Raw genomic sequence first — 70321 nt, 5'->3', positions numbered from 1 at the left:
CCTTCCTCTGTCTCTCTCACAGACTTGTGGCTATTCATATATCTGCTGTGTTTGTGACAGCAAGCTGTGTTTGCGGAGCAGCTTTCACCAAACCACCACCGCCGCCCCACCCATCAACCCCTCTTAACCTTTGACCCCAACAGCCCCACCTGCCTATTCAAACACACTCCTCACACCTCTTGTTCTGTTAGCTTTGTCCACCTCTGACGTCAAACGCCTTTCAATGCAGCTGATTAACAGGTATAATTCTGTCAGGGCTCAGGGCCAGGATTTGTAAATAATGGATGTGCATTCCTGTTCGTGTGGTGTTGTCCGGTAAGTCCACCGCATTGAGACAGATCATTGAAAAATAATCTATTTCAACAAGTGTTTCAATTGTAATTAAACTACTTAATTAAATATTACTTTGTGCAAACAAAGCAAACATATCTATTCAAATCTACCAACAAATCACATTTTAAGGAATCAATCATTGAACACATAGCTGACACTGTTTACAGTTTATTATATATTTTTTATCTGGAGAAAAATTTGAAGGCCCTGAAACCCTATTTTCTCAAAGAGCTTCTTACTTTGAGCATTGATATCCTACATGAACACAAACATACTGCCAAAATTTGTTTTGGTTGTTTCACATGAGAGATTACTTTATTTCAGTTTTTGTTTTTGCTTTTCATATTAGTTTTAAGTGGGCAGGGCTCAGGTGGAAAAAAGGTGATGTAATGTATTTCCATGCACCAATCACAGATTAGCAACATTTGAATCAAAATGTGTTGATATTTGTGTGGATGTTTTCTTTATGGACTCAGGATTGTCAATCAAAGGAGGAGCATTAAACCCTTAGTAATACAAGGATAATAAAAATGTTTTCCAAACTTTAACTTTGATTGTTGTATTTATATATTATATTGAATGTTATATAGAAATACTTGAGAATTGAAACCAGGTTCTCAGGAAATTTAAAACAGCTGTATGACGCAGCGATGCATTTACTGGACATGACTGCTTATCTAGGCGTCAGTGACTGACTCTAAAGTTATTCGCTTTGATTCACATGGACTATTGTGGTGTACAGCAAGTTACCTTATTCTCTGCTTATTCCTTTAGATTTTAGCTTTTTATTAGCCTGAATATCCAAATAAGTTAGTGTGCATGTAGCTAGCCCCATGGAGGACAACAAACATACATAAAAACATTAATAAATCTCTGCAGTGTGGATGGGAAAGCCATCTAGCTTGCTCGCATGTTTTTCCTGTTTCATCCAGAGCCTCTAAGTGTAACTGTAGTTCAACAGGAACCTCTAACCCAGAGCCAAATTCCTGCAGTCCCCTCATGACAAACACCCACAATTTATTACCCACTATTATAGAAACCGAGAATCAAATACCTACCAGCGGACTAACCCAGACTCTAATTCCTATGGTCCCACCATGGTGAAGCCCTAGAGTTAAACCCTTACCGCTACGCAACAATAACAAGAACAGAATTTTGGCGGGGCCTTGCTACTCGTGTGTGTATCCGTGTGTCTCATTTTGTGTGTATGTGTGTGTGGTCTGACCAGTGCCCACATCCTTTCAGAGCAACAACATGGCCACCTAGGAGACACACATCCATTCCTCAATTACCTCCCTGCCTTCCTCCATCCCTACCTCCATCTTTCATTCTTCCTTCCCACCAACAGCAGGGTGGCTAGAGGTTATGACGTCTGTTGCACTACACAAGGTCACCATAGTTTGTCTTCCTGCATTTTTTTCTCCTGGTTACATTCCTCTATACAAACACTCCCTACACATATAGGGGATGATTTGAAGTGGGCAAACCAAGACGGCATTTAACTTTGTTCACACAAGGTATAAAGGGGGGGAGGTTGTTGAAAGCCTCCCTTACATTCTTCTTTGTTACAGATAAATACATCAGTGCACTGTCCATGTGTGCTGCAATCACAGATGTCTGCAGGATGAGCAGCAAGGAGTTCAGGAAATTGTTAACACAAATCACCCTCCAGTGTCAGCGCACTGATAAGATATGAGTCTTAGTTTTGAGGCCAGTTTAAACAATAAGGAACAAGTTACCATGGAAGGTTAGAGATAGAGACTGTAGCATGGATAGGACTCTGTTTCTCAATCTGGAAACCACCCAGATTCATGAAAAATGTAGTGACATCACTGTGATGCAGAGATAGTGAACACATCAGCGTGTGAGCCATTTAGTAGCTTAATAAACAGCAGGCTAGGATACAGGAATGAAAGGCTACACCTACAGCTACAACTGATAGTATCTCAAGCTGTTAGATTATACCGCATTTCAATCTGCATGAGGCAATAAGGTCATGAGATAGATATAGGTAAGGCAAATGCAGTTAGACTTTCTAGTTTTCAAGATGTATGAGGATGACTCAAAGATACCTTATCAGAGGTGACAAACTCTCTGATTCGTGGCGATACACCAATAAAGCATAGTTTATTCCAGGCAGAGCAATGAGGTTGCACTTGCATTAGCTGATTGGCATTACTTGTTTCATTCATGCTTCACAATCTCTGGCTCGCACATCAGCTGTTTTGCCACCAGCTGACTAAAAGTCCAATCATATCGATACAGGTGTGAAGCGCAGCCATTATAACCTGACACTTTTAAATATTACTCTGCTGATATGCTCATGCCAGTGTCATTTGTAGCTTCCCTCACCACCTCAACCTCATCCTGACATGCTATAATTCCGTTGTTGTTCATTCAACTAAGATTTCATAGGTTTATTAAGCTGATGAAGCTGTGATTAGTTCTTCCAGCACTATCCCAGTTGAGAGCATTTTACGTTAAATCCAACTTTTCAACTATTTGCTATCAATTCCTTGATGTCTCTCTGACTGATCAAGATATCGCATTAGGAGAGGCTGATATTGGGACTGCAAACAAGAACAAGGTCTTATTCCCAATAATAAAGACACCATAGATTTGCTCATTTGCACCAATAAATTACGGGATATGGGGTATGGACTTACTGAAAGGACGTAAAAACAAACAAACAGTCCATCAAACAGCATTGAGTGAGCAGTCCGCTCACCAAGACCAGGCACTTGGGTAAATATGAGCACACTGTACAGTATGCATGTTTACCGACATCCCATCAGATGGTCTCTGGTTATTTAAGTTTTTAAGGCATTTACCACTCTCTCCCACCAGCAGCCACCAGCATATTAAGTTGCATTGCTGCCTTAAAGATGAGAGGCTAAGTAAAAAAAAACTCAGCATCTATGATTACTTGATGTTAGTTATTTATTTGTTTTTCAGTGCAGGGGGAAGAAATAGTTATGCACAGGTGTACTGTTTCGGTTTCTTCAGTGTGCGAGCTTGGAATTTTAACTTTGAAACGGCAGGTGAGCGCAGCGGTTTCCTCTCAGTGCAGAACATCCTGTCACATACCTGAGAGCTACTTCCTCTTCAGAAAAATATCAATATTTACCAAAATACAGAGAGACCTCTAAATCTAAAAACCCCTAACCCACTAGCATGTTTTTCTGTTCTAGTGCCAGTTATCGTCTCTGTGTACATCCCACCAGTGCCAGCTGTACCTCATCTTTATTTATGACTTTTTAAAAAAAAAATATATCCCTTTTCAGTGAGAGTCCACCACAGAGAAGATATTTTAACAGCAAACACTCTGCATTCCTCCTGCTGGACCGTAGCTGCTGGACTCCAAAGTAAAGTTTACATTCCTGGGCTGCTGAGAGGAATGCTGCCCTCTGGGGCCCTGGACCTGGCCTGAGGAGGATTGCAAGGGAACAGCGACCACGGATGGAGACTGGGATGCTCAGGTACAGGTAAGTTTTGGAAATGTCAACAAAACAGGCTAAATCGACACAGGATTTGATTATATAACTTTTAGCTCAGCTGATGATTTTTCTGCTGCATATAAAGTCTGATGAAATCCTGATACAGATGTAATAAGTCGGCTTAGTATTAACAAGTATTGAGTAAGTCAGCGAATGGGGTTGAATTTTAAAGACACACACTCTGCTATTTAAATAACTTACTTAGCAACCTCTTCTTTAGCCATGACAAATGAGTGCTCAGCATATTGTGCTCTAAAGGATATAACATGTGTCACTCTCCAAGTTTTTGTAACCCTTTGAAATACATTATATTATCATAGAAAATAATTTTCTATTAAGGAAACAAGATGACTTCCTGTAGGGTTTAATTAGATCTAAAAATAGTGACAGCGTCTGGAGCCATACAGCATTGTAGATGTGCTGTAATAGAGAAGAAAGGACATGAGAGAGGAGAAGGGAAGGAGGAGGGGGGAGAGGATGGATTTAGTCATGATGAGGGCTATTGCTAACAGAATAAAAAAAAAAACAATGAACTACTTTATGGCTATTACAGCTTCATCAGATGATGATCACTGTTAGCTGATCTGCTCCCCAGAGAAGACAGGGATCATTGTCTCACTCAAGGACACTTTCGCATGCAGATTGCTGAAGGGCTTGAAGTTGAGCAGCTACTTTGAAGGACAGTCGCGACTTTGATCCGAGCTAATTAATATGGACCGGATTTGAAAAATCTCATTCAATGAAAGATCAAAGCCCTAAATGGCTGTGATAAATGTTTAATACAGTTTAGTAGAGCTTGGTTTTATTCCACTACTATATCATATGAGATGTATTATTCTATTAACAAATTTATCCTACTGTGGGGAATTGTGTTGTATGCACATTGATATAGTCATGGTAAATTGCATTTTAACTGAAAAATACTGCACAGTAATAGCATTACATAGTGGTATGTTGTGGGCTGAATGGTTATGGTAAGTAATCCAGCACTGCCCCCTGCTGGCAGCAATAATGACTTATTTTGATCTCATGCAAAAACAGGCATTTTACCCATTTCACATGATGATTCAGGAAGTGTACATTTCAAGAGGTTGGAGGAGGAACAATTTAACACATGAAGTTCAGGTTACCTGTCATAAGGAGTTGGATAATGTCTAAGAGGAGCTTTCTAAAGTCTGAAAAAAAAACCTGACAATGTCCTAAGGGTTATCTTGAATTTGGCTTCATCTTTTTAACAGAAAGCTTACATAACAAACAATTAACTATTATTTGCTAACATGATGTATCACTGCTAACTCTGGTGATGTTGTTTTTTCACAGTAATGGATTGAATGTGTCACATAATGAACAGAGCAACTTTCCAATATTAGCTGAATGATAACCATGTTTCTGCTGTTTACTGTGACTGTGGATAATTAGTTGGTGTGGTTCATGGGTAGCGCTCAGTGGATTGATGGTCTCTCTGGTCTCTTCTTAAACAGGTCTTCCTATGAGCTGTCAGTCTACAACCTAGACTTTCATCTGTCCATCTCTGCAGCCTCTATGCTGTCAATCACACATACTTTCACTCATGAAGGGATTTAGCCGTCATAGTAAGTGGGTGATGTTAACATTGCATGAAGCATTATGGATTTATCATTTATGTCCTGTTCTGATTTTACGGTTAAGATGACATGTCATGACCCCTGTCAGACTGCATACTGCACAAGTGTGTTGCCTGTTGGTTTCATGCTCTACCGTGTGTAAGTAGATAAGAGAACATTGACCTGGGACAAGGTCAGGTGTGAGCGGAGAAACTTGACTTAGTGGTACATGCTGTCCTCTGATGGGTTCATTTTGTAAACATATTGCTGGAATAAGGTTATATAATGATCTTATATAATGATGTATTTGCAATATGTATCATAATCCTGATAGGCTGGTAGCTTGGTTGGACAGTATTATGCTATCTTAAAACAGCCAATTGTTTGAAAGAGGTGTGTGTCTTGCTGTAAAGCATAAATTGTGAACGGACCTGTAACTAGGGAGAGAGAGGGTCATCTCAGGAAATGCTCTCTCCAAATATATTGTACATTGCATTTTGTAATTATAGTTCTATTCCTGTCAAAAGTGTTCTGCATGTGTTTGTGTGTTTCATTCCTTGAGAATCTAAAGTGTTTGCAGGCAAAATTTCCACAACAGTGACAGTTAGGAAATATACAATAACATACATACAATGATTGGTATTTCTCACTTACAGATCTACTTGCATTAACAAAAAATAAGCATATAAATAAAAAAATAAATACTAGCAGCGCACAAACAAACCCGCAGTATGCTCTTGCACACACACCCCCTCACTCGGGCTTTAGCTAATGGAATACAGCAGCAAAATTAGCATAATTCATTAATATCAAAGGCAGGTTTATCCAGCCAGCTCCAGCCAACTCTTAACTTTAATGTGTCCCCTACTATCAGCATTATCATGGCTGACCACTCTCAGCACAGCATGATTCATCTTGAAATTGTTTTCAACCCTGATGGAATTGGTTGAAGATAGCAGTAGAGTAGAATTGAGAGTTGAGATTGGCAAGATTTAAAGTCATTTTGTATCATAACATGGCATGCCTATCATGTTTTGATCAACTGTTTTTGTATTGTATGATGATTTGCTTGCCACTGGTATTCAGTTGGAGCAGATGGTTAACACACAGTTGGTGGTTGGAATATCCTCTTGAGGTTCAGCCCAGCTCCTTCACTTACAGTATATAAAACAAACTACACTTTTGGCTAACAGCTGGTCAAAGTTTACCTGTGAACTTGGTGTATTCTCTGCTCGCCTGGCCTTAGTGGACACTGACTATATGAAGAGCAGCTGAGAGGGCCATTATAATAGAGGAACTAAGGCCCTAAAAGTTGGTGGGTCACAGGACAGAACACAAACCATAGATTAGGCCAAAACTATATGCAAACAGGTTCAACAGACATTTCTTTATCATTTTAAATACACTCTACATATTTTAATATAACACTGACAATATACTGTATGATGATATGATGATGATGATAAGATGAGCCGACAAGCTACATGACACAATATTTTCCAAATGATTAAACTAAAAAAATTTTGACTGAATGAATTGGAAAAATCAAAGATGAATCATAAATTGGATCTTAAGTGAATATTTATTTACATACAGTATAGATATAGAATATGACCCAACATTTTAAGTTCTAGGGTGCAACTATGCCGTCATCCACAATTCTGTTCTAGAAAGTCACAGGCACAGAAGACATTTCTTCTGTTGACTGCATCGTTTGTCCCTGCAGTAGAGATGTGTTAGATCTCGCACTTCTTGTGGTGCTGCTGCCTTTTCATACATCACTGGTTCCATGACTCCTTCCATCAACCTCCAGCCTTTCCCCACAGGACTCCAAAGCACTGTTTCTTTGTGATGGCTGTGGCACCAAACAGCAGTTTGGTACTTGGCTCTTAGTACATGCTGCCTAAACGAATCTTCAGTTTGGGGGCAGCTGAGAGGCAGGCATGTCTGAGGTGGATGCTGGTACATACCTCAACTCATCCAGAGTGGCGCACTGATCACAAGGCCTTGGGACCAAGATAAATGTGTGTGTGTGTGGGGGGGGGGGGTTACAAGGTTACAAGGGTAGCTGTAACCTTGCTAAAGCTAAGAGACACACCACAAGGGAGAAGGACAGTGCATTTTGTACACATGAATGATAACACTACTGAGAGAAAAACACATAAAATACACCAAGAACTAGTCTCACAGAAATCACCAGCCGTACAAACCCACTGCAGGAATGGGACCAAGATCATTTTGGCCAATTGTTCTTACTTTTCTTTTCACTATATTCCCTCCTTGTTCGTCAGTCTTTATTACCGTGGTGAAACTCTTGTGTGAGAAATAAGAGCAATTCTGGCTTCATTGACATTTAAAATGTCAGAGTGGGTTACTGTGACTAGTGTCAAAATAAATGCAGCTAATGTGCTCATTAATCTTTAATTGCTTGGAGGGTCTCGGTTTTTGGCAGAGCTGAAATGTCAGACTAAACAGGTTACATAAGTCACATCATTCACTCTAGATTGTCTTTGGTGTATAAATTTATGTCAACACCTGAGCTGAACCAGTTTGTCATTATAGTGCAAAATATTTTCTAGCCAAAATCTGGGTCTTGAACTATAGCCAGAGACGAAGGCACATCAACACATCCTTAACTGGAGTGAATTCTCTAATAGCGCAGTGCTATAAAAGGCTGCACTCAAGAAAAAGGCTCAGTATGGCCATGTTTTACTTTGCTAAAATATACATGCTAACTTTATCTATTTTGGCAAGTGAACTTCCTCACAGCATCTTACAACCCAGACATTGAATAGTGATCACACATCATAGTCACTTATTTTTGTTGTTTTATTTCTCTCTGTGCATTGTTTTAGTGTCTCAGTGTGAGACTGGGTTTATTTCATAGACACAGAGAAGCACACATAACTCAGCTATTCTCCATGTAGTCAGAGTGTCCGCTAAGGCAAGGCAAGCAGAGGATACACCAAGTTCACGGGGCGGTTTTGTTTTGTTGATGTAGTTTCACCATTTTATAATTTCACTTGGATGTCTTGTATGTGCTTTGGACTAAATACATTTTCAATATTGCCTTTTAGCCAAAGCAAAGAAATCCAGCTACAAAGAGGACACTGTAATGCTATTCAAGCACCTGGCACAAAATAAAATTCATCACAGGTTAATTAAAGGTAGCATGAAGCCCTGCAAAGGAGGCTACATTTGTCTCAGGACAGACGTGGTCACTGACAGTCTCCATCTTAATTACAGTTGCTGTTCCTGTGTGTTTGTTCGATGCAGGTTGTTTATTTTCAACTTGACAGGTTTCTTATATTAATAGCAAACATAACTTCTTCAAAGCTCTGTTGTTCTGCCAAAGTCCAAGACTAAACTTTGTGTTTATTAGAAACTGACTCTCTGTTGTGATTTACAATTACTCTGCATAACTAACATTTATCCATCTGGGCAGGAGATGCAGTTCACAATATAATAGCACATAACCAATATTAGAGTTTCTTTAATGAAAATGTTGTGTCTCTTCCCCTCTGCAGCATCATCTCTAAGAGAACCTGGGCAAAAAGAAGCAAACACAAAAAGTGTCACCTTCACTGTTAGAATTACATATTTAGAGGAGCCAGGCTCATCTTACTAATGGAAAGAAAAACTAATAGAAACGTGTTTCATTCCCATCCATTTTCTAATGACGCACCTGAAAGACTTTTTGTGTTGTGTGCCTAGATGAGTTCTCCAATTTCTGCATCACAGCAGAGTGACAGTCTCCATGTCCAGTCTCTCCAGTGAGTACAGGTTCAGCCATTATTTGTGATTTTCCACATCTTGCAAAAACAGCATCTGTGCCCCAGACATGTTATGCCACGATGACGAGGGAGGCTCATCAACAGGTTACTGCCACTTACAAGTTCTGCCTCGCTTCCTGTCTGCTAGAAATTAAGCCGTAAATTCTGGAAATATATTAAACTAAATTGACATGTGAACTAAAAAAACAAAAACAAACCTAATAGATCACTATGTGTCTATCCACCTCTAACCAAACACCCCATCGCTACACTTGCCATACCTTTGCACCCACTCAGACTTTGCTCAGCCTCCTCAGCTGTGACATTTCTGTTTGGAAGGAAAATCCTGCTCAGCTTTTTGCAGCAACCTGCTACTTTCCGTGTGTGTAACCAGCCCAAAATATTCCCTGTCCTACTGACGTCCAGTTCAACCTTCCTGAGTGATGTATTTACAACACTGGGTCCAAATCCTCCTCACATCTTACCCCTGCCAAGGAAACTTTTTGCCTTCTGCGTCACAGCAGCCTGTTACTTCCACATACCGGTCCAACTCTAACAGTGTCTGTTCTAGCATATACAAGCTAACTCCTGTCTGCTCCCTGATATCACACTCCCATGATCGCCTGAAACGTATTTCCTCCAGTCTATGGCGTAAACAAGAAGATGACGTATAATGTGGTTTTCCGCTCTTGAAGACAACAAATTTGGCACGAGGTGTACCACAGGGATCTATTTTTGGTCCTCTTTAATATATTATTTTTTTATAATAGTTTTCTTTGTGTTTCAAATTTTCAAATTTTGTTTGCGACATGTTTAATGTAGATTTTTAATTTTATACAGATGCACCATGTTTGACTCAGCACCTATAAACAACAGGACATTCACTCAGCTCCAATAGGATTTAGTTGTGAGAACTTGGGCTGTCTTAATGTACATGAAAAGCTGAGTTAATGCTGTTCTCAAGAAACTGGGGCAAGCTCTTGCGTCAGAGACAGATACAATTGATGACTGTGTTAATGCATGATAGTGCCTGCCAACATCATGCTAGTTGTCATTATTTTGTGCTACAGTTCAGCCAGCACACCATTTGCCTTTGGCTATATTTGTCCAAATGTTGACAGAGCATAAAACATGACTTTTTGAAAACCTTATTTGAGCCCAATTTTCCCTGGCAAAGTCAACTTACCATTTGATGTTTTCCAGCATCACCCCTACCAGGTGTTTGCTGTCCTCTACTGGTGGACACTGAAGCAGTTGAGTTAAATGTCTTGCTTAAGGTTTGGATTGTCAGTCAATAACAGGAGAACAATACTAATTAATACTAATTATTATTTTTTTAACATGTTCCTATGTTGGTGATTTAGTTTGTCCACTACACTAACCTACAGGCTGCTGCTGACAAACTACTTGAAGTATTTTATCTGCATTTTAGACACCAGCAAACTGGACATGCAGAGCTCACTAGATCCAGTGTAATCATATGAACCATAGATTGGATGCTATATAATTACTATTGCGGCTTCAACTTATATTTCCACATTTAGACACCTCTTGGGTGAAGGAAGGCAAACAGTATTGTTACATTAAACACTAAAAATCTTATTTTAATCCAAATTCTATGATGATTTTTCTTCAATGAGGCATCATTGTAGCATTTACAGCAGGAAATCAGTGCTGCATGGATTTTGATAGCTCTAAAAACAGCACAGGAACCAACATATTCCTCAGTATTTGTAGTAATTTTGGACCACTAGGAATAAGGTACAGGACTATGCAGGATAAAACTGCTCGTTAGAAAACATGTAATGATTTAAAAAAAACCCTTTGAAAACATGATTCATTTTTGTTTAATAAGCAGGAATGCACAGATTATATTAATTATAGCCTACAACAAGACCACAGAATTAACCCTGTCATGATATTAGTATGATATTGTGACAAAGTTTGATTATGTGTAAAACTAGTCAAAACAGTTTCAGTGTTTACTTAATTGATATTCTATAAGCTGATTGTTTTCGGTTCATTTCTTGCTTCATATGATCGTTTTCGGTTCATTTCTTGCTTCATATGATCTTTTCTTTCTCTTATGATTTCTACCAATGATCTCGCCTTCGGTGCTCCACATATCATGTGACGGGGGAGTGGTAGAAAATCAGGAAACACATCGCCGCTGCGAGTCTCAAGAAAAGGTAGAGTCCAAACTTTTACACAACTGAGCTGCAACATTTAGTAAGAATGAACAACACTAACACATTAGGATGGTTAACGCGGGTTTATTGACGTTGTTTCACATTTCTGGAACGAAGAAACTGAAAGATTTTGTTCTGCGAAAAACGAGAAAGGAGAATCTTCAAATTGTGCTGCGACTTTGTAACTTAATGACTTCTGCAAAGCGCTGCATGTTTGAGGAATAAATCTTATTTAAATCATCTTTAACCCTGATAAACATAAGTAGATCATACGTGAATAGTGATCCCTTACGCACTCCTACTGTTGTCATTGGAAAGCTCCTATGATTTCCGCATTGGGACAAAAACACACAAACAGTAGGCCTACACACACGGGCAAACAGTATAATTAATGCAAGAAGCATGGTTATAAATGTCTAATTTTGTTTTTAAGTAAAATCATGAATCATGATCAAAATTAACCCCGCCATTAGCAATGACAGTGTCGGATATAGCCTCTGATCGAGTTTCCTAACAGATGGTTATTTGCATACTGGTCATAGTTTCAGTCTTCTTATGTCAACAGTACAGGAAGTCTGCATGACAGGGCTGTAGTGAACAGTCCTGTCACACACAGATAAGGCTACATGCAACAAATGAGCAAATGCTTGATTTAGAAAATGGATTATAAAGAATAACATGTGAAAGACATTGAAACTGAAAGGCCACATACATGTTCCACCATCTGCTGTAAATGACCATGTTGTAATAACTTGCCTGACCTGGAGTAGATGGCCAAAAGTATAAGGACACCCCTGTGTAATCAAGTCTGGGGCTGTTTTTCAGTGTATCCCTCTCTACTCCAAAATGTGTTCCAAGCAGAGTATTTGATATGTTTTAAAATATGTCTAGAAGGGAATTTAAGTTCCAGTTAAGGGAAATCTTAATGCCACATCGTTCAATGATATAGACAAAAAGTGCTGTGTGGCAACAATTTTGGGTGGGCCCTTACCTGTTTCGACATGACAGTGCACCTCATTAATGCTCTTGTGGCTGAATGGGAACAAATTGTTGCAGCCAGTGTACAAAATCATGTGGAAAGCCTTCATAGAAAAGTTGAAGGTGTTTTAGCAGCATAGTCATGCTCATGATTGTGGAATAAAATGTTCAAAAATTACTTCAGGTGTCCACATACTTTTGGCCAGAAAGTGAAGCTCAAAGACATGTCCACGGGATTCAAACTTGTGACTAACATGACTGTTATGGGGCTTCTAGTCTCAGCACAAGGCTAAGAAGGAAAAGAAACTACCACAGTAGATATTTTTGGTGTTTTACGGTTGAGAGGATTTGAAAGTAGGCTGAATATAGTTTTTATGCCAACATGAAATCAGGTTACTTGCTATAACTTTAATGCCAGCAGCACACCACTGACCATGTTTGTTATGTGTAGCAACTTTATTGCCTCTATTAAAGCTACCCCACATGGAAGTGTAGTCACTAAAAATGATCCAAAACAAAAGTTATTCTCTCAAATCACCAACACACTAAAATAACATCAGTAAGTAAGGTAATGACATCTCTGTTTGACTCATGAATGAATTAACAGACAGTGTTGTTGTTGTGTGTCCTCACAGATCTCCATCATGGCCTACCAGGCTGGGATTCAAGAGGAGCCCAGTGTTCTGGTTAACAATATCAGCTCCAACATCCAAAAGCTGACACTGCTGAGTAATGCCCACACACACACACACACACACACACACACACACACACACACACACACACACACACACACACATACAGAAGTCATCCTCATCATCTGCAACAGTCAGATAACATCTGTAGTGACAGTTTATTGCCTCCAGTGTGTGAATGGAGTAAATAAACAATAACTTCTTCCCTCTTTTCCTCCTCAGTCTCTGAGCTGCAGAGGGCAGTGTCTCTGTTGGGAACGGAGCAGGACAGCAGCCAGCTACGACACTCGCTGTGAGTTAAGTGGACTTGATTATGACATGCGCTTACATAATTAATCTATTATGATGAGCATCTTTTATAGATGATTAGTGCAGATGCTGGTACAAAACAAATCAACTTTTCAACCATGCCTGTCATACAGTAGGCAAGTTATAAACCATTAAAACCCATACTGTATCAATACAGATACAGCTTTTTAAACCTGATATCAATCATTTTCACTGCAAGTAGCCTCTCTGCTACTTCTCCTCTCAGTGATCTGACTGTCATAAAGTCTATAAAGTCTTTTTGTGCTCAAACAGAATGAATTCTGCGTGTCTGACATATTTTTGTCTTTGGTCACCAGACAACAGAAACAACAGCAAGGCAACCAGCTAGCTAAGGAGACTGACCGACTAATCAAGGCCTTCAGTGCACTTCCTGTCGGCGCAGATCAGGTACTGAACTCTACAGTAACTTTGTTGTACACTATTGTTTAAAGCCACCAGACTGAATAAAAGTTGCAGACAATTAGCTCCAGCTCTAACTCTTGTGGCCTCTCTGTTGATATTTGTTTTTTTACATGTCTTTCAGCGACAGAGAAAGATACAGAAAGAGCGTCTGTTGAATGACTTCTCCGCCGCCCTGAACAGCTTCCAGAAGACGCAACGCCAGGCAGCCGACAAAGAGAGAGAGTTTGTGGCCCGAGTCAGAGCCAGCTCCAGGGTGTCGGTGAGTAACCTGCTGTAACATGTCACAAGAACAGTTAAGGTGGAGCAGAGTGATATCATACAAAGGTCACCACACCCATGCAAGAAAACTGGTGAACTTCCTAAACAAAAAAATGTGTTTTTATGCACTTTAGTAATATCAGGAGCTTGATCAGTGGGTACAGACATGAATTTAAATGTAAGACCCTGGCAAAGAAAGTTGATAATGTAGACATACAACCCCCAGCTGGGTGCATGCCCATGACAAAAGCAGCAAACAAAGGACAAGGAGAGGTAGTCTGCAATTGTAAAATACCTCAAAATTTAATGATGCAATGTTTCGATCATCAAGGTCTTCATCGGGCCGTGTGAACAAAAAGCAGACTGCATATACAGACAAAAAAAATACAGCTCCACCTACAGTTAGAGGATTACATGATATAAAATAACACAAATGTAAGACCCATTATCATTAACTACTGAGAAAATATTTGGATTTTCGTAAATATGTAAGAGGCAAGATCATTTCCTTTTTAGCAACATCTCCCACTGCTGTCAGCCAATTTTATAAAAGAGCTTAACATTGGTAAAAAGTAATTGCAACACATAAATGTCTTGTAGGCTACATTTCTACCCTTATTATTCTCAATTTATAGCTATTATTCATAATAATTTAACCTCTATGTCCATGTCCTTGATGGAGCATATCGGACTCTTGGGACTGCAAACATTTGAGAATTAGCATTATATACTTCCCCAGATATCTGCTGCCTCATGTATCTAAACTATACAGTATTATACTGTATAATCTTAGAATTTCTACCATCAGACACTGTCTTCTTTTGGATCTAAAATCCCATTTTTATCTGAATTCTGAAAGCAATTTTCAAAAATCTAAATTGTACCTTTTAATTTTAAAAACTCTGTATTCCACTGCAGTATACTTGCAATTTATAAATATATAATTTAAACAGTATGTCAAGAAAGGTGCTGTTAAGCTTTTATTTGTTGTTTTTTAAATTTGTAATACAATGGATGTCAGTAGTCTGGAATTTGTTGTCAAATTTATTTGAACTGAGAGTTTACATGAGAAGCTTCACAAGATGTAGTTCTCACATTACTGTGCCAGACATTTAGACACTGACTCCTTTGGGAGAGCCTGCCTGCCTGCTTGCTTGGCAACTTTGTTCCCTTGTCGCTTATCTCAGTGCACAGAAAAGTACCTGTATCTGCTGTGTTCACACTGATAAGCAGGAACAATTCCTTACTGCTTTGACTGGTTGGTAATTCTTGGCTGGGACGAAAATCTGTTCGCCCTATAATGTCACCATACATGAGGTTTTTGACAATTAACTTTACTGCCGATACTGACTATTATTATAATTAATGAGATATTACGGTGATGTATGTATTCATAAACCTCTGAATTCACTTTAACAGGGAGGCCAGCCGGAGGATAGTTTTGGAAATGTTCCTCCTTCGCCAAGGTAGGTCTTACATTTCTGTTTATTATCATACTTTCTTTTCTTTTAATATTATCATCATTATTATTGTGTCTACATTTGTTTCTGCAGTGACTCCCAGATGCAGGCTCAGGCTGAGGCCATCACTGAAGAAGACCTGAGGCTAATCCAGGAGAGGGAGTCGTCCATCAGGCAGTTGGAGGTACAAAAAAGAACCAAATGTCTACACCAGTGTTGCCAGTAATATATAATGTATATAGTGAAGTCAGAAGCATACATTAATCACTTTTCTTTATGTTTATTAATTCAGGCTGACATCACAGATATCAATGACATCTTCAAGGACCTGGGGATGATGGTCCATGAGCAGGGAGACATGATAGGTAAACTCCTGTCACTGACATGTAGATGTTCCTTTATTAATACAGCTGCTTACAACTGAGACATCACTTACTGATAACAGGAATGTGGGCAGGGTCAACTCAGTATATGCCACATTTTAACCCAGAACCTGCCTAGAAAATAGCAGCGATTATTAATGTAATAATGTATTCTAGATGTTCACAAAGTGGGATATGAAAAGATACAGTATATTAATTCCTGAATACCTCAAAGTCACAATGAAACAGCATTTTTAAGGCATCTTGCCTGTTGAAACAAAACTTTTCAAGTACATTTTCTAGCTATATTGTCAGTTAGTTAGTTGCCTCCTGTTAATCTCTGCAACAAATACTGCACCTGTTCTTTGTGAGCTACATTTTTTATTGCAGTCAAGTCTATTTTGTTCATATAATTATATACAAATTTGCCTAAAAAAGGTCTTTATTATCTATACAACATATGACAGCCCCTATTCTTCAATAGATGCAGTAAGAAAAAAACTTTAACAGGAAAAAAAGGAGAATCAGCACAAAGAACTGAATGATAAATTCTAAATAAACTAAACTAAAACTAGTTTATTAAACTAAATAAAGTGCAAACATATATGAAGAATATTACTTTAATCAAGCAATTCTGTACATACCCAGTCTATCTACTTATCTAATGACCGAGCAAATACAATTGTGTAGATTTGTCTCTTCTGCCCACCAGTTGCTTGTAAAACTAAAAGTGTGTGTGTTTTCTGTATGTGCTCTGTAGACAGTATAGAAGCCAACGTGGAGACCGCAGATGTGAATGTCCAGAGGGGCACACAGCAGCTGGCACGTGCTGCAGACTACCAGGTAAAACACAACTGGACAGACAAGAGGATGGACAAAAGAGAGGACAGACAGATACACAAATAAGGGAATAAAAGAAAGGAACAGCAGGAGGGGAGAGGAGTTCAAAGAATAAATGTTATAGAAGTTAGCTCGTAGCTGGTGAACCGGTGGAGGAGTCTTAACAAGATTGGTTGCTCGAGGCGTCTCTGACGTAGCAGTATGTGTGCATATATGACCCTTCGACCTCCTTCACAAGGACTTGCTTGTGTAACCAAGTTTTTAGTCAGTTTGCTAAAGTAAATAAGAGTTGGAGACAGAGGTGTTAAGGAGAAATATAAAAGAAAAAGCCTAATCACAAGTTGTGAGTCATTTCAAACCATTAACTAGTCTGAGAGGAATAAACTGATTATATTTTTTACTTATTTATGACTTGAACAACCACTTTGTGCTTCCCCCCACCCCCAAGCGGAGCTCCCGTAAGAAGATATGCATCCTGATGGTAGTGTTGGCCATAGCTGCTGTTGTTATAGGACTCATCATCTGGGGCGCTGTCAAATAATGAAGACTCTTCCTCTCCTCCTCTTCTCCTGTTGAGTCATCAGCCTGGACAACGGATGTCCTCCTTTGCCTCATTGAAACTGTCTGTCTGTCTTTGATTTGATTATATTTTTAAAATACTGTCGTCTTTTATCGAAACGACTGCACAGCCTTCACTGTGAAACGAAACCAGTTCTGGTAGCTTGATTGTGATTATCAGTTTTAATTGAATGATTTGTGTGTGATTTAGGCGTGATTTACGAAGACAGGAAAAGTTTTAGTCCTCATCTGATTGTCAGAGGGAAGTGTAATCATAGGTGGAGCTTGCTGTATTCATTGGCAGCCATGTTGGCTCCAACAACTGTTGCTGAGTAACCGTTGCCACTGCCCTATCAATGTTTAGAGGCTCACTGACTAATGAAGCAGTAATTTCCTCTAGACAAGTATGGATGGGTTAGTAAACCAGTGCTCTATGTGACGGTGCTTTTTTTATCATGTATCTCCTGTACTTTAAGTTATAATTAATTAAAATGATAAGTTAATTTCTATTCAAATTTATGTAGTCGTATTACAATCACTAATCAAGACATGACCATCCTAAATCTGTGGTTATGACAGTATATCACACTCCACTATCAGCCAATCATTCCAGATAAGACTTTTTGTTAAATAGCTGTTGTTTCCTTTGACTACACAAATTGTTTTTAACTATGTAGCCCAGAAGACTGGAAGTCAAGAATGTTTCCTTTTTATGATTACTTTATTCATTAAATTAAATATCACATTTCAGATGAGTACACACACATAATGTAAGTATAACATGTAAATAGGACAGGCCAGGTGAAGTTATAGTTGTTTTTTATGGATTGTTTTAACCTGCTTTGGTGTGCTGTACTTAAAGGCCCTGCATGCCCACACTGGTGTATCCATGTTCTGGTTGATTAGACCTCTAATTAGCCAACCTAAGTGAAAACACCTGTGTGGGTTTACCATTTGCGTGGACTTTACCCATAGAAAAGTACTGACAGTCAGCTGTCACTCTTTTCTGCACCTGAGAAACTACTTTTTCTATATTCTTGATATGAAGAAACCAAAATTTTTACACATCCAAAGTGCAGTTAGTTAAAGCAAACACTAAATTGTTTGCCTCTACTATTATACTCAAATGTAAAACTATGATTACATGTATATTTTTAATAAAAAGATTTAGCTGCCTATTGTGTGCTGAATAAATTACCTGAATGTACTGAAGATGAAGTGAGAAGAGTACTTTTTACTGAAAACACACATTCCCTAATGGCGTGATTACAGTATCCTACAGTAAAAATACTGGGTGTTAACTTTATATTTATTTAAATAATTTGACATTAGACTGTTTTACAGTTTGAACTAGTACAACATATTACCAACAGTGCTAGATTGTTAATTCAATAGTTAGTTTAACATTCAAAGTTAAATGAAAAACAGGCAGTGGACACGTCAAATTACATATCATTTGGTGCTTATTTATTTAGGTACAAGTCACTCCAGAAAACAAAGTTTAAATGTGTCAACAGAGAGTTTTATCAACATGATAGCTCCACTGTGAAAGCACTAGTCTCTTTATGGAGGGAATCTGATGAACTTTATGTGACACTTGTCTTTGTTTGGTTGGAAATACTCAGGTAATATAGGTAGAGCTACTTTTAATTTTAAACCGAAATGGATATTCTGTGTAAATAACAGTAACTTTTTACCATTTTTGAAGGTCAATCTGATGTGATGCACAATAGAAAATACTGGTAGGATTCAGATCCAGGTCTGAAGTTAGTCGCTTTAGTCAAACTCATGGACATAAAGGATCTATGCATTAAATAGACAGTACGTAAGTGCTGTACTTGCACTTTGCATGAGTATTTCCACAATATGCTGCTTTATACTTTTACTCCACTACATTATATATTATTATAAACACAAAATTTCTTTTCAGCCCTCTACATTTATTTGACAGCTTTAGTTACAAGTTAAATAGAAGATTTCACAATGTGTGCTCTGCTTATAAAATATGATGAATTCCTACGGCATTGATCAAAATACCAAACTGTAAAGTGGTGCTTAAAATTAGCGCAACCTCAACTAAAATACTGCTTACATGTTAATACATCACAAATAATAATCCTACTATGATGCATTGTATATATGATGATTTAACACTAAAGGACATAAGTTCTTTTGCCTTTAATATTTAAGTACACTATTTGTATGAGTATTTTAAAATTGTGCTATTGGTATTTTTACTTAAGGATCTGAATAATTCTTCTAACTGCTTTTTGGCTGTGTGTCTTGTAAGCATCTCTGTGTCTTCCCTGGGACAACACATATAACAATATATGTCAAAATGTCAATATATATCAACAAGGCCATTGAGGACACTGAGGCCATGTCTTCTGGAGATTTAGAAACCAATAATGTACAATTTAAAAATTGCACATGGTGGGTATAGCATAGGCTGATTCTGGTATTTTTGGACTAAATATATTCAAAATTGACTCTTCGCGAAAAGATGAACAAATAAAGGACTCACTATTTCTCCAACAGAGTTACATTCCTGTGTGTGAGAGGCAATGTGGAGAAAGCTGTGAAAACTGGATCTAGAAGATTTCAAGTTGGGAAATTCCAATTTATGTAATAGATCAATAATTTTACTGGGCAATCTGCTGTGTAAGTCAAACACAACATAGTGTTAGCAAAGGGGGTACAGATAGGTTAACCAAACAGCTACTGTTCCTTGTAATCCAACTTTTCACCTTATTCTATTTAGTGTTAGTTTGCAGATCAAAACCTTGTTAGAATCACAGTTGCTGCACGCTTTCAGTCGGGGATTGGTGAAATGAGTGAATGTCAAACAGTGTGCGAAATAAAGAGCATACAGACCAAAGGAGGACTGAAACATATCAGCTTGTCTGTGCATTGCCTCAAATCAATGGATCTGTTGTCTTGTCCTCTTTGGACTATTTGTTTTGCAGCATGTGATGATGAAAGTCACATGGAACATACATGATTGTGAGTTTCAGGTTCACAATAAGGTCCAGACTTTTCATCTTTGTTTATTGAACTCTGGGGGGCCACAAATCTGCACACCTATAGATGATGTGAACCAAACAGGACAATAATGGGATCTTGTTGTTTACCTTTTGATATTTGCTTTGAAATTTAAATCCAATGAGCTCTTGGCAGAGCATTCAACTTAAATTGTTTGCTGATGAGGTTAGGCATGAAAGCCCTCCATGTCAATGATTGAATCACGGTGAAAGTCTGCTTCTTGAATTGACTGATTGCTTTTTCATGCTGTCATGCTCGTTCAACCTCACACTGTCTGTCTCTCTTCGATTGTATGTGTGTGTGTTTGTGTGTATATGGGGGAGAGAGACTTTCTGTTTTTGGAGTATTTGAAGCTCTATGTACACACTTTCTTATCTTTCTGTCATTGAACTACGTGTCACTTGGACTAAGATCTGTGTTTGCTTGTGTCGGTCAGAACATGTATGTGAACAGAGTACATAAGCCTTTTGTCTATGTAACGACTCTCAGTCCAGAGTAGACACTCTTGACTTCATCCCTCTCTGCAGTCCCAGCTCCTCAGTCATGCTGCGTCCGACTGTCCTCAGCCTCCTCTTGGCATGTGCAGTGTCTTTCAGCAGCTCTGCCGTAGTCATAGAAAATGGCATGCCCATCCTGTGGACTCATACAGCCGGCCAACTGACTGACCTGCCAATACAGAATGGCATCTTGACTCCCGAACCCTGGCACTACCTTCACCGCATGAGTCTGTACCGCCTGATGATAGCTGCTACAGACCCATTTATGGGATCCATGGGGACAAATGCCACAGATAGTCCTATGTGGGGACTGCCACTGCAGCTTGGATGGACGCTAACTTCAGGTGAAATGAAAATTATGATCTTTTTTTTTTTTTAAATCAACATTTTTTTAATCAAGTGAAAAAGTTTACAATTTAATTAATAAAAGGATAATCATTCAGGTAAACAATATCAGCACATACAAATCAAATTTAATACATATGAAATACATATGAAGAAGATAAAATGAATATATTACAAAAGACATATACACAACTATAAACATGTTCAGTCAGAGGTTTCAGGGAAAAAAGCTCCATAATGTTTCAAAGTCTTATTACTTTTACTTTTATATACTTTTTTGTTGTTTAATAAACTGAATGTAGAGAATTCAGTTCTGGGAGAAAAGGTGAGATCTTAGGGTAGTGATTTAGAAAATTTTTGTTTGTGAATAAAAAAAAAAAACTTTGCATATAGAATAATGAAATTTATCAGATATTCAAGAGTACCATCATCTGGATTATCATAGTGACAAATAATATCTTCAAAAATGTGAGACTCTAGATCTGTCCAACATATTTGAGATATTTCACAATCAAAAAATAGGCGAGAAAATGTTTCTATATTATGTTTACCAAATGTGCAAGAACTATCAATGTCTGTAAAGCAATAAAACAATTAGTATGGTATATTTTATACAAAATTTTGAGACGTACATATAGCCTTGTTTGAAAGAGCCAAGCCCTTCTCCAGCTTATGTTCTCAATTTGAGACCTCCAGAAAAACTTGCCTCTAGGTACAGTTTTATTCTTTCTTTGAAAAGTTTGGCAGATATGCTTATTGTTACACTTCATATCTGTTAGTTCAATTCCATCCCACATCAGTAAAGGCTGTTTTATATTATTATCACCAAGTTGCTTTTCACAAATTGAATTAATCCATTTGGAATAGCATGAGTCAAAGAATTAAATTCTCTGAAAGGAATTGGAAAACTGTGTACAGACATAAACTGTTAAGAGGACAGAATATTGCCAAATTCATCAAAAAGACTGAGAATATGAATTATATCTCTTTGGAACCTTTTAGGAAAGAATAAGGATTTGTCTCTAAGAAGTATGTTTCAGTTGTTCCGGAGGATACAAGCCCGCAGATACATCAAACGCTCAGCAATGACCTTTGACCTATAGAATAAACAAATAACCACCTTTTATAGATTCCTTGATTCATTGAAACATACTCATCACATTGTAGCCCCAAACTCAGTGGACATAACACCATAGCTACCTAAGAATCCAGACAGAAGCTGATGATGTTATGTATGATGTGTTGTTTCTGTAGGGCGTCTCGCTGACCCAACCGGTGCTACAACCTGCGGTCTGCAAACAGGAGATACTATGTGTATTTCTCCTCAGAGCTGGTGGGGCTGTAAGTATACCAGGCACACACATGCACACACAGACCACTAAATCCTAAAAAAAAAAAAAAAAACACCTCTGTCTTCCTCCAGGTGTGAACTACTTTGCCTCTGTACTGCCCTTCCTGTCTGCTGCACAGCAGGGCTTCATGGGAGCAGGAGTTCAGGTACGTGTGCAGCAGGAGACCTCAAACTGACAGTGAGATAGTTGGAGAAAAAAAAAAGAGTAAAAGCTGCACTTGTGGAATATATTTGGATGCTATTGTTTTAATCTGTAACCTGCAAACAGTTGTGGTTCTGATGATGATGGACAATTGTGTTATTATTAGGTCCAGATGCAGGCCCCTGCAGGTGCAGAGGACTTTTGTACCACCTATGCTGACTGTGCAGCTCGCTACCCTGACGCCATGGCTAAGTGGGATGCCTTTTTTACGGTACATCAAATGCACACACACACGCACACACAAATCCACATATGGCTTACTGGTTTTGATATACGTTAGAAATACATTAGTGAACACTGTGTCATGTATTAACCATTTTGAATTCAAACACACATACAGAAAATACAGTTTTTAAAGGGGCACTACACTGATTTTACACATTAATGTGAGTTCACTGGTCATTGGGAGAACTACTGAACCAGTGCAAACTGTTGTATAATGTGTGTTTAAAGGGTCTCAAGACTGCTGCTGAGTCTCCTCTGCCTGAAAATGAGAAGAAGGACTCTATCCTCGGTCTCTACTGGGAGGCCCAAATGACTTCAACTTATGCCTCTGCAGCATGCAATGCCAAGTAATCTATCTATCTATCTATCTATCTATCTATCTATCTATCTATCTATCTATCTATCTATCTATCTATCTTAGAGCAATAGTCAGTGGACATTTTTGACATGCTGAGAGTTAGATGAGAAGATCCATATCAGTATCGATCTTCTCTTCCCAGTGTCCAAGTATTCTTTTAACTTTTCTCATCTCTGTCTCCCTCCCCTGTCCTCTCCTCTCTCTCAGGCAGAGCTACTATTCCTCTCCTGAGGTGTCCTTCGCTAAGAGCTGGCTGAACTCAGCAGAGTACGTATCGGCGGCACACTTCCAGTCCAATTTGGAAAAATCTGTGATGTTCATACTCCCTCTGCCAGGCCGAGTTTTACAGGTACATACCCACAACTTCATCCATCCTTTCTATCACACCTTAAAACCTTTGTAGTTATCTAATTATTGTCCTGTCTGCCTTATCTTTGCCTACAGGAGGGCGACATTGCACCTAACATTGCTGATATGAGTCAGGATGAGAACCACACACTGTCTGTCTTCTCCTGGATGAACAGTATGAACAATATACTGGGTAGGGAAGACACACACACACACATACTATGATATAGCTTTTTTTAAAAATTGAATGACCAAGCCTTTAAGGATGATCATTATCGTGTGTCATCTACCAGGTGGAACATTGGTGCGTCTGTGGCGCAAATCCATGTGTTCAGTGACCACAAGAGAGAAAGGCCGGGAGATGTTGGAGCAGCTCCTTCTGAATCCCAGCTTCGCCACAAGCACTTTCCTGTCCATCGTCACTGGAATGTCTACCAGCTGCTGAGAAAGACACACGGAGAGAAATGGCAACTCCAGTCATGTAATAGCTTTCCCATCCAAAAGTTGAAGACATATGCTTTTTACAGTAAGGATTACTTTTGAATTACCCACAGGGAGGTTTCACTAAGAGAAGACTCTTGTAATACAAATAGACATAAGTAACATTTCTTTTCCATAAAAGTAGTTCAAGTACTGAAAGTAAGTCCTGTCATTGTTGGGAGATCAACAGGCACTCCTACTCATTTTATTGCATTAAAATAAATAAAGTTACAGTAAAGCAAATGACAAACACAAAACACTGGAAGCTCTTGTTTGAACTCTTGTTTGAATTCACACACACATTTTTTTTTTTTGCAGAGAACATCTTATTTGAGGACATGTAGATTTTATCTCAGGACTACAATATATTTCAATGTGAGCAGGTTCAAAGGTCAGACTGCTGCTCTCAGATTATTAATATGACAAATGACAACATTTATGGGATTTTTTTCTCATGACTGTTAAGATAATCAGTCTACTAACTACACTGTTGAAAACAATAACCTTACTCCTAATTTAGCACCATTTATTGATTCACATAAACTATCCAGTGTACTGAATGTCATCCTCAGCTCTACTCCAGTCCAATAGCGCTACCTGGTGGCGATATGATGTAACTAACCTACCACCAGCTTTGAAAGTATAAAGCACAAACATGCACCATTTCCAGGCTTGATAAGTGAGGATTATGGAAAATCAAAACAATACCTACAATAAACATTTTTTGTCTGTAAATTGGTGAAAAAAATAACCCATTACACATTAGCTGAACACTGTTACACTTGAAGTTTTATAGTGAGAGACATGCTTGTAACCTTCATTATCCCCAATGTAGCTACTGGAGAGAGCATCCACACAAAGGGTTGCTGCCAGACAGAAAAATGATATCTTTGTGGTAAAATTACGCTAATCTGTCCATTAGTTTATCATTGATTCACATCAGACACAGGCATCATGGCCAGAGTCATCTGAACACTCAGTGCCCATCTGCAATTTGTATATACAGCATTACGGTTTCCTGGCAATGGATTATTGAAAGAGAACAGAAACACAGTTTTTTTTATTGTATTTCTGATAATATATTTCAATGGCAAACTAGAGGACTGAAGATAACTCCAGTTTGTATATGATGTGCAAGGAAAACAAGATTTATGCAAATGTCTTTATTTCAACACAAAACATAACATTTACTTAACAAAATACAACACACATTTGGAATTACTGTAGGTGATGGCATCAAATAAGAATGACATCCGAGACATTTTCAAAAGCAAGACACAGAGGGCCATTTCACCCGCCATGGAAAAGCACAATAAAACCCTCTGCATGTTATTGACATTATGTAACTAAGCTACAGTAGGTCATGATTGTCTGTGGAAAAGCAAGACATACAAACTCACAAAACAAAACACAAATGCAGAATGTAATATCCTGTCGATGCTTGCACACTGAAGTACTTTTTTTTAAAGTTTATGAGCTTATTTTGCTTAGTACAAATACATTACATTGATGGGGCATTGGAGGTTTCAGTATTACATTTAAGGTGAAGCCAATTTAACATATCAGCCTTACTCATGTCGTCATACAAAAACAGAATGTCTAGAATACATTCTGGCTATAACTGCTTTTAAAAAAAAGTGTTCCCATTTTTTCTTTACATAAGCTGTGCCAACTTCCAGACTGGACTCACACATAAATACTGCTTCCTCGGGACATGTAAAGTATACGATTCACAACACTGCCTGTTCAAAATAGTCATGAATGAAGGTTTGACAACACACATGTTGCATTGCACCAGCAGTGGTTCCCAAACCTCTGGAGGGGTGCAGAGCTGCTGCAGGAGGCGCACATCAGTGAGGGGTAAAACGTGGTGATGAGTGAAACCACAGTGCAGAAGTTGAATACACCTTTTTCACAGCAGATTATTTTAAAATGTCCAACACAGGCGTAACTGATAACAGTATTGATAGACCCCTTTGCATGGCAGACATTTGGACTTGTCAATGCAGGAAAAACACAGGTGTAATTAGTAACATTAACGATGGCTGCACTCCATTTAGATGAGCCAGTTCAAGCGCTCTGGTATAGCACGTGCTCACTGACTGACGTAGCTTACTGGGACAATTAATGGAATGGTGCCATTTTTAATATTATTGTTTACACCTGTGTTTTTCCTGCTTTGACAAGTCAAAATATCTGCCATAAAAAGAATCTATTGACCACTCTCCCAAACAGAGACTGTCCAATCATAGTTTAGAGACTGTGTTTTGTGAGACTGCCCATTGGGAATTTGTGAGAAGCAACACTGAAGTTTGAAGTTTGAAAGAGTTTGAAGGAACTGTCTTTCCATAACCAAAACAGAGTGAAATTGTAAGGACTTGTTTTTATTCAACTCTAATTTAAACTGCAAATGTTAGCATGCTCGGCAAAGCTAGCTTACTACTTACAGTTGTTACTTCAAAACTTCCAACTTTATCATGATATGGGTTAATGGGTTACAAAAATCGCCGTTCAGGACCTGAACATCCACTGCATGGGAGCCAAGATGCTCAACACATGAGCCCCTTTAACTTTTTTTAGCACTCTACTTCCAAAAAAGAAAATTAAACAAAAACTTCCGTCTCACTGCACTTTTACCTACTTTGGATATGCAACTTTAGCCTCAGTGTTTTAGCTTCAGCTGTATCATGTACATAGCCATTGTATTCATATATAAGACCCTTATACAGAGCTCCTGTTTAAAATGATCTATTATTGTGGAGTGGACGGGCTTCCAAAGGGAGGGCATGGCAGAAAAAGTTTGGGAACCACTGATTTACAGTAACAATGATCTCCTTGACAGTAACGTTGGACTATAATCAACAATGTATAAATACCATGTTTCATTCTGTGTAAAGGAATATCGTTTATAAAGTGTCACATTTGAGCACCATGGTATCCTAGCAACTGCGAGGATACAGAAAACAGACGCGGATTATAAATGTCACGGCGGTCCAAAAGGAATGATAGTCAAAGCCCCATTTCCTCTTAGCACTGGATATAAATTTCACCAAGCTTGACAAAACCTGTGAAAGATGGCATAACATAACACTGAGCCTGTCCAGATATAAAATAGGAATGTCACTGTAAAGTCTAAACACAAGGAGAGGAGTAGAGCTAGAAAGAGAAATTTAAACAAACATTAGTCAGGTTCCCCCACTGTCGAGCTTGAGTAGCGAGGGGAGCAAGTGAAACAGCTTTGGCAAATACTCTGGGAGAAACGTCTTCCAAATCGTACTCAAATCCATTGAAATCAGGGGGAAAACATCTGCCGCCATCCAGGGATTTCAGATGTTCGGTTTTAATGAAAGTGTGCTTCACATACACATACATGTACTACACAGTATTGGCCATCATCAATCTTACTTTGGCTTCTTGCCGTTTGCGGAGTGGTGAGGTAGAGAAATGACTGAGCGGCAGACCTGCTGTTAGCTGACTTACGGTCGAGATCGCATGTTGATGGCATTTGCATCTGGAGTGTTGCTTGGCTATATGAGAGGTAGAGGATCTGTTCGCCTCACACAGGAAACTGCCCTGAGCCTGCTAATGCACTGGAGTGTGTGTGTGTGTGTGTGTGTTGGATGGAGAGAGACAGAGAGAGAGAGGGAGAGGAGAGAGAGTGTCTGTATCTGTGTGTGCTGGATTCTATCTGAGAGAAAGCTTTATGTGTGTGGGCATGTCAAACAGTCATATGTACATGTACAAATATATATACTGTGTGTGCTGAGAGGAATGTTCAGGGCGTTATGCTTCTCCATAAGCTGAGGCTTTGTCCTTTAACAGGTCCAGACACAAATGACAGCTCCAGCTCCCTGTGAAGAGAGAGAGAAAGAGAGGCTGAAATCTTTCTCCTTCCTGCTCTTTTCCATATATAGCTTTCGCCTGTAGCCTCTCTCAAATATACAGTACAGTAAGACTTATATTGTATCAACCCACTGATGTATAATAAAACCAATGAGAGTGGCTCTTAGCTGTTGTACCTTCAGGGGGCTGGGTCATCGGAGGCTTCAGGCAGTACATGTGGTATCCTCTGTCACAGTCATCACAGAACAGCAGCTGGTCCTACATGGGCAGCACACAGTGAACATCTTAGATATTATATGAAATATGTACAGGGGGAAGACAAATAAATAGAACTCTGAGGTTGCTATAAAGGTTTATAGGCTTATATTATATTGAATGCCATTTAGCAGCACTCATCAGCTACAAAAGATGCCTGGCACTTTGTACTGTTTTCACAGCATCATGAGACAGCTAACAGTGCTTGAAAGAGGCCAAATCCTCTGCCCTCCTTCTTTGTTGAAACTATGCAATAAAAAGAAAAAGATTTTCAAATGTTGACAGCAATGTAATATTATCCACCTTTGTTACAGTGTTTGCTATGGAGGAGATTTTATTATTTCAGTTAGTCCTTTTTATTAAGTGTTTACAATATTATTATTATTTGCAGAATGTTTCTTCAGGCTCACCTTAAATCTCAGTTTAAAGCGTAACATCATAGCTAGTTTGGAGCCAATCGTGGTCCAGTATGCAACTTACACAAATGTAATGGGGAAACTTGAAGCCTCCAGTGCAAATAAACTGAGAATGGACTTTACAGTGAAGTAGGAGACATCTTGTGTCCATCAGTTAAACTTCTGAAGTGAAAAATATTTGCACATTCACAGATTCAAGATTTTTCAATGAGGGAGAAAGAGTAGATGTAATTTTAACCATGGATCTTAAAACATGTCTGGAGCAGGTCTTTAATGTTTTATTACCCTGTAAAGCACTTTGGACTACATTTGTTTTAAATTGTGCTATTTATGGTTTGTGGTCATTTGCAGCTTTTATCGCAAAAAAGCATATTCTTCATGCTTACAAAAACATATTACTGATGTAATTATTATTGCTGAACCTGGAAGGGTGATTTATCAAGTATATGCTTGGCCAATATGGTAAATTAAGTTCAATGTGATGTATTGTTCATGACAGGCTGAATGTTGGATGTGGAAAGGTCAAGGCATTAAAAGGAAAACAAGTCAAATTTGGTGAGCTTCAAAGCAAAATCAAAGGGAAATCTAGAAATTACATTTGAACACTGACATTTCCGGATCCACAGAGGATCATAGATATACGTACATCGTTCTCTGAGGTGCCACAGATGCTGCAAGACTTGCACTCGATGCACTGCCACTGGTATGTCCTCACTGCCTGCATCATGTTCTCAGTGAACTGCAGGCATGTGGGGTGACCTGTGGAGGGACGGTGAGGAGAGACGAGAACAGTGAAGAAGGAATGGGTTACAGCGTGGATCGTCGGAAGTGTCTGCAAACCAAAGTCTAAAGCATTTTCCTAGGTAATCATTTAAAGACATGTGGCAGAAGCTCTGAAATTGTGCAGGAGACAGAAGACACAGACACAAATGTAATTGCACATCTAAATATATTTAGAGCATCCATCAAAAGCTGATTTCCATCATCTGCAGCTGAATCTGCCACATCGCCTTCTTAATTTTAAGTAATTTCTTAATGGAGTAAATAGGAAATTCTCATCTGATGCAAAAAATGTTCTTTTGTAAACACATTTTTGAGATACAGCAGAAATCAGTGAATCAAAAGGAACGTCAAGCTGAAGTAATTTAGAAACAATATGTCTGCCATCATGAAAAAAAGATGAAAAAAAAAGCTTGTCTATGTCTTTATAAGAGCCAGCAGTAAGTGTTAAATGTGTCTGTGATTCAGACTTCTGTAATTGCACCCCGTAGTGTTGACAGTCCATACAGCTGGATGAAATGTGCATCAAAAGGAATCTAACCACAAAAGACAAGTGATTATATGTCTGGAAAACAACCAGCCAAGTAGTGTTTTATCATCCTCCCATAATTCTACAGTCATTGCAACACATCTTCTGAATGTTATTTGGTATATTATGTGAAGTACACATTTTTACATCTACTGCCAACTTTTAAAGCATCCCCATTAGCGTCACAGTTCTGTCAGCATGTCATGCACACAGTATCAATGGGGTATCAATGAGCCATGAATGAGCCATAATCAAGGAAGAACTGATTTACATCTGGACTGGGAAAGCAGCCAGAAAACACTGAACACATTCTCTATCAGCCTCTGGTGGGTGAATAAAGACAAAACGTGTCAAGTTGAAGCTGCGACCTGCCTCCCAAATGAAACTGTGGAATTACAGTCAGGGAGAAATTAGCTGTGGCAGTTGAATAGATGGCCTATCAGCTTTAACGGATTAGCAGCAGGCAGTAGAATGAGCGCATCTACTCAGCATCTACTGACAGGAGCAATGGGATGCCGATTGGCTCTTACCTCTCGGCTACCTGTCCTCTTAGCCAATGGAGTGACTCAAGAGTCCAACGTTCATCCCTCCCCCTGCCACATTAGCAGCAACTCATATTCATTTTGCCATGGAAAACCTCATGTCATTTATTCCTTTTTTCTCTGGTCCACAGTGTGTGCTATCAACCTTTCCAGTCCAGAGTTAACAGGAACATGGCCGTCAAGTTTATGATGTTGATTATCTGACGCAAGCAAAGTCAAAAGTAAGAGATTTTTTTTGTTTTGTCTATCAAAAATTGAAAAATGTCTTAACATATCAAACTGTAAAATCCACATGAGCATAATAAAAAAATGGCAATACTGTATATCCATCAGAAATGAAACTTCCAAGAAAAAGCTGGCTTTGCGTATAAATATATCCGGCGTCTCTTCCAAGAGTTTAAAATAAATCCGGTGACTTTTCTGGTAGAAGTGCCCTCAAGGTGAGCCACTGTAGTCCGATCTGCGCCTTCTTTTTCAGTGTTCGACTAAAATGAAAAAACATCTTTTCAGAAAATTATTCATATTGCAAAAAATGTCCAACTAGTCAGAAAGTCTGCTTCTCAGCTGTCATCCGCAGCCTCATCGTCTGAAAACAAAATGTCTTCCAGCTCTGCGTCTTCAAAGCCATGAAACGTGGAGGCCTCGCTGTCTGATGTGCTGCCGAACAATTCTTCTAGAGCACTCAGCTTCCTCCCATCCTTCTTCACTCCTCCTCTTCCAGCTACCATGAAAACATCAGCGTCAGAGCAACACAGAAAAGGCCACACACTCTTGCAGCTGTCCTAACAAACTCTACTGTGGCAAGAAAACATTTCGCTTGCTGAAATGCACACCCTGCTCTCTTATTGCATAGGACGGTTGAGCTGATCCCATAAATGTTTTGCTGAGATATCCAGAAGAGGTGGAGTTGGCTAGTGTGGGAAAAAAAAGGGGGGAAAAAAGAAACAAAAATGCAGCCAAATGTGCCATAAGGTAATGCATGAGAACTGAGGAACAAGAGTGAAGGCATGTCGTCTAAAGGCAGAAGTCCTTACTGATGGACGAGGCTGACATGGAGAAGCATGCAGGATGGAAGCAAGCAGCGGATCCTATAAATCGATGTTATTTTTAAATGGAAAATTGCAAAGAGTTTCAGCAGTTGGCTCTTGATTCTCATGGTCGACAAGGCTCATTGACAACCCACTGAAAAGACACGGTAGCAACATAAAAGCTCACTTCACTGCGCACCATAAATGTCTGGTGAAATCTATATCATCAGCTAAAAAGACACAGGTCAGTTTGAACAAAGATGACTTGGAATAACTATTGAAATGAAGGTGTCCTTTGTATTTTAGTGATTTTTTTACCAACTAGACTGAACTGTATGAACATTACTGTGAACTGTAAAGGCCTAACTAGACTTTGTAATAATACTATCATGACTGATTGGCTGATCACCCAAAGAAATGATATGATTATTAATCCACATCTTTGATGCAGACTCTTAAACTGCATCAGATTTGTGGCCACCATTTCAGTCCACGTAGAAAATAGTTAAACATCGCAAGGAAGCGAGGAATACACATGAACAAGATTGTGAATAAAAAGGAAGCAAAGGGAAACAAAAATGAGATGTATAGTAGACACAAATTAAAGTATGAAGTAAGAGTCTAGCAGACAACTAATTTCTGATAGTCTTCATTATTTCTTCATAAGAAATGGTATTCTCTTGTCCTCACTGCTAATGTAATCACTGCTATCATCTCAAATTATACAGAATGAGACACCAATAAAGTTCAATATTTTAGGAATATGCTTATTCCCTTTTCTTGCCAAGAGTTGGATGAGAAGGTCAAAGCAATCCTCATATCTGCACACTAAATATGAAGCTACTGCGCCTAGCGGAGACTCCAGGGTGTTACAGTGTCCAGCCAAGAAATAGTCAGGCACGTATCTCCCTGTAAAAACACAACTTTTTTTTTTTCTACACTACAGTTTTTTACACTTTGGTTTTTGTACAGATTAAACAAACAAGATATAACGTGCTAATTAGTGAGCTTTGGGAGGTGCTTTTGGACAGAGAGCCTGGCGAGCTGTTTGTAGCTTCATATTTCCCATACAGACATGAAAGTGGTATCAATCTTTTCATCTAACTCTTGGGAGGAAAGCGAATAAGCATATTTAGCAAACTTTTAAACTATTCCTTTAATGGTGAGGCGAACCAAGAATGGAATGGAAAGTTGTGGAGACTCACCAGAGCGTCCACAGTCAGAGCAGGACACCAGTTCCTCAGCCTGGCCTGTTTTCCTGTTGGAGCCCTGGTCTCCGAGGCAGAAATCACAGTAGTCGTTGGGGATGATGACACCATCTGGACCCTTCTGAGCTGTCGGCAGTAACAGACACAAGTAAGGAACAGTATACATGGGACAGCTTGACGGCATCTGGGTTATCATTAAAAAAAAACACATTGGTTTTTATGTGCTACCACTTACATTCCTGTTCTACGCAATTACATTCTAGGTAGCGTCTTACGTTTATGGTGATCAGAGCTCTGTGGAGGAGACGGGGTCATCTCTGTTTCCTTTTCCTCTTCTCCCTCCTCCTCTGCCAGGTGAGTGTGGGTGTAGTGGTAGCTCAGGCCGGGTCGGTTCTTGTAGCGCTTTCCACAGACTACAGATAAAACATCACAGGTCCTTTAGAAACACACAAAACCTGGTGCAACGTAGAGCACCAAATATACTAGACTGAGAGTCTGCTCAAAATCAACTGTCGTCCCTGCCTAAATGGAAATAAAACAGAATGTGTGGAGGATGCCAAAGACAATTTGTAGTAACTTCATTTCAATGTCAGTTTTCATGTTTGATGGTTTGCCTCAAACTTATTTTATATGTGAACCAGATCATATACAGCAGAAAACTGACCAATACATCCACCCCAAGCTGTTGTATGCTTTTATTATAAGTTGTTAGTTTTACTGTGTTTTAGACTATATACATATACTGACAATACTAACACTGTAACAATATATCCGATTATAAAATGTTACTTAAACAGTATAAAAAATGGCTAAAACTGTAACATACTCCTCATTTACTTTAAGACTTTGTTCAGTTTAAGACAGTGTTGAGAGCATAGATTATTGCTGCTAAGACAGGGTTGGAAAAAAAGCTTTATCTGGAAAATTTCAAAAGCAATAAGGCCCTTAGGACAGACAGCTAATGTGAAATCAGGCATTTAACCAAAGATCATCATCTTATTGATAATTACTTCACAAGAAAGTCCACTGAAAAGTCTGATAGAATGGGGCTGTATCTAAAGCATTTTCCTACAGCTGCTTCTAACAACATTACATAGTTTTTATTACTCTTTACACATATAATGCTGTTGTTGATTATTACAAGCACACTAACACAAGGCTGGAGCTCAACAAGCATCTTTTTTATCCTGCTGTTGTTTTACTGCGACACCATGGACGTCACAACTCGTACATATAACAACAGGATTGGGTTGGAAGCATTTGGTGTGCTACAAAAGTATGAAACTAGCACAGACTATCAATCTAGTCTAGTATTATTCTTGGGAATCATAGAAAACTCTTCAAAGTGAGCACATTAGAGCTGTAGCCATCATAGAAGTTTCTTATTATGTATCTCAACTTTAGCGTAACGAAATATGCATATTTTACCACCATCCAATACCATGGTTAAAAACAAACTAAAATTTTAATTTTCCATGACATTCCTTTCAGTGTAAACACTTCTACAATGGCTACATCTGTGGATCACGTCACAGCTAGAGTGGCCTAAGAAACATGCATCCCTCAGTGCGGCATTAGCTGAGCTGGCGCTAAAGCATCACTTGGCGCATGCCTTGCAATGAGCAAGCGTTAAGGCACATGGCATAGCGTTAGTGTCATGCAATGCTTGCACTGAATTCAGGAAGGTTGTCTGTACTAGTATAAAGCATGTAAAGCATTAGACATCTCTGAAGGATTAGCATTCAGCCAGCAATTCCCACACCAGATGCCCATAAGCAAAAAGGCCCAATCATAAAGACAGTTCATGGAGCCCCTAGAAAGACAAGATGGCGACAGATTCAGATACCTTCTTCAGCCTTTTTTGAGTTATGCTTTTGTTTGTATCTATCTGGAACAGAGAAGACACAAAAGCAAACAATAAAGGAAAGACAGAACAAGACACAAAACGAGGATGAGATTCATTTGTTTGGGGTTCATTCAGCGTGCCTATCTCTATCCACATCCCCACGGCAATCCATTCCATCTGGATTCTGTCCAAGTACGAAAGTTGCATGCTAGTCAGGTCTGGATTGACAGCAAAGTCTTTCTTCATGCTGCAGAGCACTGCTCTTAGGAACAGAAGGAGAGAGGGCTATCATTGAAAGATGAGAGAAAATGACTTGTCTGCTAGATTTTAAATTTCAAATGTATAAGCAAAGACTTTTGAGCAGGCATGTGGAGAAAAGTTTCCATAATAATTTGGAACCAGGCTTAGGTTGAAGACACTGTAAGTCTTTTGTCATAGACACCACAAGCTTTTAGAAACATTGTGATTTTTTTTCTGAATTTAGGTCAACAAACATGTAAAAGACAAACTTAATGGTACAAAAAACATGATGGCACATGATGTAAGAAAGAGGCAACTTTTCTTCTCTCTTACTGTCACAGACGTAAGGTTTGTCCTGGTCGTCGATGTTAACAGGTTCTGTCCTCCTGCGACTTGATCCTCTGTTCTGAAACGAAATCCAACACATACTTAATCATCCAGTGTTTGAGTGTTTCAACGCAAATTCGGCATATTAAACAGCATATTGTATAAACAGCAAAATTAATCAAATATGTCTCAAAAACAGGGATTGGTTAAATGGTATTTAGCGAAGACAGAATCCATTAATCTTCCTTGCTTTCATGGTAGCAACATGCTGTAGATTTTTTTTTCATTTAATGGATTTTGTATTGACAAAACTGTTATTATTCTCTTCTGCACCACACACACACACACAAATACAGTATGTGTGACTTCCCACATCCTGTCTTTGTGTCTGACACTCACTTTGCCTCTGTTTCTGTTCTTTCTCTTTGGAGTTTCCAGTTCAAAGTCTTCGTCATCATGGAAACCATCCCCGTTTTCATCTGCCTCCAGAACTCTCTGCAGAGCACAAATGCACACATACAGAAAGAGAGAAAGTTAGATGATGAGGAGGAAAAGAGGATGAGGAGTAAAACATGGAGGTGTGGGTTAATGCTCAGTTGCACGCTCTAATTTCATTCCAAAGCGCATCATACAAGACTGCTTTTATTGCTCTAGATCTTATCAAATTAAGTAATTACAGTGAAATCCTGCTATAGAGATCATTTAGATGGAAAGATCGTACATTAACTTCAATTACTGGGTGTGAGGTTTCTTACCAACGATACAGAACAATACACATAACTTTAATTATGGTTGAGACAAAATGCAAAGTAACAAAAATACCTGTATTTCCAGCAAGGTCTCTTCTTCTTTATTGATGTTGTTTTTTTTCTCCAGTACGTTTTCCCCCCTCAGGAGGGCCTCCAAAGCTGTGGCCTCCCCCGGGGGCACCTCACGCTTGGGGGCCAGCTCTGCTTCTGTGGAGGTGGGGGCAGTAGAGGGTAAGAGAAAAGACGTTACATTTCGGATGCACAAAGTGTCACTTTAGTTTGGACGGAGGGCCAACGGCTAACGAGGCAGGCTGCCAGATTCAACATCAATAAAAAAAACTATGGTGCACCAGGGGCACAGTGAGGGAGGAAGGAAATAATGAACCAAAAAAAAAAAAAAAAACTGCTTATAGGCCTAAATTGCGTCTCCAATATCTCACTCTTTATTTCTTGCCTCCTCCAATGTACTTTATCTTTCTTATTCTCTCTCTTTTCATTTCCGTGGAGTTGAACTTGAGGCGGTGGCTTTAGCATCGACTCCTCTTTGAACTTTAATGCCAGGCTGAAAACAGAATGAAAGTGGGGATGTGATAAGACAGACGGGGCATGAGCTGCGCTACTGACGCTGTAAGAATCTCTTATTGAATGCAGAGCTGCTGTACCTCTCTGTGTCCTCTCTTCCCTCCTCTTCCTCCTCCTATTTCTTTGTTTCTATTTCTATTTGTGTTTTCTCTGTTCTTCCTCACCTCTCCTTTGACTCTCCTGACACCGACAGTGGGGTAAGAAGTTAAACATGCTTTTAACACATCTTCAAATTCAAATGTATATAAAAAGCCCTCAGTGTCATCTACCCTCATGCCGTATGTGTGCACTTTTTTTTTAGACCTTGATCAGATTAAACAAGGGGACTTTATACTGAAGGAAGCAAAATGGCTGCTGAAGCACAGCTGTTGATGTGAGCTGTGACATGAAGACAAATACAGATGGTGTAGAAAAATAAAAAAAAGGAATTGAATTCCGGTTTAAAACTATTTCAAGAGTAATCTTGTGACAGAGTCTTCTGTGTACCTTCACACACGCAGACAAACCTCTCTGCTCAGGAAGCATTAAATAAACATAAAGCATTTCCAAAAGCCCCGAGAGGGGAGCACTCGCATTCCTCTGTCATGTTATGATAGATATCTGAGCCAAACTGCAGAACTGGATCTCTGAAAAACAAAACTTCTACTCGTTCACCCTCAGCTACGATTGCTTTCCTGCTCTTGTTAACTACAGTACATCTCTGCTTTTCTTTCCCTTTATGTCCTGTGGTCGGTTGGTGGGTTGCTGCTCTGGGGAGTTCTCCTTTTTTTTCTGAAAATGACTGTCCTGTGACTGTCCTAGTCAATTTTTTAAAGTCAATTTTAAGTTTTTTAAGTTAATTTTAAGTTATCTCAGGGTACTTTTCATATGAGCGGGTCTAGACTGTATTCTTTAATATATAGAGACCCGGCATTCCCCCATGAGCAAGCACTTAACGACAGCGGCAAAGAAAAACTCCCCTTTAACAGGAAGAAACCTCGAACAGAACCAGGCTATAGGTGGGCGACCATCTGCCTTGACCGGTTGGGTTGAGAGAGAAACAGGGAAGGGGAGAGAGGAGACTTAAAGCAGCATTGAGTATTATATTGCGTCTGGAAGACAGCGAGGGGGAAACAATGGTGTGGCAAAGCAGAAACAAAGACGTGCCTTTATTTCTCCCCCTTATCGGGTTCCTGGGACATTCCTTTGCTAAAATCCCCTATGACACACACATATGCATGTATGGATGCATACACACACACACACACACGCAGACAAAAAAAGCACACACTTCCACCTCATAAGACTAACTTACATTCTAATGCCTCATGGACAAATGATTATAGAGGCCCTGTTAGGGTGCTTCCGTGCTGCAATGGTGAGGGAGAGTCATATGTGGGGGTGTTTGTGTGCTTATGTATGTGTGTGTGTGTGTGTGTGTGTGTGTGTCTACTGCCAGAGAACAGTGAGAGGAGGCATTGATTCAGGGGAGAGAATGAACTTGGAGACCTGGCGAGAGAGACGAGCTAACCAGAGCCAGATGGTCAGATAGCGAGCATTAACGCCACTCAAAGCTCAGTGCAGCTACACAAGAGCAACACACACACACACACACACACACACAACATATACGTGTATGTACAGGATGCATCAGTTTAAGTGACTTCGATTGTATAAATGTAGGTCGATACTGCGGTGGCAATGGCTTTCACTGTGCATGCATGTCACTGTGTGTGTGTGTGTGTGTGTGTTGTTGTTTGTCTTACCTAATCGAAGCTCACACAGGCGGAGCTGGGGATCGAGGGGAGGGTGGAGTCGCCTCTTTTTTCTCCAGCAACGAGCAGGGTAGGTATACATCTGTCCCGCCGCCTGGCCTGCACTCACACACACACACACACACACACACACACACACGAGCATATATATGAAGAGACACAGGCTCACAGGAAGAATTTTAACAACCACTGGCAAGCTTACCATTTCAACAAAACTTGCATTGAGAGCCCTCCACACACGCACACACACACACACACACACACACACACACACACACATACACACACACACAAAAATACACACAGTGGACTGGCGTTGTTTTCCTGACACTTAATATATCCTGATTTCAGGGCTCAGGCTAATGGTCCATAAATCCAGAGAAATCCTGCTCTTACAGCCAGACTGTTTGTGACTCATAACTTGGAATTTGTTTGACTATGTTTTGGGAATTTTAATGTCTTCTTTGCATATAGATGAATGGTGGGAGGCACAAAAAACATCAGTGTAGAAAAGTTATCTAATGTTAAAAATTGGTTATTTTCACTTTTACTCCAATAACCAATTTAAATAATTTTGTTTCACCACTATTTCAGCAAAATAGGCCTCTTGTATCATTTAGATTTCGGTCCTGTGTATTCTGCCCTTGTGTCCAATAATATTCCATCATTAGCTTGGCAGAAAACATAGTTAGAGGAAAATAAGTGTTTTTTCCCTGTCTACATGAGCAGAGAAACACAAATCAAGTAAAGGAGGGGGAGGGATAAACCCAGAATAAATGCATATAATGTGTGTTAGGTCTGCCACAAAGTATAGGGTGTGGCCTGAAGGGCTTTGCATACAAGATGGAGAGCAGTCTATTTGTGTCCAGCTCTCAGTAAAAAGCAGATTGTTCCCTTCGGCTGTACAGGCGACCCAGATGTGCAGAGCGCATTCTGACTGCTTGTCTCAGGATAAATCGGCAAGTGGTAACTTATGAAATATACAAAAGAGGAGATGACTTGCTTTTTTTTTTATTCAGGGACGGTATCTATAGGTTCATCCTTTCTATCCATCCACATTTAGAAAGAAAAAGTTTGACATTTTAGGGAATGCGCTTATTCACTTTCTTGCGGACAGTTAGATGAGAAGATTGATACCACTCATATCAATCTTCTCATCTTATTCTCTGCGAAAAAGTGAATCAGCGCCTTCTCTAAAATGTCAAACTATTTCTCTCATATCAGTAGAAGTGGGAACTTACAATATGGACGAAAACAGATCCACACTATTTAGAACTTCTGACTTGTTTATTTGGAAAGAAGTATCAGTAGCACAAAATAGTTCAGCGGATCAGTAGGTTACTTCTCACCTGGCTGGCGGTGTCGCTTTTCCATCCAGATGTAGCAGTTGTTCTGTGCCACGCCAGTTTGCGAGTCCAGGAAGGGCATACGCACACTGCGCTCGGCACAGAGACGGGCGTTGTAACTGCGACAGTGCTCGATGGCCTCCCTGTAGAACTGGTCACCGAGCCTGAACGCAGATCGACAGACAGACAGACAGAAAAGGCGGCAGGTAAACAGTCAGATAGACAAACAAGAAGGAAGAAAGACAGAAGATAATCACTTGAAATGTATTGAATGTAATACAACAGGCTCATTGTCATTTCCCTCTACAACTGCCCCATTCATTCAACATCTGAAGTACATTGAAAAAAATATTCCTTTGTGGAACTCAAGTTACCCACAAGTAACATTATAGTCTTATTTCTGACATTGATCCAAGCTATTTCCAGCATGCTGCTTCGATTTCGGCTGTCTGTGCGATGTGAGTGACTTTTGACGTCCTACCAGCTAAATGCTAACATTTTTTGGATGGTTAATGGTAATAACATGTGCTGGGCGGCTGATGATTTGGTACGGTCTGCAAATCAAGTATTAGGGGGCCTGTTCCATCCTGGTTTATTCTAGCTTAATGTAACACACCAAGACTTCTCTCCAGCATTTTGGCTCAGTTTGTTGTTTAAAATCAAAAACAACATGAAAACAGCTGAGCTGAAAAGGAATATCTATACAGGCAAAGCATAACGAGGGGCTGTGAAGGAGGACACAATGATGAACCATGAGAATAGATGAAATGCTTCATCCTGTCAAACTGATAGATGAGTGAGAGTACCGGATCGAAGTCCACACAACAGATGGACTACACACACGCGCACACAATCGACTAGCAAGACGGTATAAATCAGGATGTGTGCTATCAATAACCTCCACAGTCTCAGTCCAGAGGCAAGATTTTTGCAGCTAAGATCATTGGAGTCAGACGGAATAAACCAAATGGAACTCACTTTTATAATGTTTTTCATGTTTCTTTACTAAAATGACAGAGGTGATCCTGTATTTAATTACATAAATCAGAGAGGAAGCCAGAGGAAATATGGTTCTGCTGCAGAAACACTGAACTGAAATGGCCAATAGTCTCTTAACAGTTTACTATTTATTTACTTTTGTTAAATGAGACAGCCGTAAAGGAGAATTTGCCATTAGTATCTCCTGTGTAAGATTTCCTATCATCAAATTTCCAGAGTTCTTCCAAATTTCAGCCATCGTAATCAGTGACGGAAAGGTTAATAGTTTTAAAAAGGTGCCACTCAGATCATTTACAGTTGAGGATATACTCAAAGCAGCAGAATCTCATCTGTCTGTCTGTTTACGTGCATACATGTCTATCTGCTTGCCAGTCATCCTGTCTCCCTGACTGGGCGAGCAGAGATGGGCGCTCTGTTGACTCTCTACACAGATATGTAAAGAATGCCAAGCTGGACAAAGACCAGCACTCTGGTCACACTGAATCTCACAAAGATGTGCAGTGTTTGGAGGTGGAGGGAGCGGAGGGTGGATGGAGGAAGAGGATGAGGGGGGGGAGAGGTTGGAGTGAGTAGCAACAGGGAGCGGACCAGGTATTGCATGTAGGAGAAAAAGGCAAGACAAGTTTATTTGTATAACAGCGTTCAACAACAAGATAATTCAATTGATGGCTTAGTCGATCAACTGAAAATGAATTGCCAACTATTTTCTATAATCAATTAGTCGTTTTGAGTTATTTTTTTAAGGAGAAATGTCCAAATTCTCTGATTCCAGCTTCTCAAATATGAATATTTTCTGGTTTATTTAGTCTTCTGTGATAGTAAACATCTTTGGGACTGCTGGTCTGGACAAAACGAGACATGTGAGGATGTCACCTTGGGCTTTGGGAAACAGTGATTGAGATTTTTCACCATTTTTGTACATTTTATAGACCAAAGTAACTGATTAACTGAGAAAATAACCAACAGATTAATTGATAATGAAAATAACTGCTAGCTGCAGCCCTACACAACACAATATAAACAGCATCTTCCCAACATTGGTGAAATAGAGAATTACATGACAACTCCATCTGGATTGATCTTAACTTAATCTAAAGAAACAATAGTACATCTTATTGAAGATAGATTATTCTAAATTATGTTGAGATACAACAGATATGTGGTTTCATTTAATAGACAAAACCCTGGTATTATACAGGACAGTGCAGCTGCCTCGGTCATGGTGTATTATCAGGAGAGGCATTTAATTTGATCAGCAGTGTCACAAATCAAATATGTACACCAGAGGTCATCAAAATCCCATTGATGTACGTATCCATGGATTTATTTTGGTAAGGCAGCAGTAGAAAACAGCAGCACAGCTAACATGCATCTCCAGTACCACGGTGTGTGTACAGTATAATGTCAGGGGCTTAAACACGTGGCGGTTGCTAGCTGAGGTTCTTGTCAAGAGACACACAGATACGAGGCCTGCAGCTGGTGTTTTTGGTGGCGTCCGTGTGTTTTTACAGTACGACAAACCAGCAGTCGCAGTGATCCGGTCACATCTAAATCTGCCAAAAGATACTTCCTGTCAAATAACTCACATTCCCAGAGGTGAAGCGTTATCTCTGCTGTCAGTAGTTGTTGCTTGGATTGAAACGTGTGTGCGTGTGGACCTGCAGGCCCTTTCTCCTCATCTTTCTGTCTGTCCTTCCTTCTTTTCCTCCTTCCTTGTGTCATCCCATGTCGCCATTTTTGTTTTTGCCCAATTTCCAACAACAAAGCATCTGCATAACGTCCCCGGGTGGCTTCATAAACTCTTACATAAGTGGGTGTTCGTGCCTGCTTGTTTGCCTGTGTGCCTTCATGTGCATTTGTCTGTGTGGTACATTCATGTGTTGGGTTAAGTGAGAGTAAAGAGACAGTGTGTGTGTGTGTATATGCCTCCAAGACCATCTGTCTATGAGTTGCCTGTCCTGAGACATCCTCCCCCCTCAACCCACCCTTCCCCAACCTGATACAACCATCAGAGATTGTACTGTGCTACTGTTTGTACCCATTAGTGGACTGTATGGCTGATCCTAGTTATGGTGCTTATGTAAGTGGAGTTTTGCATGTTGGGAACGCACATTCCTCTTGGTCAACAGCTTCCTGGATACTGATGGAATCTGCAGTTGCTGTGTGTGTGTGTGTGTGTGAGTGTGTGTGTGTGTGTGAGTGTGTGCGCGCGCTTGCGACCACTGTGATTGTCTCAATTGCTCCCATACTAGCACACAGAGAAGCTTTGTGTGGATCAGTCAACGCCAAGTGCAGAAGCAGCCATGGGCAGAGCACCATTTCATCAGCTCATGCTAATCGTTTACAGGTCAGCGTTTTCAGGTATAAGCTCACAGAGATGGACGGGGAGGGGGGAGAACTTAAACGAGCAGGACCCTGTCAGTATTTCAATCCCCTCTTTTCTTCTATGTTCAGACATCAAGGTGTATCACACCTCACAGGTGCCCATGAATGATTTATCACAGCCAGAGGGAGACATCGGACAGCTGAGATGCTAATTTCATTTGCACTGAACTTCGGGGGTGAGCCAATAGGATCACCCACACACACACACACACGCTCCCAAAGAGCCAGCTGAATCCCAAAGAAGAGCTTATGGACTTTATGAATATTCAAACTTACACTTAAGCCTCTCTGTGGAGAGCGGTGAGGGGGGTGGGGGGTGGGGGGTGTAAGCTCTATAAATCAGCCTTTCTGTTTAGATGTCTGCTGTCATTCCTCTCCATCAATCTTACTCTTATCTGTCGCATATTTCTGTCAGTTATGTATTACTCAAAGCACCTTCTCTTCCTCTCTACTAAATAGAATAATTAATCAATGAAAGAAGTCATCAGTTGCATAATAAATCACTGTCATATACTTCTCTTCACATTTGTGTTCATCTGTCTACACTGGTCTACACACATTCCTCGCTGTTTCAACAAGCTGTGAAGTGATACATGACACTTATTAGTTTCTTCTAATGTGGTACTAATGTGGTTATTTTAGAACTGGAAAGATTAGTCGAACAATTTTGATAGTTGAGAGTTTGAGAGAAAGTGAAAAGTATTTGCGTTTTTTTTGTTTCAAGCTTCTCGGTTGTGAGGATTTGATGCTTTTCTTTGTGAAACATGTTAATAAACTGAATACCTTTGGGGGTTCTGCTGTTGCTCTGATTAAACAAGCAATTTAAATCACCTTGAGCTCTGTGAAATTATAATGAGCATAACTGAGAAAATAATCAGCCTTAATCAATATGTTTGTCTGTATTGGTTTAAAGCTACATAAATTACCATTTTGCCAAACTGCAGGAAGTGTTGTGCCTCAGATTGGCATAATCATCCTTTGTCACTCTCTACATCAATGAACTCTCTACATCGAGGGTACATCATAGGGTCTAGATTACATCCGCAAAGACACTACAGGCCACGAAGAGGCCAAAAATCAATTCAGCAGACGACAGACAGACAAAGACTTGTGATTCACATGCATATGTTTTATTTATGATTTGTTATTATAATTTAACTGGCTGATTTCAGGGGTTGAGGGAACATAAAATTGAAACACTATCATCAGCCTCTGGTAATGTACAAAAGGGCTTTAAGTTTGATTACACTTCAACAACCACAAACTTAATTTAATTTAATTAATTTAATTTCTCCTACACAAAATGAGACCCCTGATTAGATTAGCTGGTCTGCTTTTTCTAAGAAGTGACTGTGTGTCTGTGCGTTGGCATGTTTGCAGGTGCTTGAAGAGCCATGGTAGTATTAAAATATTGCTTTGTCTCTGCAGTTATCACATTTGAAGGAGATGCTGTGATTTGTTCCTTCAGTTACAACCATGACATACAGTAGATGCATTAGAAAAAAGAACTTAGTGCTAGTTATTTTATTGTCATTATGTGAACATAAAAAAGGATTAAAACCTGCTTGAATATGTCTTTCTAAAGAACTGTTTGGGATAAAACATCACATCAATGTTATTGGATTATAAATGGATTTATAAATGCTTTACAATTTTGGTCAAACTCAAATTATTTTAGTTTCATATTAATAATAGTAGTAGCAGTTTTTGTAGTACAAAGCAGGAGTACTGTACTCACTGACTAATTCAAACATCACTCAGGCAACTAATTCTTCCACAACTCAGCTTTTAGCCTGACATCTATTGCTTCACACACATCTTTCTCATAAAGCTTGCATGATCTGCCCACTAGAAATCATTTATATTATCTAAATAAAAGTGTCAGGGAGTGATGGGGGTTTATAGCAAATAGGGAAAAGGATGGCAAGAGGATGAAGTCCACTTTTGGCTGAAATGAGGCCCCAAAGACTAGAGAGGGACTGGAACAGAAAAGGAAGTGTGGGGCAGGGCAACAGCATGTGGGCACTGATTGGCGCCTTTGTGGCACTTTGTAGGCTGAGCAGCGGGTGAAGCAGAGAGCAGGGAGACGAAGAGGAGGAGGAGGAGGAGTAGCCAGGGAGAGAGAATGGGAGGGAAGAGGAGGGGTCCGATTTGTCCCCGGGCACACGTGTTCCCTTTCAAACCCTGTCACACTCATTTTCTCTCAAACACACACACGGATGCGTGTACGCACGAGCGCACACTCGCGCGCACACTTGTCCGTGCGCAAACAGACACACAAAGGGAAGAAAAGAGAAAGGTGCAGAGTGCAGTCGGAAGAGGGCTGAGGGGGGGGGGGGGGACAGGACAGGGGAGAGGTATAGTGCAAGCAGCTAAAGAGGAAAGGGTGTTGCAGAGGGGAAACCCTGATTCAGATGCTGCAGTTGTTTTGCTCTAGAGGGGAGGTAGAGAGGCTGAGGCCTGATGAGGTAAGGGGTGGAAGGTGGAGACGTGGGCTGAACGATAACTCACTCCAACTCAGCATGGTGTCACTGGAGGAAAGCAATATATTTCATATGTGAAGAATAACATGCATTCATATCTCGCCTCTCTACTTCCCCCCCCCACCCCCTTTTCCCCTTACATATCTCCTTACACACACACACACACACATAAAAAACATAAGGAGAGAAACATGTGCCAGTTCCATGTGCAGAGCACTGGGGAGGGTGGGGTGGCAAGGGGTGGTGGTGGTGGTGGGGGGGGGGATCACTGCATGGAGCTTTCTATTAAAAAAATGTTCCTGGCCACTTAATTCCCTGTGCCTGGAAACCATTCCCGGACATTCCCATTCCCTGGGCTCGGAGAGACAAAGGCCAGGGTTCGCCCCTGTGTTGAGGGTGTAGTATAAATATATGCAGTAAATGCAGCCAGACAGACAATCCAATCCCCCCCCCCCCCCCCACCAACCCCCAAACACACCCGACCTCCATCACTCACTCATGCTCCCTCTCACGCAAATTGGGGGAGGGGCGCGTGGCTACACAACCGCCCACGCATGCAACAAACACACACAATAAAAACACACAACCCCAAACGCTATAACCGACCCCCCCATCCAATCCACCACACCATCTCCTTCACATTCCCCCCCCCCAAATCTTTGCCCACATCCTTTCAATCCTTAAGCAAACACAGCCGGACGACTTTCCACCTGAGCTCTGTCGTTCATTCAAAATCCAATCCAGTGATAAGAAAGAAGGTAAGAGGACACAAATATGCATATAAACACATCTCTGCACATGAAGCCAACAGCTCATTTGAATATTTCTCATGTCAGCTCCTCATTAGGTCCCATCCCACACGGCCTCCCAGGTTTCAATCACAAAGAGGTCTTTGTAAAAAAAAAAAAAAAAAAGAGGGAGAGAGTTTAAATAAATCAAACTAAATATGCCCGGTTAAACAAGACTGGGTGAGTGTAGAAAGCCAGACATATTTACTGCCAGCTGCTGATGGTTGTAATTCATCTCTCAGAGCTAAACACTGGCAGGAGAGCTGGCTAGATTATTACCACGTTCTTATTGACTGCATATGATTTACCAGCCACATCCTGAGGACAGATGACAAGTCGGCCCTATTGTTTCGAACAGACAGTGGGGCTGAAACGTAAACCACAGCAACTCATATGTGCCTTAATATTGGCTCTTACACAATCATTTCACATACATTTTGGGACAGTTGGTCTCTTTTGGTAGGTGGAGTCTTGCATCTGACTTACATACACTCACACACATTGTTTTCCATATTTTTGCTAAGAGCGGTAGGATGGGGGTGAGGGGTCTGTCTGAGAAAGTCATATATGAAGGGCAGATGGGGCTCCCTCCCTCCATCTCTGCGGATGCCCCAGAATCAGTCTGTCTTTCTTTCCGTGTACCCCTCTCTCTCTCTCTCTCTCTCTCTCTCTCTCTCTCTCTCTCTCTCTCTCTCTCTCTCTCTCTCTCTCTCCCTCAACAGATGGACCCAGGAGAATACTGGGACGCTCCTAATCTGCTGCTCTGCATGCACAACTGAAGACACACAAAAACAAACGCACATATACCTACATTCCCTACAGCCTAATCTGTTTTGCTAGAATACAACAGCTTAAAGCCATTCGTGCCAGACAGTAAGAGCTTCATGAGTTTTTACTTCACCAAATGGGACATTTCAACCTCCTTCTCTTTCTACTGAATATTAATTCAGAAAAATATTATTTTCACATTAATCACTCTGTAAAATTTCCTAATTTAAATTTGCTTTATTGGCACAAATGTCACAGCAACAATATTGCCAAAGCATCAAGAATCAATGAAACAAAATAACATTAACACAACATTAAGATTGATATTTATTAATTATATATACTTGTTTTACACTTGTTTAAAAAATTGATAAGTTGACACAGTATTATAAAACTGCCTGGAGTGAAAGCAGATAGATGACTCACAGATCATTGGATCAAATTATGTAAAGCTTTTAATAGCAAATTCCTGTCAAAACATGCTGTGTTAAAACATTTATGTGTCCTCTTGCACAATAGATGTTATAACTGTGTAACTCTCCACACATTCCCCATGACCAGTGGTAAACATCTGCTGTCAGCCAGCAGGAAGACAGACTTACACTCGGTAATATAGACTAAGCTTATACAGTTCATGCAGGGCAGAAATAAATAATATATATCTAAATAGCTCAAATGGATAAATCAGGGCTCATTCCATTCATGGTGACTCCATTAATATTCCGGTTACTAGATTGTAATCAGGTTTAAAAAAAAATAATAATAATAATAAAAAGCTTTTGGATTTTTTCACCACTTTCGCATATTTCCCCCAAAACACAACTATGGTTGATGTTTCTACAAATCATAAATTGCTCGTGCGCCCACTTTCAACATCAGGACTTCCGCAGTTAAAAGTAATCCGTTTTAAACCTAAAAACTTCAGGGAAACTGCACGACCTGTAAATCTGTATTACATTGCAGGTTTTCTATGACGTTGATAGTGTATAACAACATATTTGCATGCATTTAAAAGCACGAGCCGAGCAGTGAGCGCGAGAGAGAGCGAGAGAGAGAGAGTCTCCCTTTCAATGTGCGCTTTGTGACATGAAGTGCATGAAATTATCTATGCAAATACAACCGTCTGGCACTGACAAAGAGCCCTGCATGCAAACTTCTGTCAACCATGTTTATAAAGCACAATGTGGACAAAGGCAACTTTCTGCCTAAGTGAAAGTGCATGTGAGTGAGAGAGCAGACATACTGTATGCGCGCGAGTTGTTTTTTCCCTGCAGATTGTGCATGGATGCATGTTTTTAAATTTGTATTACACAACCCAGCAAGAGGGATACAGTACCTGCAGACAACAAACACACGGAGATTGGCCAAGTACATGGCAAAGAGTTCAATTTGTGATTCTTATTTAAACGCACGTTTAACCCTACAGCCTTTGCATCATGTGCGCAATCACTACATGCAAACTATGCAATAATTTATTTACATATTGAAAATGTACTTACGATTTTAGAGGATTATGAATGACAGTCGCCATTTTCCTGCAGGACTGTAACGTAATATTCCAAATCTCGGTGTAGTTTGGGACCCTTATGGAAAAAACACAACAGCCAATGCGGTCCTGATCACTGTGCTCCCACCAATACAACACCAGCATCGAGACATTAGGCGTGGCTTCTGAGAAAACTGTCAAAATCAACGTCCCATTCCTCAGAGTAGTAATAGTAACCTTATGAAATATAGTTTATTTGGCTTTATTTTGTGTGTGTGAGAGTGTGTGTGTGAAAATAACACATTTTGAAATAAGAATATCATATATCACGAGCTTTCTCTTTTCTATAGTTGGTTCGCCAGCATATAATAACAATAAATAATAATAACAATAATACATTTGATTTGTACCGCACTTTTGATTCATAGTGAAACTGAAACTGCTACAGTATTAATAACATAGAACACACAACATAAAGAAAAGAAGAAGAAGAAGAATTAAGATGAAAAAGCCTTCCTGAATAGAGAGATTAGGACAGCCCTTTATTTTTATTTTATCAATATCTATAAGGGGCTAAAATTAAATGCAGCTAGATTTTCGGAGTACACGTTTCTGAGCTGGTACTTTAAAGTATTTTTAATGAAATAAAACAAATTCCTACATTTATTATTCTGATGCGTGGCTCATACATTCAGAAAGAAAACAACCAATGAACACCTGTAACGTCAGACAACGATTGTCAGCGACCGGCCAATGAGTGGCATTTGGAGGCGGGACAACATGGCAGGAACTTACTGTACAGCAGTTAGCTCATGAGATATGAAACTGTAATGCTTTGAGGAGGAGGATTGTTTACCTTTGACGGAACTCGTATTTATAGACCTATTAAAACATTATTTGCATCTTACTAACATTTAATGTCGGGCATTAATACAAAAAGTGTCGGGGAAGATGTGTAGCTAACGTTAGCTGAGGAATGACAACAACGTGCTAACTTGGCTAACAAGTAAACACGCTGCTTCACGCTGGCGTAACACACAAACACACGCAAGTGAATGAAAGACAACGTGGCGTGAGGGTGCTTTAAGTTACCTCTAGGGGCCACAAACACTAAGGATGAAGAAGTGGAGAGAAGGGCAGCGACCGCACAGGCGACGAGGCGGCTCCCAACGCCACGGATGGTACAGAGGCAACCGGCAGAGATCAACACAGGACGAACAGTGGTGTGTTTAACGAAATACTGTCACATTTGTGTGGTGCTGAGTTTCAGAAATGTGATATGTGTCATAGTCAAAAACCTCAGTAACCGACATTCATTCTTTTGGTTAATATCAAGGACCATTACGTGTTTTATACCTGTTCACAGGTATGGGCATAATGATGCAGGGCCATCATATAGAGCATCTCAGAGAAGAGATGAAAACCAGTCTGCCTCTTCTTCCTCCTCCTCCTCCTCTTCTTCATCATCCTCATCTTCCTCCTCTAAGACCAGCAGTGCTGCACCAGGTCAGTACCAGACATCAGCCCCTCACCCTTGCTTGTTCAATGGCTGGTTTATTAATAATAATAAATTTAATTTGTACCACACTTTTCATTCATGGTTAAACTCAAAGTGCTACAGCATTAATAACATAGAACACACAACAAATAGAAAACAATAATAATAAGAGTTAGGATGAAAAAAGAAGTAAGATAAAAAAAAAAAGCCTTCCTCAATAGAAAGGTGCAATTGGAAGTGTTAGTATCATCTTCTCTGGTGTTATGTCAGAAACAAAACTGAGATCTAAGTCATGACAAGTAACGTGCACAGTGTATTTGGTAGTTGCTCCGAACTGTCACAGTAACTAATTCTTCAACAGTGGTTTATATAGACTCATAGTGTCACTTGAAGACACTGTTAGAAACACAGAAAAATAAACTTGAACGGATGATTATGTTTGAAACCCTTGAAAAAAATCCCAATATTTAACATAATTGTAAATATTACATTACATTCATATCAAAAGCAAGTTACATTTTTTCCCATATACAATATACACAAAATTATAGGGAACAGTTTGGGGTTCAGTGTCTTCTTGTTCACGGACTCCTTGAAAGGGGCAGTGTCCAACTTGAGCTGAAGTCGCCCCTAGTATTCCCACTATAAACTGAGTAACAGGCAGATGTAAATTAAATAGCTAGAAAAAAAAGATAAGCATCAGTTGACCTCCTGTTCTTTCACCAGATCTGCCAGGTTTCTACTTTGACCCGGAGAAAAATCGTTACTTCCGCTTGCTGCCGGGGCACAACAACTGTAACCCTCTGACCAGAGAGCAGCTGCAGGAGAAAGAAAGGGAGAAACAAAGGAATAAGATGCTCGTAGAGGATGAAAAGCCCAGAAAAGTAAGTCTGTTGTGGGGATAATCATTTCCGTCTTTCTGCTTTTAGCATTATAACGTCAATTTCATATCCTTCAAGAGAAGTGGAGCAATCTGTGTCATATAATCATATGAGTCCAATTGAAAACTGTATTCTTGTAAACTGAGAAAAAGCATTTTGGCCATGACAAGAGGAAATGGCCTGATACTTTGGCCTGATTGCATATTGCACACTAGAGTTCACTGTTTGTTGATTTCAGCAGAGGCAAGTGGGCCCCATATCTTCTGGTTTATTTCATTAGAAGAAATGCACATTTTATATCATAACAAAATAAGAGATAAATCATAACTAAACATCAGAGATTTGGCATTACACAGCTGGGAATGGTCCTAAATGTGCACACACACACACATTCTGTCAGCCTGGGTGAGTTTCATTGCTATTTAATGATGGGACATGTTGTATCATCTTCTCTATAGAAAGCACCAAGAGCAGGACTGAACACTTCACTGCTGCTGCAGAAAAGACATCTTGGCCTTTTACCTCAAAACTCCTATTGCAGGTATATATACATAGACACACAATTGTTTTCTTTATATTCTCAAGTCCCCACAGTAAGTTATACATTTCTGTGCCACAGCTGCAATACATTACAGAAAACAAAGTGTAACTGTAATGCTAATCAGTTCTGCATGTGCAGAGTGAATTTTCTTTGGAGCATTGCTGCCCCCTAATAATGATGCTAATAAAGTATGATTTGTGTTTCAAAAATAGTCATAAAACACTGTCAACATATTTTTTTGTGAACAACAAATGCAATAATAACCCAAATGGTTTCTATTAATTTTTTTTGGCAAACATTGCTGTAAATAAATATGCAGACACGCATTGTCAGATAGGTCAGAGAAAGAGTGTAAATACTTCTGGTTTAGTGGACTATCTGCAGATAGGACTAGTCAGTGTTACCATGGTTACTGTGTGTGTGTGTGTGTGTGTCTCCAGGCTGGTCCATGAGGTGAAGGTCAGTGGAATGAGACGCCACAAACTAGAGATCCAGAGCACGGACAACAGCAACCCCAACACTGACAACTTCAGACTCATAGTGGTGAGAACACACATAACACACACGCACACACACACACACTAGGGCTAATATACAACGTGATACTGTGATTCTTATAACTAATACTGCACTTGTAATAGATGCACCATGGCATAATTTAGAGTTAGAAAAACTTTTTAAAATCTCAATCTTACCCCCCCAACCTCCTTTTCTTTCTCAGGGGGACTCGGCATGTGAGCAAGTGTTTACAGTCAATGATGTGTCTCACGGAGGCTGCAAGTACGGCATCATGAACTTCAGCAGCAGCAGCCGGGGTTCTCTGTCAGTGGAAATGTGTGACAACCTTTACTTCACCAACCGCAAGGTGGAAATATTTCACTGGAGCTGGAGCACTGACTATGAATATGCACACATTTGTTGTACTCTACCTTTCTAATTTAGCTGAATGTTTATTTTTAAAAAATGTAAATTAATCTCATAAGCTGAGACGTTTAAATGACTTCAGAACTGTTGAATCCACTTCAAATCCCTTTGTATATCTTGAAATAACAAGAAATCACTTTTGTAGGTGTCTAAAACATTTTTTTTGAACCACCTTATTTTTTTCCCACCTGCATTCTGCGAAGACCAGCCCTACTCTGCCTCTGATTGGCTAGTACTTGTTGCCTTCGTTCGTTAGGTTTAGGCATGAGGAGTTAGATGGTTAGGGTAAGAATATCAGGGTAAGCCAATCAGAGGCAGAGTAGGATCGGGTCTCCGCAGAATGCAGGTGGGGAAAAAAACAACGCCTTTTAACTCAACAGCAGTTAATTTTGAAAATTATGCTTTGACTTAATGTGTTTCAGGTGAATTCCATCTGTTGGGCTTCAGTCAACTACCCAGACTCCCATGTGTTGTATCCTTCTTTATCTTTAGTAAAGCTCATGGTTGGTCCACCTAAAGTGTTGCTTCAGATTATTAGCAACACTCATTCGTTCTTTCTAATCCCTTATATGCATGATTTATATGTGTATTTTAGAACAGTGGTTCTCAAAGTGGGGTCTAGGGACCCCCAGGTATGCTTTAGGGGGTTCCAGGTGGTCCCAAGCAAAAGGGGGAATCATTTATTTTCACTATAATTTCATCCATAAGTAACACAGTGACAGAATATATGACTGTTTTGGTCATGAGTTTCATACACTTTCTGTAATGGGGGACCCTGGGACAAAATCTTATCATATGGGGGTCCGTGGTCCAATTTGTTTCAGTTTAGGAGTCCTTGATGTGAAAAAGTTTGGGAACCATTGCTTTAGACTGTATAAGATTTCCATTTGTTTTGAAAGGACAGGGCTTTTATTTAACAGGCTCTCCATTTGAAATGTGTCTCATCTCTGTCGAATGATTCCTGATGTCACACAGCAATATTTCACATAGATCGTCATCATTTTTGTTTTCCACAAACATCTTCTCAGCTCTCAGTGTTGTATTTTCCTTGACTGGGCCGACTGTCAGACTGTGTCTGGTGGGAGTGGCAGACACTCCTGGCTGTGTCAGTTTACTTCCTGCTTCCCTCTTCAGTAACTTCAACCCAGGTTAGATTAGTATTTTCACATTAGTCTATTATATTTTACTGGCAAGATTTTGTCAGAAAGCTTTGGTTTAGAAGTGGCAGTTTCTCAGAATAATTATGATCCTTTTTAGTCCATGATCCCTTAAAAAAGACTTCATGTTGGCTTGGTTTTGTTTACCTCCCTGTTTTCTCATTTCTCTTCTCTCATCCCTTCCCTCAGATCAGCCAGGGATGCTGTGTAGCTTCAAAATATCCTCAGCCTGGTCTTGTGCTTGGTGTCTCAACCCCCAGTTTGACAAGACCTTCAGCACTGGTCAGTCCGACCATCATCATTTTTCTTGCAACTCATAGTCAAATCAACTATAATCAATCATAATCACTGGCGTCTGTAAAGACGTAAGATTGTTTGCTTGGCTGGTGCTATGGGGTGTTTAACAATCTCCTAAATAACACTATGTTTGTTTGGGCAGAAACTAGGCTAAAGCAACACATACTGGAACCAAAATCGTATAATTTATCAGTCCAACTCGGGGTTCAAATTTGATTTGGAATACAGAGTAACCTAATCGCCGATCATTGATGTAGATGATTAAAATAATGACAGTATTAAAAAACTGATCTTGACAGGAGAGCTGGTTACAGGCCAGTCTTCTAATAAATGATTGTACATACAGTTCCTCTCCCTTGATTTCTAAATCTAAAATAATGTGTTCTTGCATGTGTTGGCAGGCCTGTCTCGTAGGGTGATAGTGAAAGACGCAGAGACGGGACGGACGCAGACATACAGCGTTGGCAGCGACGTCTTGGCTCAGCAGTTTGCCCTCAGGGTGAGTCATCTGTTACATTAAAGCGATTAAAGCATGCTCGAGTTAACTTGGAATATGTTGTGATTTGGATTTAAATATGACTAAGGACAACATATGAGGGCAAAGAAATAAAAACACTTCTTTTTTTTTTCCCCAGGTCCCTGTGCTGTTTAACGGCTGCCGATCGGGAGAGATCTTCAGCATTGACCTGCGGCAGCGAGGACGCAGAGATCAAAGCTGGAAAGCCAGTCGCTTCCATCAAGAATCTGCCATCACGTCTGTACGCGTCCTGCAGGATGAGAACTACCTGCTGGCTGCTGACATGTTGGGCCAGGTCAGGTTATTGGAGTGAAAACAAGAAAACTTATAAATTGTGGGTTCTGAATTTTAGACTTTTTAGATTTGAGCCAAGGCTGTGGCTCAGAGGTAGAGCAGGTCATCCACTAATTGGAAGATCGGCGCTTCGATCCCCGGCTCCTCCATGTCAAAGTGTCCTTGGGAAAAATACTGAACCCTGAATTGCTCTTGAAGGCTGTGCCATTGGTGTTTGAGTGTGTGTGTGAATGAGCATTAAAAAAAACTCCTGATGAGCACGTTGGCATCTTGCATGGCAGCCTCTGCCATCAGTGTATGACTGTGTGTGTGTGAATGGGTGAATGTTGGCATGTAGTGTAATGCGCTTTGAGTGGTTGGAAGTCTAGAGAGGCGCAATATAAATGCAGCCCATTTACCATTACCACAACACAATTATCCAAATCCAAACTTCAGTGCGGGATCCAAGTCAAATTCCAGGATTATTCAAAATAACATTTATGCTACATGAATGTTATTATTACTGCACTGACTTTGTGTGTTTTCTTTATTTGTGTGCAGATCAAGCTGTGGGATGTGCGTGTGACAAAGCCAGTGCAGGACTACAAAGGACACTATAATGAGCATGCCTACCTTCCCATTCATGTCAATGAGCCTGAGGGACTTTTATTGGCAGGTAAGAGAGGACAAAACCTTCTAGCTTCCCCAGTTTTGCTGTTAAACTGACTTGGTCAAAGAGAACCCAGGTTTACATCTACTATGCTCTGACATATGAAGTCTATCAAAGATACACCTCACATATATATCATATTTCAGAGATAGTTTGACAGGATTGAAACCTGCCAAAGATGTCTTAACTCTCCTCAGCTTCTCTCCCAAGGTGCTTTCCAACTCCAAATGGAAAAACTTATTTTTTCTTTCCGCAGTGGGTCAGGATTGCTACACAAGGTTATGGAGCCTGAAGGACGGCCACCTTCTGAGGACCATCCCGTCACCCCACCCGGCTGCAAACGACCTGATTCCAAGCGTCGTCTTCTCTTCAAATCTGGGCGGATGCAAGGGGCTTCCCGGCCTGCTGATGGCTGTCAAACACGACCTGTACTACTTCCCATACAACACCGACTACCAGGACGGAGGAGAACTGCAGGCTGGATGTTAGGAAAAGACTGAAAGTGCTTTCTGCCACAAACTGTTACTTACATATCTAATAGGTATTGTAAGATTTGAAGGGTTTGGCTGGATAAAGATGTGATGTGACTATTTAACCCAACAGCCAGTATGCAGTTAATGTTCAAGATGTTATAACGGACTTCTGATTGGGAAGACCTCCTTGATGTTGCATTGTAGTCTCAGGGGAATGTTATTTTTCACACGTATTTGTGCCAAAAGGAAACAGAAGTGCTGCATTCAAGAGTGCACACAACTACTACAGTTGGCTTACTGTCACCTTTAGAAGTGCACTTACATGATCGACTTACATTTTTAATGGAAAATTAGGACGTTGCTGATCTAAATTTGAAAAGGACAAGACTGTGTTTACACTATAACTCAGAACAGTTTTAATTGTTGAATGATATTCTCATAATCATTAAACACAGTGACCTGTTGAATTGTATTTGTTCCTAAATGACACACACACACACACACACAGACTGTTGAGTTTCTGCAGTTTAATACATATTCTATGAGCATACATGAACATAAAGGTATTGATTTGTTCCGTGTGATATCTGTAGTCACTGAACATCTGTCTGAGATAGAACAGCGATAATGTCTGTGATTTCAGCTTATTTGTTGACATCATAATCAACTCTCCCGGTTGAAAAAAAAACCTCCACTACAGTCAGATCTCACAATGCAGAGGCGTCCAGTAGAGAGCCGGACCGTAACATATGTTGTATTTGTCAGATATTTGTCAGGTAGTGTCTTTTTGCAGTAAAGACAACCTTGAATGTAACTTAACTTGTTGCTGCTGCTCATTAAATGCTCCTAACTAACTAGCTACACAGCCTGAGTTGACAGATTAAAGGATTATTCTTCTAATTATCTCCCGTATTGAGGGGCCAGCCTCAAAAATAGTTTTAAGTCTTTTTCCGCACCATATTCCTACTGTGAGCCAGCCACTATATAAAAGCAGTTTGTTGCATTTCATCCCATGTCAGTCAGATTTGTTAACAGAAAGTAGTTTTGACATAATTAAAAACAAAACAAGGCCATTTAAAAATTTCCCTATTAAAGTAAACGTTTTTCCCCATATATGTATATTATATGTAAAATTTAAACAGTCAATGTGGACAGCATTATTAAGGCTGTTCTATGATAACCCGCCAATCCAAATGCACAAACAACCATAAAGGGATTATGTAGTTATTACTATTAAGTAGTTATTACTAAGTTATTATATACGTTGGAATGCATCTCTGTGCTACAGTACACCAGTGGCCGCTGAATCCTCCCGAAGCCAAAGAGTGACAGGAAAGCTAAAGCGTGCAGGGGTGAAGCAGAGGAAAATACAGTAGACCCACTCAAACATGGATCAGAGTGCATTTTTCCGAATGCTACATCCAGGATACCTGCAGAAACAATCTTAGAATAAAAGTGCTGGAAACAGTATAAGATGCTAAGTCAGTAACGCTATTACTAAATGGTTTACATGTTTATCCCCAGACTACAAAAAGGTGCTAATTGTACTAGTGGGTCACACTGAGAGGGATTGTCAAAGGGGTCAGTGTTTCATGTGCATTATTACAAATCTGAAAAGATCAAAAGGGGTACATGAAAATTTACCTGAACTCAATTGCAAGCAAGCATGTACAATACTCAGTTTCATATCTCTCTGAGTGGTTTCATCTCTTTCCTTCTTGATATTCAAGTTTCACTCTGACTGGTATTCTTCACAGTGTAAAATGTAGGCATATTAAAGTGAAATAGCATCACAGGACTGAAAAGTGAGGACAGCGTTAAAAAAAACGAGGTCCAACCTGCCACAGACAGTCTAGTGACAGCCGCTCAAATGCCACTAAAAACAACAGGGGAGCCTGTAAGCCGGAGACGAGGGGTCAAAAAGTCAAAAATGTCAGTTCCAGTTTTCATAGAGGCCGGCGTCTGTAACCGTTCTCTCTTTGACTCCAGCTGCTCTTCCTGCTAGAGCTCCCCAGGTTTTTGGTTGCAGCCGTTGCAGACCCTCACCGGATGATCCCAGCCGCGGGAGGGCACGGCGCGTCGCTCCTGGGAGCAGTCTTCACACACGCCCTGACCGCAGGCGCGACAGTGATGGATGGAGAGACGAGGGGAGAACTCCCTCTGGCACTCGCAGCAAGAGTGGATGTCCTGATCTGGGACCCAGTAGGCCGGGCGTGCTGCGTCTTTCACCAGGCCTGGACACACAGGAGAGGAAGCAGCAGCTGTTAATATGAGTCTCAGCAGCCATTGACTGATGAAACAATTATGACTTCTTCAGTTAGGGGAATTATAATAATACGTTGTCAAAACTAGCATTAGAAAGTGCTTCACAACGAACACACAAAACAACAATAAAATACAGTCATGTACGAACAAACAAGGCAAGCACAAGGAACAAATGAACAAAACCCAAAAACAATGGATGACTAAAAACCACAAACAAAACACCAGGGACAAAATGCAAAAACAACGGGCGAACTGAAAACCCAAAATAGAGCAGTGCAAAACCAAAGCACAACGCCAAGAACAAAGCACAGCACAACACAACAGTCAAGAGTAAAAATAAGCAAAAAAAATCAAAGAAAAATCATAAGAAAAGGCTTTCGATAAAAATAAGTCTTCAAAAGTGATTTAAAAGAAAAAGGATCTCAGGCTGCTTGAAATGTTTTTAATGGCAATTAAACTTTTTCTCCAATATCATTCAGACCTGTTTTTATAGGAGTTAACTGACTGTTTTCACTGTTGAACAATAGTTGACTGGAGTGAAGTGATCTTTATCTGCATCGTTGTGATAATTCTCACCGAGAGGTATGTCGATAGCACCGACTACAGCTCCTAGAGTGTTCTGAACTGCCTCCCCGACCTTCCTGGCTATCAGGGTGCCTCCCTCCTCCTCCAAGGCAGCATCCAGCAACTCTGCAACAGAGAAACATGCACATCAAGTCACACACATTGCAGACACACCCATGTATTTTGTTAGCTGTTTAGTTTTGTTTGTATGCATATGTACGTATGTGTGGATGAATCTACTTGATGCACACACACACACACACACGCTGCAGAAACAATTTACCCATCGAAGACAATAGAGTTTGTCTTTCATATCTGAGTGACTTCAAAAGCTCCAAATGCATACCAGTTGGGATTCCCCTGTTGTGGAAACATGCATCGCAGACACGAACGGGAGCAAGGCCCCAGCCCCTCTCCGGGACCGGCCGGGTTTTAGAGGAGCAGGCATCACAGAAACCCTCTCCACAGGCACGGCAGTGGTGCTTGGTGTCATTGGCCTGGAACTCTTCCCCACATTTATGGCATTTCTACAAAACACACATTCGGGATTACATGAATCTATTTTCAATTGATAAAAAAAACAACAACTTTGACAACTGACATAATAAAAAGTTTCGGTATGTGCAAGAATTGTTTTTTAGCCTCTTGTGGGTAAAACCTCTAAAAAAGGACATAATGTCTGATTTTTCTTATTGGAAGTATGATTTGTCTCTCAGCCATCTGTCCTCATTTTCACCCTCACCACCGCTGCATCTAAGCAACAAATGTTCCTCTTGAAAAAAATCACATCTTCGTTTTAAATTTTGCATAATTACTGCATGTTTCAAACTGCTAAACGATTCTGTAGAAACTGATTTAACTGTTAAGTGTCAAATAACTTGAGTAAAAATGCTAAACCAAGTTCATTCAGACTCTGAACTGTGTATCAAGTTGGGTTTTACTAAAATGAATGACAACCTAGGACTCTATAGCCCCTCATTTGCTCTAGGCTGGTGGTTCTCAAAGTGGGCTCTAGGGTTGTGGATGTGTGAGAACCTGCATGCACTCATGGTTTTGTTGCGTTCTCTGGCATTGAGTTTTTTTTTTACTTTGTGTTTGTATATTTTTCTAGTTTTGGTTCAATTCTAGTTATGTACCAGGATAAGAGAGTTGGGTTTCCAGTAGGTGGGAGCGATCTGGTCAGTGAGCCAGGAGGTAACTGCTTTGGCAGGCTTGACGCTGAGTTCAGACACGGACTGAGAAATGTATTTCACTCCATCCAGCAACCTCTGTGCAGCATTGTTGTTGTCTTTCAAAAAACCATCAGACTGAAAAGCAGACAAGAGAAGAGCAAAGAGTACATACATATAACAAAGCTTCTGATGCGCATATCATACTGTACCTTGTATATATAGTTAATTTAACATTAATTGTGTTGGTTAAGTATTTCAGTGATGATACTACATGTGTGCTTCACTCTCACAGACTCGTATTCTGACAGAAATACAATAATTTGACACTGTTGATTTATGTTTAACATTTATACTCATTTGGCTCCCTTTTGATCAATATTATAACATGACACTAGTTATTCTGAGCATCTATATATGACCAACTGGCAAGAATTAACTGAAAATGCAGCTCACAATGGACTTGACAACATTCATTTGACTTAAAACCTGAAATCTTGGCTTGCAACTTTGTTTAATTGGTTTAAGCAGAATCTCATTTAGGCTGTTCTGCTGCAGCCTTACCCCGGGCCAGATGTGCTGGATCTCTGTTCTGACCACTGTTTCCACTGGGTCCTGGTTTCCATACCAGTACTGCCTGCTTCTGTAAATCACTGCACAGTTGGGGCACTCGATTACATACCTGGACCAAGATGAAATAAATTCAGTTCCAGTATGATGGATTATGATTATGTCGCTTTAGAGGTTTTTACATGTATTATAACCTGCTTACATGTAAAACCAGCTACAATACATTTGTCATAGCATTTCCTGTTATAACTGAACAAGCTAAAAGTCAATGAGTACAATGTTCCAATTTTACACGTGGGTTGATCACGCTTGGAGGTTTTTTCCAGTTTTTCACCTTAATGAATGACTATGTCTACGATCATTTGTGTTAGCAAGGAAGTCATTTCCAGTCATTGTCCAAATGGTTCTGTGGCAGCTGGACTCACCCAGACCAGGCGTAGATGGCCAAACCAAACCACGGTGAGTCAGACGAGGCTGTCGTTTTAGGAACCACTATTACCTCCTTCCCTCCCTCGTAGCAGGCCTGAGAGGTTCAACACATACACTCAGAACCACATCAAGCAGGCTAATTCACTGTGTGCATGTGTGTTTGTACTTGCCTTGCAAGTGTAGATGCGGTTGTCGTACTGCGCAGAGTAGCGGCATCGATGTTTTGCTTCGTGGTCGAGTCCCTCCTTTAGGTGATTCATGCTTTTCTTACAGCCTGAACTGAAAATGGGAGCAAACCGAGTCAAAGGCCAGAATTTGTTTGCTTGCAAATATTAAAGGGATAAAAATAACGATGGTTCTTTGAGGGTCCTGACTTTTTAAAAAAATGATTCAAATGAAATGCTGTTGAATTACTTTATCATTTAATAATGAGATCATTTACTTGTTCATTTACACCTCATTTGAATGTTGTTGCTCATGCCCCCTAAATAAAATCACTAATGAACAGGTATAATGTTTTGCTCATGATAAAATCAGACTTAGCTGCCATATACTTGTAAAGTATAAAAAGCTAAATCGATTTAATCGTAGCTTCATAAAACCAGAAGCCAGCATGTGAACCTTCATCATACCTCAGCAGGCCGTTGTAACATCTGAGAATGTTCATTTGAATGAATGTCATATTTGTTTTTTCAGTATAATGAATGCTCATTTCTGATTTTTGATAATGAACTGCAATTGTTGCAGCAAGGAGAGAGACACATACCCACAGCTGAGGCAGAGGCTGGAGCAGGTGAAATATTCATCTGGAAAGAAGGAGTTACTGGTCATGTGCTCGTCTGGAATCTCCCCACTGAAACGTTCGCTCAGGGCCTGATGGAAGGAGTTACGGGGAGAGATTAAGGGATAGGAAGAGTCAATAACATTAACTGTAGATCATGATGGCTTTACAGTGTCAGCTGAATGCATTAAATCACATGATAAAATGTCCAGATGCGTGACTATACAACCCAGACTTACTAATTTAGAGTTGCTGCACACTTTTTGAAATCAAATTTAATGCTTTTTAAGACCTCGACAGAGAAAATTTAATACCCTGTCCACAGCAGAACGAATGCACATTAGGGCTGAGCTTTATGTTTGAAATCAACTTGACAATATTAACAGGGATATTTTCCTGGATATTTTTGTATCTCCATATAACAATCTAAACTGTGTCCCACTGTTATGCTTGGCATTAGATAAAATTCTTTGTGTTAAATGAAACAATTTTAATTTAAAAATTATATTTTAATTACAATTTGCTTGGAATCGTTCTTGCACTCACAGAGTCGACTATAGTTAATTCTCTCCATTAAGATACATATACATTACAGTATATCTTATCATGTATATCAGTCTTTCATTCACTTAAGCAGCCCATTAAATCTGTAAACACCAGCTAAGCGGTCAGCAAGTTCTCCTTCATGTTTGCCGTTGCAGCTCCGCACCAAAAAACATCATTATCCAGATTCTAGCTACTATCAGAGATAACAGAGGACTTTGTGTCGTCTCTGAACCCCCTGGCTAACTGTCTTTAGCTGAGCATCATCTGTACTGTTTGTGTTCTTCTTTAATCCTGTTACCTTCGTCAGAGCAGGTGGCGGCCTGTGGAGCACTGATCAAAACATGACCGGAAAACGAAAAGAAGGAGCTGGACTGGACTGAGTCATGACTGAAGACCAAACCATATTTAAATAAGTGAATCCTGGAGGAGATATTTCTCATGCAATTAGGCATCACCTCAAATTTAAGACCTACCATAACTCAAATAAGACTTTTTAAGATATTTTATGACCTTAAATTCTGACAATCTAATTTAAGACATCAATCAAGCATTCCTACCTGCAGAGCCTTGTAGATGACACTGGCAGAACGAGGCGAACGGGTGGTGTTGTTGTCCAGCTGCTGCTCCAGGTTGCGCAGCAGACCACTGAAGTCTGTAGGGGGGTTGTAGGTTCGAGTTCCACGGTACTGGACGGAGCTAAATGCTTCAGGAAATAGACCCAGTTTCCTGAAACGCTCCTGGAGCAGACGATCTGCCGATTCAGACGGTTTGTCTAGAGACACAGAACGAATAATGTCACAGACAGAAAAGGGCATGAAGGAGAAGAAGCATCTTTAATGATGACATGATTTGATTTACCCGATCCTAACAGCTTTGTGTGGACAGTCTCATGGAAGATGATGACAGCAGGGCCCAGAGTGGACAAAGGAACATCTAGACCACAGCGGGTGGTAGTGGCTTTTAGCTCCCTGGTGAAATGTTTAAGGTAGGCATCTGAGGCATCACCGAGAAACTTGAAGAGATCGTCATGGAGACGGTCGGCGTGGGTACGATAGATGACCACATCAGAGATAGCCAGGACCTTGAGGAGCAGCCGGGTTCGCTGACCTTGGTTGGCTCCTGATTACCAGTGAAAAGAGAATAGTAAATACCTGAAATATTTGTTTAAACTTAAGTGGTAATTGTGAAAACAGAAACCTGCTATCTTTGTTTATATTATACAACTGAGCAAACACATTATTTGTCACATACCAGCTCCGAGTAGTCCCTCTGTGTCGATGACTACCACCTGGTGCACAGGGTCCATAGCTGCCCACACACCCACCGTGCAGGACTCTTGGGTGGGGGAGGTCTTGAACACTTCTCTCCCAAGGAAAAATGTATGGTTCAGGGTGTGAGACTTGCCCTCCCCGGTGTTTCCAAAGATGGAGACCACCTTGAGGAGCTCATCTGGTCTGCAATCCAGTCTGCTCACAAACTCCTCCTCATCCTTCACCTAAGAATCCACACAAGACAAACCCCATTGTCATGACATCACATTAATACAAGGTGCTATGAAAAGTTTTAAAGGTTTTTTCCAGGCACTTACACGCATCTCCTCCTTCTCATCCACCAAAAGGAAGCTGCACACTTTCTCCAGCTTGGCTTTCAGGATCTCAATCTCTGACTCCCCAGCCGTCACATTGTTCTCGTGGGGAGCTTTGGCTGGAGGGTAGGGTGTCAGCGGGTGCTTTCTCTTGTTAACTCCGCTGTGGGTGCGTTTCTGGCAGTCCAGACACAGGTTGATCTTACAACCCTGGCAGCGCACCACCGCTCTGAGCCGTCCACCGTTGGCAGAGCAGCTGCTGTCACCTTTGCATGAATCACAGAAAGGAACGTGGCCTGGCGCAATCTTGACCCGGTCATGATTCCTCATCCGCTCCTGGCGATGGAGCTCCAGTTCACAACGGGCACACTGCAAGCTGCCGCATTCATCACATTCAAACGCAGCCTCATCGGAACCCCCACAGGCATAGCTCTCCTGACAGACTAGGATTGTGTTCATTTCTTTATCTACAGCTGGACCTTGACCACTAATCTCAAACCTCACAGGTCAGTACAATACCCTCTGTGTTGATAACAGACGGGAACTATGACTGAGAGTAGAGCTGGGCAATATGGACAAAATCAAATATCACAATATTTTTGGCTAAATATCTCAATATTGATATTGTGACAGTATTGTAGGGATTGGTCCTTTCACAAAATATTTACACAGTGAGATTTTTGATAAATAATCATCTGCAATGTGGATATAATGACTAAATGGGTAAAGGCAAATAATAAAACAGCTAGAACAGTCTGGTAAGTTCAGAAAATGACATCACTTTAGTGTAATGCAGCCTTTAAAACCAGGAAAAGACAAAACTTATGCCATATCACGATATTACAATATCTAGTCTCATATCACGATATCGATATAATAATGATATACTGCCCAGCCCTTACTATGAGTAATTAGGATTGCAAAAGCAATGTAGTGGAAGACACAAGATTATGGCACTGTTAAGTAAATCTCTACAATCACATGTGATACAACCTTTTTTTGATCAAACTCTCCTAAAAGCCAATTCACTAATGTGCAATACTGTCGAATCATGTGCTATGAGATTATCAGATGATATGAGCACAAATTATTTCTGCTAACTATCAATAAGGGCATTCAGTCTGTAGTAAAGCAAGTCCAGGCAGCAATATCAAACACACATGCCCAGATATGTATGTTATTACTTTATGTTCTTTGGCACAACAGTTTGCTAGCCAACATTATCTACCCAGCATCCCTTGTCTTGTTTTAGTAATACTATACAGATCAGATGAGTTGCTCCTTAAGAAGGTACGTTAGCCCGGTATGCTCATCCCTTTGGCTTAAAAATACGCTAAGAAACTCGGTAACTAATAATTTTATCTACCATTAGCTAAACAAAGAGACACACTGCTGAAAAAAAACAACCTTCATTTCAGTCAACTGACCTAGCAGTGGCTGCCAGTCCGACCGACGTCGACTGACTCGTTAAGTAAAACGCTGCCTCAGCACAGTCTAAAACTGGACACGTAGACTATCTAATAACACACCGCCGACTGACACACACAGCTAACGTTGGTGGAAAAAGTCAGCTGGCTTGAGCAGTTTTGTGTCAGACTCCTGTAGATGTTGTTGCTCTCACACCAGCTGATCGGCTTGTTTTTATCCAGAGGTCAAAAGTCATTACAAACACAATGCATTTTGGGAAATGAAGGACCATGGAGTAGCGTGAAATGACAAGCATTAAACCACTGCGTGTTATTCTATTTAAACCGTTGTCTTCTTGTTTTATATTATCTATACTAACTTTTACTTTCCGAATGGTTTCTATAGTTAGCTTAACAAAAGCTACTCGGCTACTTACAGAGAGCGTAATGACGGCTGCCCATAATGCTGCGCACCTTCCAGCTGCTATTGGGTCCGCTTGTATTTGTCGTCAGCGTACACCGAAGCTAACCCGGGTGGACGGAGACAGCACTTGATATACTAGCACAGCGTGTTAATATCAAGCACTGTGTCATATATAGTTTATTATTAGATATATTAAATATTTGAAAGCCTCTTGTTGTTGTGAGATTACCACTGTGCGTTGCTTATTGCACTTTATTTAAGCCACTTCAATTGATAAGCACGGACGACCCGGTGTTAATAACGAGTGTACCCAAAGTGAGGCTTGATTTTGGCATCACTTCGGTTGTATTTATTCCGGGTATTCACTAGTGATGTTGTTTCTTTTCTTATATTCTATTTAATTGCAGTAATTTAGCATTGTATGCATGCACTCATGTTTTCCTAATTCGCGTCGCAAAGAAAGCACAACTTTATATCTTCATACGCCGCTGACCTTGCCTGTCCACGGATAGCTAACGTTAGCTCATTGCTAACCTAGCAACAGTGTTAGGTCGGAGAGTTCAATCAATGCTCGCCTTTTTACTTTACTCTCCGCGTTTGTATTGTGTGCGTGTATGATGGAGGACGAAACCTTCACCGACATCAGTGGCAAAGCCATATCTCTGGACTGTCAGAGTCACTCCAGCTTTTGCAGGGAGTTCACTGTCAGCTCCCCCAAAGTGTCCATCGGCAAAGTGATGGCGTACACCTGCTCTGTGTGGCTTTTCGCTTACGCCGTGTTCTTCTTCACACAGGTATGACTAATCCGTCGATTTAGTGTAAAACTGTTATTATAGAATCGAAATACAACGTTTCCGTGTGTCCGATAATTTCCCCTGCCCATAAAAATATAATTTAACTAAAAACTCAACTGAAATACTTCTTACTGTATAAAAGCACCAATGGTCATATTGCCACATAATTGATATGTCACATTAGGCATTCAGACAAAAAATATTGCATTATTTGATTTTTTTTGTGAGTATTGTCCAGGTCTAATAACAATTATTAATTTACCCATGATATTAAAGATCCACCGATATTGATACCGGATATTGGTCTGATACTGACTCAAATAGCTGTACTGGTATCTATGACAATGGGTCAGATACCGTTATTTTAATAAAAAAAATAACTCAGTAAATTTATATCTATGTATTTATTTGTTATATTTTATTTTACAAAGTTAGGCATGTTTAAATCAAGTCTGATGTTGCCTTACACATAAAGAATGATTACAGTCTCTTCCACACATTGAGGCATACAGCTTATTAAACACTGGTATCGGATTGGTACTCAATATCGGCTGATACCCAAAGCCCAGGTATCAGTATCGGGACTGATGCTGTTTTAATTGTTACTGATGGTTTATGTGACGTGTAAAATAGTTTTCAGAAAATCCTTTTTGTTTGTATGTTGAATATAATGATTCATATAAACACACATCTTGAAATATCTTCCCTCTCTCGCAGAACACTGCTGTTCTGTCCAGCGCTATACTCATCACCCTGGTCGGCATGATGCTTCACATCCACTTTGTGAAGGTGGACCACGAGTCCCTGCTGGTCATTGGCTCCTTAGGCATTCAGGTGTCCTCCAGCTACGCCTCAGGACGTGAGACGACCAGTTTCATTGAGATGAGCAAGATCAAGGACATTGTCATCAATGAAGCTATTTACATGGTAATTAAAGAAACGTATAGCCCTGTGTGCAAATGTATAGTAGTTATATTGTTATTCTATATTATTCACACTACAGTCATATCAGTTTATACTTTTATAAGATGAGTTGGTTGATGTTTATCATTTTTATTCCAGCATCAGATCATCTACTACCTTTGTGTACTGTTGAAGGACTCTTCAGACCCTAATGCAGTGTCAAGTGTGGTGCCATTGTTTCAGGTGAGGATGAATGCAAGGTGTTCTGATATCTCAAAAGGCAACTTGCTTTTGGTGTTTCTCTTCCTCCTGTATGAAATATAATATTAATCATAATTATAAGAAGAACTTGTTTCTAATTTATGTCCTTTCTTTATCTTTCAGAGTTCGAAGCCGAGGCTGAACTGCTTGGTTAAGGTTTACAAAAGCTGTCAGGAGATTCTTTCAAAGTGCTGACGTCATACACTGAGCAATGTTTCTGGTCATGCAACATGTCTTCAATATTTTCTTGCAAAAGGGGAAGGGGGGTATTTTGGTACATCCGTACTGTGATTTGATGCATTGTGTATTTTTCATGGTAATTTTCTATTTCTCCTTTTCTCACCTGTATGTTGAAACACACACAAGATGAGAATGTAATCTGTTAGATACCAAAGAAAGTGTTACCACATTTTAGAAAGAAAAATATTAGTTTTATAATGACTTTATGATGTACTTCGTTGTATAGTTACTTGAATAATATATGAAAAATAGCTCTAGTCTTAGATCACCTGTTTAAACCTTAACAGCCTGACCTTGTAACTGACACTGTATTGAATGATAGAAACCATATTTAAGATTTTTGCTTTCTAACTTACTTATGAATTTAGTTTTCAAGTGACTTATTATGCCAATTTCTGTATTCTGTCCGAATCTGTATTCTGTATCCACACTGTATTTTTGGATGAAAACCATTTTTTTTTGTTACAAAATATTAAAAAGTCTTGATTACTGTTGCTGATACACCCATTATTTACCAGCATTGGTAGATAGTTTATATGCGGTTCTTGTGTTTTTGAGGAGCTTTACTTCCCCTGTAGGGGGCAGCACCACACTGACTCCAGCTCATTCATTTATCCAAACTGTTGAAAATTGAAGTAATGACTCAGCTCTGTTTGATAGTCCCCTTATGTAAACTGATTTTAATGACAGAAGGAGACTGCTTTTGATTATACATATTATAGTATATAAAAGCTGAAAGTTTTAGAAGTGGTATAAACAGATGTATGAATATGCAACGATAGATGTGCTGTATGTACAGTACATATTTACAAGTAAACATCCAAGCCTTCTTCCTCAAATACATTTTCACTTCCTCATAACTATGTGTACCTTCATTTCCTGAGGTAGTTGGTCATGTTTAGGCGTAGTTGTCACCGAACTTGTGATAGCAAGACCTGTTTTCAGAAATGTTACTCGAGGTTACCTGACAGGCCAAGTGACATTAATGAGTGTATGTAGAATCAGGTTCAAATGGACTTTTGTTGCAGAGGAATGACACTACTAACAGTATCAGTAGTATTGGCCTTAACTTCTGATGAGATTTCTTAATAATATAAGAATATAAATGCTGACCACAAAAAGTATGATGCCAGATCTATATTTTGTCTCAGATCATTTCTCGAGGTCTAATAAGTTTATTTTTGAACTCACAATTAATATCGATACTAAATACTTTTGAATAACTCAGAAGTAAGGAAGCAAGGGCTTTTGAGTGCAGAGCATTCACTCAGTATTTACTGTGGCACCTTTTAAGTAAATTGCTGTGTTGTATATTAACACAGAGTATGTGTTAAACAGTTTCTGCCAAGACAAGAATCCATTCCTGCTCAAAATGCCTTGTGGTTGTAACTAATATATGACAATATGACTGAAAGTTTTATGGGTCTCCATTGCCCACAGTTTTAAGTTCAGAGCCCTTGTTTTCACCACTGCTTGGCCTGTGTTTCCCCTCCAGGCCTTGTTCTTTCCATCCATTCTTATTCTCGATGACCATCTGCAGCTCCGAGTCAGACCTGTGTGTGAACTCGGTGCTCCACAGGCCAACAAAACAAGCAGAAGGGTGTGACTTTCACGGGGCGAAGCGTTACGCTGCTGTGAAGAGTGACCCTCTGACAGGATAATAGTCCCTCCTGGAGGTGCGAAACAGCCAGGAACCAAGCAGAGGAGAGAACCTGGGAGTGACCAGGAGTGACACCTAAGGGCTGTTGAATAGGCCTCATAAACCAGCACCCCCACTCACCCCCTGAGTGTAAATCAAAGGTTGTGTAGAGGTTTGGCAGGCCAAAAACACAGTGAGGCTTTCTTCATCCAGAGGTGTGGACTGTTAATTACCCCTGTTTATAATGGGGCTGTAATGGCACTTTAACTTTTTTGGTTCACCTACAGTATTCCTGTGGATGTTCCTTCTTCCAGTAATAGTGATAACACTCCCACTACACTTCATGTTCCTCTCAGTTTTCATTAAAGTTGTGTTTTATCTGTCTCATCTATCTGTCTCTATCTGTCTCTGTTACTTAAACAGTAGACATTTGAAATCTGCCTAGTGTTTTGGGTGTGAGAACCTCATGGTTTAGTTGGGATCCCCACTGAGCTGGGAGTTGCCGCTTTACCACCTGCAGTGCACACACACACACCCACACGCACCATAACACAATCATTACACATTCAGAGATTTTTACGATAAGTCACACATTTATACAAAATGGTTTTAACAATAAATAGATGCAAACAACGATAAAACGTACAGAAATGGCAGTTGGCACAACAGGAAGTGTCTTCCCATAATGCCTTTATTCAATGTAATGTTGTGTCTTTGTTTTGTTTTTCTTGAGTTCCTGGCTGACAGGTGCTGAAGAGAGAAAGAGTCACGTTATTGTTTTAAATGTGTCAGTTTATCCACTCCACCTCCCCGCCATACAGGCAGGTGTAACGTGATGTCAGTTTGGATTTGAATCTCAAAAAAATCCCTCCTCCCTACACGCCCGGTAACATCAGAGGGAGATCACCGGTCATTTTCTCACTGCTGAACTCACGTGCACAGTGTTGTGGTCTCATATGGAAGTGTATCTTCCTGTAGGACATGCATTTACATATTCTCCTGACAGCAGTTTTATCTATGGAGTCTGTCATGGAAAATTATGGAAAGAGTTCGC

General features: G+C 40.0%; 6 protein-coding genes across 12 annotated transcripts; 4 read left to right on the top strand and 2 right to left on the bottom strand.

Moving 5' to 3' along the window:
- The first annotated feature begins 11243 nt into the window (after window positions 1–11243).
- Window positions 11244–18470, top strand: stx7l (syntaxin 7-like). The gene is made up of 10 exons (XM_067572258.1): window positions 11244–11375; window positions 12989–13082; window positions 13271–13340; window positions 13675–13765; window positions 13902–14039; window positions 15458–15504; window positions 15592–15682; window positions 15791–15863; window positions 16621–16703; window positions 17149–18470. The coding sequence occupies exons 1-10, from the start codon at window positions 11286–11288 to the stop codon at window positions 17239–17241; spliced, it is 870 nt and encodes a 289-aa protein (XP_067428359.1). The 5' UTR covers window positions 11244–11285; the 3' UTR covers window positions 17242–18470.
- A 2297-nt stretch (window positions 18471–20767) lies between these two features.
- LOC137169187 (protein LEG1 homolog) lies at window positions 20768–24363 on the top strand. The gene is made up of 8 exons (XM_067572219.1): window positions 20768–21141; window positions 22397–22483; window positions 22566–22639; window positions 22802–22906; window positions 23149–23267; window positions 23486–23627; window positions 23723–23819; window positions 23920–24363. The coding sequence occupies exons 1-8, from the start codon at window positions 20844–20846 to the stop codon at window positions 24069–24071; spliced, it is 1074 nt and encodes a 357-aa protein (XP_067428320.1). The 5' UTR covers window positions 20768–20843; the 3' UTR covers window positions 24072–24363.
- Window positions 24364–25253: 890 nt separating this feature from the next.
- dpf3 (double PHD fingers 3) lies at window positions 25254–48631 on the bottom strand. 4 transcript variants are annotated; one of them, XM_067572991.1, is made up of 12 exons: window positions 48474–48631; window positions 39555–39715; window positions 38197–38304; window positions 35943–36076; window positions 35520–35615; window positions 35127–35199; window positions 34554–34595; window positions 32983–33120; window positions 32705–32833; window positions 29267–29379; window positions 28126–28207; window positions 25254–27957 (listed from the first exon to the last, which is right to left on the bottom strand). In XM_067572991.1, the coding sequence occupies exons 1-12, from the start codon at window positions 48623–48625 to the stop codon at window positions 27890–27892; spliced, it is 1296 nt and encodes a 431-aa protein (XP_067429092.1). In that variant the 5' UTR covers window positions 48626–48631; the 3' UTR covers window positions 25254–27889. The 4 variants fall into 4 exon arrangements, with proteins under 4 accessions (XP_067429092.1, XP_067429093.1, XP_067429094.1 ...); XM_067572992.1 differs by lacking the exon at window positions 34554–34595; XM_067572993.1 differs by lacking the exons at window positions 25254–27957; window positions 28126–28207; window positions 29267–29379 and adding an exon at window positions 30460–31192.
- A 582-nt stretch (window positions 48632–49213) lies between these two features.
- wdr21 (WD repeat domain 21) lies at window positions 49214–56158 on the top strand. The gene is made up of 13 exons (XM_067572990.1): window positions 49214–49683; window positions 49827–49966; window positions 50685–50842; window positions 51298–51380; window positions 51821–51923; window positions 52102–52245; window positions 52727–52776; window positions 53373–53452; window positions 53651–53743; window positions 54160–54257; window positions 54394–54570; window positions 55110–55224; window positions 55475–56158. Exons 1-13 carry the CDS (start codon window positions 49577–49579, stop codon window positions 55705–55707), a joined length of 1581 nt encoding a protein of 526 aa, XP_067429091.1. The 5' UTR covers window positions 49214–49576; the 3' UTR covers window positions 55708–56158.
- Window positions 56159–56203: 45 nt separating this feature from the next.
- zfyve1 (zinc finger, FYVE domain containing 1) lies at window positions 56204–65511 on the bottom strand. Of its 4 annotated transcripts, none has more exons than XM_067572988.1 (13): window positions 65444–65511; window positions 63604–64721; window positions 63267–63510; window positions 62874–63134; window positions 62573–62787; window positions 61455–61561; window positions 60859–60967; window positions 60685–60782; window positions 60254–60371; window positions 59657–59827; window positions 58867–59047; window positions 58533–58646; window positions 56204–57925 (listed from the first exon to the last, which is right to left on the bottom strand). In XM_067572988.1, exons 2-13 carry the CDS (start codon window positions 64057–64059, stop codon window positions 57693–57695), a joined length of 2307 nt encoding a protein of 768 aa, XP_067429089.1. In that variant the 5' UTR covers window positions 64060–64721; window positions 65444–65511; the 3' UTR covers window positions 56204–57692. The 4 variants fall into 4 exon arrangements, with proteins under 4 accessions (XP_067429089.1, XP_067429088.1, XP_067429090.1 ...); XM_067572987.1 differs by lacking the exon at window positions 65444–65511 and adding an exon at window positions 65028–65437; XM_067572989.1 differs by lacking the exon at window positions 65444–65511 and adding an exon at window positions 65028–65437 and having other exon boundaries at window positions 63604–63976.
- A 251-nt stretch (window positions 65512–65762) lies between these two features.
- On the top strand, window positions 65763–68122 carry pigh (phosphatidylinositol glycan anchor biosynthesis, class H). Its single transcript, XM_067572995.1, has 4 exons — window positions 65763–66224; window positions 66942–67151; window positions 67287–67370; window positions 67512–68122. Exons 1-4 carry the CDS (start codon window positions 66045–66047, stop codon window positions 67581–67583), a joined length of 546 nt encoding a protein of 181 aa, XP_067429096.1. The 5' UTR covers window positions 65763–66044; the 3' UTR covers window positions 67584–68122.
- Window positions 68123–70321: the final 2199 nt, after the last annotated feature.

This window comes from Thunnus thynnus, chromosome 18, assembly GCF_963924715.1.
Source record: "Thunnus thynnus chromosome 18, fThuThy2.1, whole genome shotgun sequence".
In the NCBI taxonomy this organism is placed as follows: Eukaryota; Metazoa; Chordata; class Actinopteri; order Scombriformes; family Scombridae; genus Thunnus; species Thunnus thynnus.
The sequence above is the reverse complement of the archived record's forward strand: the minus strand, read 5'-3'. Positions and strand labels throughout refer to the sequence as shown.

Excerpts from the sequence above, each read along its gene's own strand:
- stx7l (XM_067572258.1), top strand. The coding sequence starts at position 11,286 with ATGATCTCGCCTTCGGTGCTCCACATATCATGTGACGGGGGAGTGGTA. Across the intron at positions 13,083-13,270 it reads CCAAAAGCTGACACTGCTGA|TCTCTGAGCTGCAGAGGGCA; the intron begins GTAATGCCCACA and ends TTTCCTCCTCAG. Across the intron at positions 15,864-16,620 it reads TGAGCAGGGAGACATGATAG|ACAGTATAGAAGCCAACGTG; the intron begins GTAAACTCCTGT and ends TGTGCTCTGTAG.
- LOC137169187 (XM_067572219.1), top strand. The coding sequence starts at position 20,844 with ATGCTGCGTCCGACTGTCCTCAGCCTCCTCTTGGCATGTGCAGTGTCT. Across the intron at positions 22,640-22,801 it reads TCATGGGAGCAGGAGTTCAG|GTCCAGATGCAGGCCCCTGC; the intron begins GTACGTGTGCAG and ends TGTTATTATTAG. Across the intron at positions 22,907-23,148 it reads AGTGGGATGCCTTTTTTACG|GGTCTCAAGACTGCTGCTGA; the intron begins GTACATCAAATG and ends GTGTGTTTAAAG.
- dpf3 (XM_067572991.1), bottom strand. The coding sequence starts at position 48,625 with ATGCTGGTGTTGTATTGGTGGGAGCACAGTGATCAGGACCGCATTGGC. Across the intron at positions 36,077-38,196 it reads CCTGTGTGAGCTTCGATTAG|AAGCAGAGCTGGCCCCCAAG; the intron begins GTAAGACAAACA and ends CCACCTCCACAG. Across the intron at positions 27,958-28,125 it reads GATGACCCAGCCCCCTGAAG|GGAGCTGGAGCTGTCATTTG; the intron begins GTACAACAGCTA and ends CTCTCTTCACAG.
- wdr21 (XM_067572990.1), top strand. The coding sequence starts at position 49,577 with ATGAAGAAGTGGAGAGAAGGGCAGCGACCGCACAGGCGACGAGGCGGC. Across the intron at positions 52,246-52,726 it reads TTTACTTCACCAACCGCAAG|GTGAATTCCATCTGTTGGGC; the intron begins GTGGAAATATTT and ends AATGTGTTTCAG. Across the intron at positions 54,258-54,393 it reads CTCAGCAGTTTGCCCTCAGG|GTCCCTGTGCTGTTTAACGG; the intron begins GTGAGTCATCTG and ends TTTTTTCCCCAG.
- zfyve1 (XM_067572988.1), bottom strand. The coding sequence starts at position 64,059 with ATGAACACAATCCTAGTCTGTCAGGAGAGCTATGCCTGTGGGGGTTCC. Across the intron at positions 60,968-61,454 it reads AGCCTCTGCCTCAGCTGTGG|TTCAGGCTGTAAGAAAAGCA; the intron begins GTATGTGTCTCT and ends TCCCATTTTCAG. Across the intron at positions 60,783-60,858 it reads ACCGCATCTACACTTGCAAG|GCCTGCTACGAGGGAGGGAA; the intron begins GCAAGTACAAAC and ends TGAACCTCTCAG.
- pigh (XM_067572995.1), top strand. The coding sequence starts at position 66,045 with ATGATGGAGGACGAAACCTTCACCGACATCAGTGGCAAAGCCATATCT. Across the intron at positions 66,225-66,941 it reads CCGTGTTCTTCTTCACACAG|AACACTGCTGTTCTGTCCAG; the intron begins GTATGACTAATC and ends CCTCTCTCGCAG. Across the intron at positions 67,152-67,286 it reads TCAATGAAGCTATTTACATG|CATCAGATCATCTACTACCT; the intron begins GTAATTAAAGAA and ends TTTTTATTCCAG.